Source organism: Salmo trutta, chromosome 22 (genome assembly GCF_901001165.1).
Source record: "Salmo trutta chromosome 22, fSalTru1.1, whole genome shotgun sequence".
NCBI lineage: Eukaryota > Metazoa > Chordata > Actinopteri > Salmoniformes > Salmonidae > Salmo > Salmo trutta.
Window position 1 is genome coordinate 10,647,113 of NC_042978.1, and position 54,061 is coordinate 10,701,173.

Genomic DNA, 54,061 nt, shown 5'->3' on the forward strand with positions numbered 1-54,061 from the left:
TAATCACACAGTATAAATATGTTTTATTTATTTTCTCCTTCATATATGCACCTTACTTCAAATTAGACATTTATGGTTGACTAGAGCACATTTAAGTCTGGCCAAGATTATAAATAAATAAATAAAAGTTATTTTTGAGGGTTCCATTTTAGAATGTTATATGGGGGGATTTTAATTGTGTGTGGGATGCAACTGTAGTCAACAACTGAACTATATCCTCTTCCTAACATGTCTAAGGTATTAAACCACTAGGCTTTGGTGATATGCCATTTATTCTGTATACCGGGGTATTTCGGGAATACAGCGGGGGGTGCGTACTACGCCACTGCTTTTAATTGTTTTGTGCATCCCCCCCCCCCAAAAAAAGAATATATTAATAGTGGTAATACTGTATACCCAGGTATGGTACAGAAATGGTATGACAGTATGAAAATCTGGATACCACCCGACCCTACAAACTACAACATCAAAGAGATGGGTCTATGTGAACTGTGGAGATCAACATCTAACTGAAAGATAATACTCCTATTGCATCATTCAGTATGGATATCAATGTAAATAGCATTTGTGGAGGTAAATGTTGCTTTCATCTGCTAGGGTTACAAAAGGAAAACATCAACCAGCTAGCTAGCTACTTAGCTAAAAAATGGAAGGTGCACAATCCATAGCTACAAAGCTAGCTGGCTAGTCAGCTATAGGGACTCTGTTAACTAGCTTGACTTACTAGAAAGTAATATAAACAAGTTGAGAAAAAAGTAACTACAAGAAACATGATGTATTATCTTCTGAAGCAATTTGGTTATCCTGTCCTATTTTCTCACAAAATGAAAGCGATCTCTTTGAGGAGACCTTTAGTCAGTGAATCAGCCTGTCTCCATGGTAACCAGATACTCGTTCTAACATATATGCCTTCAAACTACTGTAAAACCCCTTATGTATGCCATTACCTGAGGAAATATTTGAGGGGCTCTATGCAACGCCCTTAAACAATTCCCTTAGGTAAGGGAAAATTATTCCTTAAGGGAAACACTTCAGATGTTTTATGCAACCGGGCCCAGGAGTTTACCTCATATCTCAACACACAGACAGACATGTTTTTGGAAATAAATGTAGAGGAAGTATGCCCAACTGTTGTCTGGAAAGCTCATATGAGAGGTTGTATTATTGTCTTACTCTTCACATAAGTAAAAGACCCATAAATAATTAGAAATACTAGAACAGAAAATCCACAACAGAAAGAAAACACAGTTTAGATAAACAGTTGAACACTTTGATGCTTGAATATAACACAATAAAACATCAGATCTGCAGAGATTGCTGCCATGAAATCCAAGCAACAATATGTTGAGCAAGGTGAAAGTGCAGGGAAAATGCTTGATTGGCAAATTAAGAGGAAGGTACCCTTCACAGCATTCAAACCCCAGATCCTTCTGAAATCAACTGTCTTTAAAACATTTGATCACAAACTGTATCAATCCGAAAACAAAGGTTCAAAGAAGGGTATAGTGAACTACAAGTGAACTATAAGTGAACTAGGGATGGACATGAGTAATCAAGTACTCGAATGGATGTCAAAAGTCAATCTTTAACCAGAGATAGTCATTTCGTCTTGAAGACAATGTTAATTTGCTTTGACTCTAGTGTTCCATTTGTATATGTGCACAACAAAAAAGAAACCAAGCCAAACATCACACAGTTCTCCCTAAATTCCCTTTCCCATCCATGTCTCACTCACTCAATTGCGTTCTGATCGCTCCATCTATACGCTGATTGCGCACACAAGCTCCCTTAAGGCCTACTGAAATAAATGCCTGCAAAAACGTATCTAACTGATGGGATACACAAGCTACATTCCTTGCCAAATGACAACAGTTTCATCACAAATTCAAAATGGACTGAAGTAAGGAAATTTGTGTTCCAACAATGAGCACTGCGGTTTTGGAATAACTGCGTCCTGTCTATTTTCTGCATAGGGTACTTTGCAAACTGCTAGTGCCATTTAGAATTGGTTAGCCTAGGCTATATGCAAAAACATTAGTTTGATAAAGACAAAGAGCATATTTTCATGCCTAGGCTTACTCACCAAACAGATGTCGTGGCCGTAATTCATCCCCATGCTGTGTTCAATGTGGAATTCTTCATCCAATTAGAAAATTCCAAAGAGCAGGAAGAATAAACTAAATCAAACATCTGTATATCAAAAAGACAGATTGTCTATTTTATTCTGTTATAGTACATCATGTTTTTCTTTTCCAATAAAACAGGTGTGTCTTGACTGTAATAAGGGCTCGGAAAATAAAGGTGTCTGGTCTGCTAAATGAACAAAACAAGGCTATGCCATTGCACAGCCATAGGCTTCTACAAGCAAGTGCCACTGCTGAGGTTACTGCCTTTTTAAAGATTATGCTCCACGATATAATATATCCAGTTGATATTACGCTTTCAATAAATTAATGTTAAAATGGAACTTGTTTTTCTATTGACTGAATATATATTGGGCAATTTAGCAATTAGGATTTGTTATCGGTAATGGTTATAATAAATTTTGCATCGATGCACACTGTTACCATATAGATAATGAGCAAAATTTTTGTCTTTTGTCTTCCAGTGTGGGCCTTGTGTTCTAAAAATAGCTGGGGGGGGGGGGGGGAGTACTCAACAACAAAAAACACTGAGTACTCAAACACTCCAAAAATGTCTAATGCCCATTCCTAAAGTGAACCATCTCCTGGTAATGATTAGATTAGTTTATTAGTCACATGCACAGGGTCTTGAAGATGTAATTGCAAGGTACAGTGAAATTCTTAAGCTCTGAGCTCCAACAGTGCAGGTCAAAAAGAGAAGTGAATGTAACACTTACATTTTTATGGGGGGAGTAGGTAGCTGCCTAGTGGTGGCTATTCAGCAGCCTGATGGTCTGGGGCTAGAAGCTATTGGCCAGTCTTTTTCCATAATGCTCCTATACTGCCCGCGTCTGAGTGATGGAAGCGGGAGAACAGGCCGTGGCTCGGGTGGCTGAGGTCCTTGATGATCTTCTTGTAGGTGTCCTGGAGGGCAGGCAGCATGCAACCAATGGTGCGTTTGGCTGAGCGTATCACCTTCTGTAGAGCCTTGCAGTTAGTGTCGGTGGAGTTGCCGTACCAGGCTGTGATGCAGCCCGACAATATTCTCTCGATGGTGCTCCTGTAGAACACTGAGGGCCCTCGGGGACAGGCCGAATTTCTTCAGCCTCCTGAGGTTGAAGAGTCACTAACGTGCCTTCTTCATCACGGTGTCCCTTTTGCTTTGACCATTTCAGCTTCTCCGAAATGGTATACGCCGAGGAAGTTTTTGACCGTCTCCACACCAGCCCTGTTGATGAGGATGGGGGCATGCCCAGACGGGTTCCTCCTGAAGTCCACAATCAGCTCCTTTGTTTTTCCGACGTTGAGGGCGAGGTTGTTTACCTGGCCCCATGCCATCAAGAGTGCCTACCTCCTCTCTGTAGGCTTTCTGGTTGTTGTTGGTAATCAGGCCTACCACTGTCATGTCATCAGCTAACTTGATGATGGAGATCGAATTGTGTGAGGCCACGCAGTCGTCGGTATACAGGGAGACACATTCTTGTGGGGCCCCATGTTGAGGATCTGTGTGGAGGAGGTAATGTTGCCTACCTTCACCACCTGGGCACGGCCTGTTAGGAAGTCCAGGACCCAGTGGCATAGGGAGGAATTCAGTCCCAGGGCCGTGACCTTTTTGGTGAGCTTGGAGGGCAATATGGTATTGAAGGCTGAGCTGTAGTCAATGAACAGCATACTCATATATGCATTCCTTTTGTCCAGGTGGGTGAGGGCAGTGTGCATTGCAATGGCGATTGCCTTGTCCATGGATCCGTCAGGGCGGTAGGCAAATTGGAGAGGATTAAGTGTGTCGGGGAGGGATGAGGTGACGTGGTCTTTGACTAGCCTCTCGAAGCACTTCATGATGATTGGAGCACTATAGGTCGTAGTCATTCAGTTCAATTACTTTCCCTTTCTTTTGCACTGGGATGATAGTGGACATCTTGGATTCCATGTGTAATTTTATAGACACTTTCGTCCAAATTACCAAAGCCTTTCACCCTACTTAAAAAGAAAGATAAGGGTCCATTGTCATGCGGATCCTTCCACCCAGTATCACTCTTGTATGTGGAATACAAAATCATTGCTAAGGTATTGGCTTTTCGCATAGAAACAGTAATACAAAAGTTGATTCACTCAGAACAGGATATCTTCAGACAATCTCTGCCGTTTTTTTTTTATATAATCCATCATACCAAGAACTTGAACACTCCACAAGTGGCAGTATCAATAGATTCTGAAAAAGCATTCGATAGGGTGGAATGGGCATATTTGGTGGCAGTCTTAAAAAAGTGTGGTTTTGATACGGTATTTATTTACTGGATTAAGCTATTGTACAAATCCCCAAAAGCATATATAGGAACAAATGGACAGATCTCTGAATCAAGAGGGACAAGACAGGGATGCTCTTTGTTTAGTTATGCATTTTCATTAGCAACAGGACCCCTTGCATCAATAATTATAACTCATGGCTCAATCCGGAGCATAGAGATTGGTGGAGATCAACATGTGATATCATTGTATGCAGATTACATTTTACTTTATCTGAAATAGAACATTCTGTTATTTATTTTAAGGCTGTTGGACACATATGGTGCTGTATCAGGAATCAAAGTGAATTTGGAGAATTTTTAATTTCTAAATCAGCACTTGTCATGCTTAGAAAGTAGATTTAAGTGGAAATGGAGAGACACATGAAATACCTGGGTGTACTGATACCATGCAATCTGGAGGAGGCATATGAAGTCAATGATTTTTATTTAATAGATAAGAATGAATCTGATGTTCAGAGATGGAGATCTCTCCCTATTTATATGTTAAGGTAGGGTCAACATAATCAAAATGAATATATTACCAAGGTTGATGGATTTATTCCAGGCCCTGACAGTTGAAATTCCATCCAACTTTTTTTTATAAAATAAAATGGCCTGCTCTCTTTATTTGGAATGGAAAGACCTCAAGACTCTAATTGTCTGTTTACACTACGCTATAAAGCTGGAGGTCTTGAGCTAGGCTACCTCATATGAAGATGTATTGCTGGGCTGCACAACTGCGTTCACTTAAACAACGGACAGCTGACTATCCTTGTGCATGGAGGAGTATCGAAGCAATCAATGTAATACCTTAAGATCTGAAATATATTCACTACCCCGGGTCCATGGAGTTGAAGAAAAAAGACATACATTCCAATGATTCTGAATTCCATTCGTATTTGGCTATATGTACATCAATTCATGAGGTGGAATGAACCAATATTGCCAGGCACCCCTATTTGGAATAACCCCACCTTATTTCCAATGTTTAATGACAACACCTTAAAGTCCTGGTGGGTCATCATGAATTTTTAACATGTGTACTATGATGGATCTCAACTGTCATTCAATCAATTCCAAGAAAGATTGGGATTTTCCAAAGCCGATTTCTTTAAGTTCTTACAACTCAGAAATCTTATTCAATCGCTTCAACAGAATCTGGATGAATCTAAGGCATCTGGCACAGAAAAAATACTGAAAAAAGCTGCTACGCCAAAGAAGTGAATTGCTAAGCTAGATCAAGGGTTGATTGAATCTCTACCTGATGGTTCAGAACCCACAAGGACAAAATTGTCAACATATAAAAGGAAGAGATTGAGGAGAACCATTGGTCACAGATGTGAAAATGTTCATACCTATTTATTCTGCAATACTGCAATTGAAGATAATTCATTGGACTTACTACACTCCTGCCAGAATGCATGTAATACACCCAGAAATGTCACATCTCTGTTGGAGATGCACAAATGAACCCGATTACACATGCTGTGGTCCTGTAATAAACTGACACCATTTTGGGATAATTCATGTGCTATCATTTCATTTTGTCTAGGAATTTATATCCATCCATCTCCACGATTATGTCTGTTGGGAAATTAATATGTTGGTGATCAATAGAGAAAGTTTTGTAATCTACTTCTAATTGTTGCAAAGACATTTTATAGCCATGAATTAAAGAATATTCACCCTCTATAACAAACTAGAGGACTGAACTATCTAGCTACATACCGTTGGACTTTTTATATTATAAAGTTAAACAAAAACCCAGAAGTGTGGAAACCATACAGTGCATTTGGAAAGTATTGAGACCACTTGACGATTTCCACATTTTGTTACATTACTGCCTTATTCTAAAACAGATTAAATTACATTTTTTCCCTCATCAATCTACACACAATAGTATTACAAATGAAAAACAGAAATAGCTTATTTACAGAAGTATTCAGACCCTTTGCTATGAGACTTAAAATGAGCTCAGGTGCATCCTGTTTCCATTGATCATCATTGAGATGTTTCTACAATTTGATTGGAGTGGTAAATTCTGTGGTAAATTGAATTAATTGGACATGATTTGAAAAGGCTCACAACTGTCTATATAAAGTCCCACAGTTGATAGTGCATGTCAGAGCAAAACCCAAGCCATGAGGTCGAAGGAATTGCCTGTAGAGCTCAGAGACAGGATTTTGTCAAGGCACAGATCTGGGGAAGCGTAGCAAAAACATTCTGCAGCATTGAAGGTCCAAGAACACAGTGGCCTCCATCATTCTTAAATGGAAGAAGTTTAAAACCAAGACTCTTCCTAGTGCAGGCCACCCGGCCAAACTGAGCAATCGGGGGAGAATGGCCTTGGTCAGGGAGGTGACCAAGAACCCGATGGTCACTCTGACAGAGCTCCAGAGTTCCTCTGTGGAGATGGGAGAACCTTCCAGAAGGACAACCATCTCTGCAGCACACCACCAAACAGGCCTTTATGGTAGAGTGGCTAGATTGAAGCCACTCGTGCATAAAAGGCAGTAAAAGACAGCCTGCTTGGAGTTTGCCAAAAGGCACCTAAAGGACTCTCAGACCATGAGAAACAAGATTCTCTGGTCTGATGAAACCAAGATTGAACTTTTCCAGAGCACTCAGGACCTCAGACTGGGGTGAAGATTCACATTCCAACAGGGCAACGACCCTAAGCATACAGCCAAGACCATGCAGGAGTGGCTTCGGGACAAGTCTCTGAATGTCCTTGAGTGGCCCAGCCAGAGCCCGGACTTGAACCTGATCTAACATCTCTGGAGAGACCTGAAAATAGCTGTGCAGTGACGCTCCCCATCCAACCCGACAGAGCTTGAGAGGATCTGCAGAGAATGAAAGAAACTCCCCAAATACATGTGTGCCAAGCTTGAAGCATCATACACAAGAAGACTCAAGGCTGTAATCGCTGTCAAAGGTGCTTCAACATAGTACTGAGTAAAGGGTATGAAAATGTGATAGTTCTTTTTATACATTTGCAAAAATTTCTAAAAAGCTGTTCTTGCTTAGTCATTATGGGGTATTGTGTGTAGATTGATGAAAAAAAACTAAAAACAACTGAATCAATTTTAGAGTAAGACTGAAGTAACAAAATGTGGAAAAGGTCAAAGGGTTTGAATACTTTCTGAAGGCAATCACCTTAGGCAATGTGTTGTATAGTGTGTGTGTGTGGTGTTATTTGTGGGGTGCTGTGGTAAAAAGTGGTAAAAAGATAAATCACCCCCCATTTTGTGTGTTCATGGAAGTGAAGTTTGCTCAAGATCCCCTTCTCCCCTCCTGCCAATCTCCTTTTGTGGAGAGAAAGTGACATGAGCAAATACAGGTAGGCATACAGGCTCCGTGGATATTCAAACTAATTCTACTCCTTCACACATCACGGTTCCAGTCATTGCCAAGCAGTTGCTAGCAGGCCCTAAATGTCAGTCCAAAAAAAAAAAAAAAAAAAGTTAAAGTGCCACACCAATCGCTCTGTGCCATGAATAAAGAACTATTGAGTGTGTTCAACTCCACTGTGGCATCCCGGATGCGGCACAATATCCACCAGGTCCGGGAGTGAGCATTACACCTTTACAATGAATCAATCCAATTAATAAGGGTTGATTTCCCTATCCTCACACCAAGAACCAAATATGGCCTCCTGCACGTGGAACATTATAGAGGGGAGTACCGGGTGGATAAATGATGCCCCTGAAATGTAGGCTGTACCCTTTGAAGTTTAGCCTCTGTGCTTCTATCGGCCAACCCGTGTGAATGAGCCTCGAGAACAAACCCCGAAATACCATCAACCAAAATAATTAACATAACCAATCATCACCATTACCCCCTTTTGTGAGTGTGTGTCTGTGTGTGTGTTTATGGAAGTAAAGTTTGCTCCCCCTCCCCTACCTCCCATCCTGCCACTCTCCTCTTTGCAGATCTATTCAGTTCAGGTCTCCTTTGTTCGGGAGACTTCCTTTGAGGCCCCCGGAATCTTCTTCTCTCCGTTCTTTGTGTCGGAGATGAAAAGGGCGCCGTTTATTATGTCTCCCAGTAGCGCTCCAGCAGCCAGGAGCAGCTCAGCCACTCAAGCATTGAGCAAGGTCAGGAGCGAGCGTCTCCTCTGACTTGAAAAAGTGGGTGGAAAGGGGAGAAAGATGGGGAGCGAGAGTGTGTGGGCAGGAGACAGCAGAGGGAGATGGGGAGAGGGGGGGAGAAGGAGAGGGAAGGTTCAATAGAAAGTAAAGGAAGAGGAAAGAGAGAGTGCTCGAGTTCTGCCTCTGCATCTCTTGCTTCTGAGGGGGCTTTTCCTGTGGCTGGGAATGACCTCCGAGTGAGTGGAGAAAGGACTATCATCTCACGTCTAGTCTCATCACACACAGTGCCGGCTGGTAGAGCTGTGCCTTGGGCCACACAGTAGGAGCCACACAAGATACTGGGGGCGACACTGCTTGTGAAATTCACTGAAGCTTTTTCTGCTACAGTTTCCGTAGCAAGACAGAATATCACATACAAGTTCAACAGGGCCAATATTGTATAAATGGATACAGCCAGACATAATCCCCAAACGTACCATAGATAGAGTAAGCTTCTGGTTTCAGTTTGAGATAACTTGAGAGGTAGGCCCGATCCCCAACTCTGTAAACAGGTTTTCTAAAGTCCCTTTCACAGCAGAAGAAATATTATTGAAATGACTAATCATACGCATACTATAATCATAGGAAGAATGAGATATACAGTAATATTTTTGGTTCTCGGGATGTCATCCATCACTCTAGGACAGGGGTCGGCAACAAGCGGCCCGCGTGCCAAAACTGGCACGCAAGTGATTTTTTGGGGCACCCTAAAAAGTTTGACATTTTTTGGGGGGGAAATCTGCTCCCAAGTGTTCACTCAAATAAAAAAATTGACATTTATGGTAATGTCTCAATGTAATCAAGGTATGAAATTATTGGTATTTTAAAATACAATCTCTTATTGGGCTTAGTTGTGGTCAATTTGCAGTGTACAAGTATAATCATGTTTCCAGCCCCTCAACCATCCGCTCAGACAAAACTCAGCCCGTGGCTACCCCTGCTCTAGGAAAAGGCTTTCTCTATCTTATCAACCCCCTCTCTTGTGCAGAAAACAGGACAATCAATGAGTGTAGGCTGTAGGACATTGTATAAGATTCAGCATAATCTGATAGGAATAGTGTTCCCTCTTAGCCAGTGTGCTACAGCCAAAAGCTGAGGGACTGAAGTGGGCCTTACAGAAGTAACTCACAGTATGGTGTATCCAAAAGCATAATGTATTGTGGCCCCCCCCATGTATTACAGGCTCAAAAAGTTGCTTTAAATTATTTCTGCTGTGTTGAAAACGGCTTGTGAAAAGTAAGCAGAAAGCCGACACTGAAGATTCTGAAAGGAGATGGAGTGCGGATTGACGCAGGATAAAGAAAATAAGAATGATCAACATCACTTGGGCGGTTTCTCTTCATTGAAATGCTGAGAGGATCCAGCCCAGGCCATACGGTCCCACAGTTGGATTTGGAATAAATTCATTTCTGTCTTTGCTCTTCTTTCTTCCCTTCCGCTCCCTTTTAAATATCAGATTTTCATGCTTCAGTCATTGGATTTCCAGTGAAATTTCTTGGAGACAATTTTTCGCAGCTCCAGCTGTGCCACTCAATGACATTCGTTCCCCTTGTTGGCTCGCTTCTCCACATTTTTTGGAGTGCAGCAAATTGCCGTTGACACGAGTCAACCGGAATTACCCAATGCAAAATTCTCTTCTGGGCTGGGCCCGGGTCTCGGATGTTTGCATCGAGCGAGGATGTCACAGTGGAGTTTAACAGAGGTAATTGGAAAAGCATATGCAGCCCAGGCCAGGATGACACACACTGGGTGCACCTGGCATTGCTAGACTCCTCTCCAACTGATATACAGAGGGATTGACAAGGAGTAGAGAGGGAGATTAACTATTTGTGAATATAGGGTATATTGGCTGTTACACGCACCATTTCCTCCTACACTTAGGCTACTTGTAATACCTGGCCTCTTTACAACACCATTATCTGTTGTCCTGTGAACCAGCCAAACAACTTTCTTCAAACAGTTAAAGGGAAAGTGAAACAATACTCTTATTTTCTCAATAAGTTCTGATAAGGGTCAAACTTAACACATTGTGTGTGATTGCCTCCCAAAACAATTTTGTGCCTACCTAAAATATATCTGTAAAGAAAGTAATAATCATTACATCCTTCTTTAAAAACAGCCAAATTATGCTTTGGATATTCAGATGAGAATTTACTGAGCAGTAGGATGAACTGCTATAATGATGACGGGTCAGAGAGGACTAATGGGAGTAGAGAAAATATACCCCATTAGAGAACATATTATGACACATGAATGTGGTAACATTAACTTCTAGGCCTGTCTGAGCAGAGCTGGCGCTAAGCGGAAGCTTGGCAGTTTGGGTATTGTAACTAACTAGTGGAGTTAGGATACCACCTGGTGGCAATTCTTTGTAATGAACACTAAATAATTGGCAACATGTGAAGAATTGGGGACCACACCACTTGAATTCACCATATTATGTGAATGAGTCTAATTGACACTGCATTCAATACATCTAAATTGCTGCAGTTTCAATACCTCCTATCCTGTCATGTATACAGTTAGTTATAATCTCAAATGGCATACTACAAAGATAATGGAAAGAGAGTTAAAACCGTCACAATATGGAGCAAAACAAGGTAGTCTTGGTCAAAGTCTCACTTTGATTTTTTTATTTTATTTTCAACATTATGTGAAAAGAGCCAACCGTAACAGCCTAAGGATCCCACCACCAACCAACCAGAAGGCCTCAGACCTGCAGCACATTCACAGCACTACTAGTCATTAAATCAACAGAGAATACAAGACTCAATACACACACAGAGAGTACATACACTTTGGCCTCATTCAAAACACGACTGGGACTTCCCTATCACACAGGCCACAGTATTGACAAAGGAATGATATTGCTGAAAAGAACGTACATACAGTTCATAGAAGGCAAGAAATGAACCATGAAAACAATCATATTTGTTAGATCCAGTCAAAGCATAGAAGTTTTATTGAAGGCTTTGTTTCGCCGAGGTCTTTATCATATGACTGACCTTGCTCCCGTTAAATACAAGATTTGCACAGACAAAGGAATGCAGACAGATAACCACCTTCAGGAAACAAATCATATGACGAGGGAAAGGAGTGATTTGTCAGTTGTTTTGAGCTCAGGACCAGCTGGCATTAGAAAATATGAATCTATTTCTAATACAGACATTGACATTGTTTGAAGGTTACAATCAATTTCCAAGAGCCTAAAACCAGAGGAACACCTGGGGGGATTTTCAGTGGGGTTGATGCTCATTTAAGATAAATCTCTTGCCTGTGTGTCTTCTGATTATCGGGAAAGTAAACTATAACGCAGTTACCTCCCGGAAATGGAGGCACGATTAACCAAGATGTTTCAATTTATAAATCAATGTGTGAAATTGTATTCATTTTCCCCTGGGAATTGCTATGAAGCAAGCACAGTAGTGACAAATACTTACGCAGGGATCCTCTTTCTGCAACTTGAGTATGGTATGGCAAATTAAGACACCACAATAAATTCAAAAGCGTAATTTGACTAACCAGGTTGGAAAAGGCTATATAGAAAACACAGATGTGTGGACCCTTCCTTCTTCATTTAGTAGCTTGTCTCTGGACAAATTACAGTCGATTTTACAGTCAACAGCAACCATGTATTTAAGAGAAAGAAATAGGTCTGAAATATGTTTTTTTTTTTTTAAAGCAAAAAGGTTCTCAGAACACATGAGATAATTTACAGTTAGGTGGATTTGAAAACAATGGGTTGGCATTGGGGAAATCACTGGTAAGCAAAACCTGAAATGACAGTTTAACTGATGAGTAGGCCTAACAAGTTATTATAGTTGCTCCTTCTAGAGTTACAGGTAGCCTAAAAGTAGAGGGGAAGGGAGGGATTTTTCAAATCGCCAGTGGAATTGCATATTGATTAGCCTGCATAAATATGGGGCTATAATTACAGACACATTCCATACTGTCTGAGATTGTCAACATTTTTGGCTTAAGTCTTGCTTTTTCAGCAACTAACTTCTTCAAAGTATTACAAACGTATTAGGTCTAGCTTACCAAATAGAGCAGGTACATCCTACAGTACAACATTCATGTGCGGGTCCTTAGTACAAAATGGGGTGGGGATATTGGTAGGCTAGCTTAGTTTACAGTAGTTTGTAAGCACACTCACTAATCAGGCTATTAGCTACTAGCCTAACTCTAATGGTCCAGGTATATATAGGATGCCATGGCAACAGAATATTGTCAGGAGACAAACAAAACCTTGGCAACACCATATCGACCGGGAAATTGAGGATCCGCGTTGATGATTAGAAGAGATCCTTTGTTGTTTGTGATGCACAGTTCAAGGTGGGCACAGGGGGATTTGAAGAATTATCCTGCTCACATTCACTTAAGCAACTTTGGCATTAGACTCCTGTTATGTTACAAATCCTATTTCCTCCTCTTCATAGTTAGAATCAAAAGGTAAGTTTATTTGGTCACCAAAAACACCATGTCTTTTTCATACCCAGGCAGCTAGACAAAATAAGTGTTCACCGGAGGACAGAGCAGTCATTTTTGAAAGCCAGTTTTCCTTTTTTCAGGTCCAAGAGAAAAAAGAAAAAGATACCTTAATAACAGTTGAAAAATGCACCTTAGGTATGTCTCCATTCTTTCCCCAGTCCAATGTGTGTTATTTGAAAAGATCCAGACTCATCTGATAAATACAAGACAACGACAAACAGAGAAGAAGTTAAAAACAATTTTTTTTATTTATTTTATTTAACTCGGCTAGTCAGTTAAGAACAAGTTCTTATTTACAATGACGGCCTACCCCAGCCAAACCCGGACGACGCTGGGCCAATTGTGCGCCGCCCTATGGGACTCCCAATCACGGCTGGTGGTGATACAGCCTGGAATCAAACCAGGGTCTGTAGTGACGCCTCTAGCACTGAGATGCAGTGCCTTAAACCGCTGCGCCACTCAGGAGCCCAATGATCAATGATGACACTAAGGTTTAAAGGTGAAACTGATTCACTGCACATTTTCACACAATAACACGTTAAATACGGATGGTACATAATAACAACTGTCCTTTAAGGTTATTTAAGGTAGGCTTACTGTTCTTGTGTTTGAGGTACTTCAAGTTTTCACTTTCGCAATCTCTAGTCTCAGTGTCATACAAACTTACAATGTAAACTTGCAAAGGAATGGGATTTGTATATGATGAGCAACACTAGTGGATGATGCACCTACGTGTCATAAGATCTCACTCACCTTCTCAGGGACCTGGCCTCATACACAGTGTCATCCTCCTCATCGCTCTCCAGCACAGCCATCTCAACACTGTCATCATAGTTTGACAACAGCCCATACTTCTTCTTAGAGGTTGTTCTTTTCTTCAGCCTAAACATATCATTCATTAAAAAGGTCACACCTTAAAAAGGACATTGAAAGCTCAAGTGAAGAAAAAAAAATGACTCAACGATTGCTACCAATAGATCATCAACATCATCGGCTTGTTCTACTCACCGCACAGCTCTCACGAGGAAATAGAACACGCCAATGGTGGTGACTCCAATAAGGACGTACAAGGCCCTTTGTATCATTGAACTATCTACGTCGAAAGAGTTGAAAATGCTATGATTGTTCTTGGACGTCGTGTTACTGGCACTCGAAATCGTGACATGCTTGGTGATGCCAGCTGCAGTAACGCCTGTTGTTGTTGTTGGCGACTTGGCATTTTCGTCTGCGAAAGTTGAAATTGCCCACAACGTCGGTAAAAGAATCCTCATGACTCCTTGAAATTGCATTTTCGTTGTCGGCTTACACTATAAAAACAGACTAGCACACTAGAATTAAACCGTCTCGTCGTTTCAATGGAGATAACAGCAACTTCACAGGAGCGTTTTGTTGTAAGCATATGTGGTTTCGATAAGTACAACCAGGAAATGCAAAGTTCCTGTTAGTGACGTGTACAGTGTCACGGGCATAGATATCCGATTAAATTAATTCCTAATCCTATGGTCACGGGTGTTTGTGTCCGGAAGCAACAAATACTACTTAATTCATATTCTTACTCATAAATATACTTGCATAGAAATAGAACATATACCTCTATGGTTGTACCGCTCTTACCGCCAGGTACCTTCATTTACAATGTTTGGGGACATTATAAAAATGTTATAAAATAGTTTATCATTTCAATTTATAAAATCCAAATCAGCACAGAATTTCAAGATGATCTAATACGTTTTATAGGCTCACCAAAAAGTGGCTTTAAAAACGGAGAAATCCCTTCTACCAATAAAGTAAAACATATATTGGGGTCACTTAGAAATGAACTTGTTTTTGAAAGAAAAGCAAAATTGGTCAACTTAAAATGACAAATTGATCAGAAATACACTGTAGACGTTAATGACTATTGCAGCTGGAAACAGATTTTTTTATGGAATATCTACATACTGTAGGCATACAGAGGCCCATTATCAGCAACCATCACTCCTGTGTTCCAATGCTGCATTATGTTAGCTAAATTTGTTTACATCCCTGTTAGGGAGCATTTCTCATTTGCCAAGATAATCCATCCACCTGACAGGTGTGGCATATCAAGAAGCTGATTAAACAGCATGATCATTACACAGGTGCACCTTGTGCTGGGGACAATTAAAGGCCACTAAAATGTGCAGTTTTGTCTCAACACAATGCAACAGATGTCTCAAGTTGAGGGAGAGTGGAATTGGCATGCTGACTGCAGGATTGTCCAACAAAACTGTTGCCAGAGAATGTAATGTTCATCATAAGCCAATGTCAAATTAGAAAATTTGGCAGTATGTCCAACCGTCCTCACAATCCCAGACCACGTTTAACCACTCCAGCCCAGGACCTCCACATCCGGCTTATTCACATGTGGGATCAGCTGAGACCAGCCACCGGACAGCTGATGAAACTGTGGGTTTGCACAACTGAAGAACATCTGCACAAACTGTCGGAAACCATCTCAGGGAAGCTCACCAGGGTCTTGACCTGACTGCAGTTCGAAGTGCTCATATTCCATGGCTACTGGCACGCTGGAGAAGTGTGCTCTTCATGGATGAATCCATTTCAACTGTCCCAGGCAGATGGCAGAAAGCGTGTATGGTGTCGTGGGTGAGCGGTTTGCTGATGCCAACGTTGTAAACAGAGTGCCCCATGGTGTCGGTGGGGTTATGGTATGGGCAGGCATAAGCTACGGACAACAAACATAATTGCATTTTATCAATGGCAATTTGAATGAAGAGATAACGTGACGAGATCCTGAGACCCATTTTCGTTACTTTCATCCACCACCATCACCTCATGCATCAGCACGATAATGCACAGATCCATGTCCCAAGGATGTGTACAGAATTCCCAGAAGCTGAAAATGTCCCAGTTCTTCCATGGCCTGCATACTCACCAGACATGTCCCCCATTGAGCATGTTTGGGATGCTCTGGATCGACAGCGTGTTCCAGTTTCTGCCAATATCCAGGAACTTCGCACAGGCAGGGAAGAGGAGTGGGACAACAGTCCACAATCAACAGCCGGATCAACTCTATGTGAAGGAGAAGCCACACTGCATGGGGTAAATGGTCACCAGATAGACTGGTTTTCTGATCCATGCCCCTACTTTTTTGTTGTGGGCAACAGATGCATATCTGTATTCCCAGTCATGTGAAATCCATAGATTAGGGCCCAATTTATTTATTCCAATTGACTACATTTTTTTTTAACTACTGTAACTTTGAAATTGTTGCATGTTGAGTTAATATTTTTGTTCGGTCTGTCTAACCAGAACAAAAAATAAATAAATAAATAAACTCTGGGTAGTAGTTATAGCCACACCTTTTCCTGGTCAGGGGGAAAAAAAGGGCCTGGCCCCTATTACATGAAATACAACTTGCAAGCAACTACACAAGTTGCTCCCCAAATTGCCAGTACTTAGCATACAATGCATGCAAAAATACAAAATTTGACCACCAGTGAACCCTAAAACTGCATGACTCACGCCCGACAGTGTTTTCGAAGAGTAGTTGGAAATCACAAAGCTTGGGCGCTATACTCTGAATTATTTTTATGCACGTTTTATCAAATGAACTCAATAGTGTACTGTCCTAAGTATTTGGCTCAGAAACAATAAGTAGCCTCTATAGATCCAATGGTTTGCAGGAGAACGAAGGAAACCAACTGATGAGCAAGGAGGTAAATCTAAAAGTGGCAGAACACAAAGAAAGGAAATTACAAATTGAAAGCAGTGAAAATATTTATTGAAGGCACAATTTCAAGAAAAGTTTAAGCTATACAGAACACTAATGACCAGAAGGGACCCATTTTTTGTTTGTTAGAAAACAATTTAATTGTGATGTTTGCTTTTTACTGAGAGGCTCAAGAGAAAGGTCCCAAGCTGTAATCAAAATAGATGTTTCATAGATATAAAACCTATCGTTTCAGAATACCTACTTTGTGGTACAAAAAAAAACTATTATATACAGGTTTTCACCCCCCTGACAATCACCTAACTCGAAGAAATCCTGCCATCTTAATGTTAAGTGATTGAGGTTGTAATGATTTTAAATGCTGTGCAATTTTGCATAATTGGGAAATCCACTCCTGGTCTGGGGTATGCAAAGCAAGTAAAATACCTTTAATAGAAATGCATGCTACATATTGATATGGAGACAAGTGCCACTTATTCTTGAGTAATCTACAAACAAATTGTCATTCTTCTGCATTGCTGGTGTCCAATGATGAATAGGTCAGCATGAAATAAGCTGGTGTTCAAGAAAACTAGTGATGGAACAATGTCTGCGCACTGTGGTTCCTCACATGACCCTGAAATTATATTGCTTTGCACCAATTTAAAATAAATAAGGAACTTGATGCACAATTAATTGTGAGAACCTCACCATTTGCCCAATATAAAATGATGTACATGTGGAATGTCCAAGTATTAAGACTGATAATTACCTTTCAAAATGTGATCTACAACAAGTGTCCACCTTCACTGTAGCAAGCGCTCAGAATCACTGCAGACCTTTACATTTATGCCGGATGTGTGCATTTCCTATGAGACTGAGGGCACTTAAGGCAGGAACATACGTTCATTACGTAAACATACGATTATAAACAGACCAAGAAAGGCTTCGTTTGAAAGGCACTTCTCCAAAAACGCAAGATGGATTTCAATTTAAGTTGAACGTTGTCCAGATCCACAAGTCCAGTCCATAGACTACCATGAACGAGGGTGCCGTATTGCCGTTAGCAATGACCGCATTAAGGTAAAGTCACAGCCCTGTACAATAAGGCTACTAACCCCTCACGATAAGGCCTTCGAAAAACACTAAGCCGAGTAACAGACATATGAAGCTCTTCACTCCTGGTTTAGGAGCACATGTAAACATGTGAAATAACCATCATTCATCTTGGCATTCAACTGACAGACGCTTCCAATTCTAACGTTTATTTTATAATTCACAGCAGCAGAGTCACAATAGTCCGCTTTTGTCTGATCCCCGTAAGAGCCTTGTAAAATGTGCTATAATGGGCAGGCAGACTACCACAACTCTGTGGCAGCGCATTATGAATAAAGCTGCGTATACAGGTTCGCTAAAATAACTTGCAAAAAGGCCTCATTTGGTTTTGCGCTGTAGTGTATCACAAAGTTGTATAAATATGCTAAATTGACAGCCACTGCATCAGGAGAGGCAAGCCATTAAGACAAATCATAAGACATTGTAAGCCATACTTATCAGGAAAGTTCTAGTAAGACCTTTGCTAAGGCACAGTCGTTAAGGCAACCACTGACCAATACCTATAAGCTACAACCAACAGTATATAGCAATAACAATGTGTACAATACTGGATTTGTACAAAACTTATTGCATAAATTTCATAAAAAATGCAAACCTACATCTAGACATACAGTAAACAAGACTAATAATCACAAACCCTGGTACAAGGGGTTGACATATTTAAAAAATAAAAAAGCTAGATATTGAGTTGTGGATTTTATCTTCAACTAACTAGCGCATCTTAATTTTAAAATAAGACTAAAAAGAACCTTGATAATACATGGGGGAGAGAAATGAACCACCTTGTAATACATTTTATACAAACGGTAAACCCATATCAGCTGTAAACCTGGTCTTCGCAAGCAAGGATTGGAGAGAGGAAGATAAGTAAAATTTTGTTTTGGCTATAAAATGCCAACGTATCAAATTGAAGGACATAAGACTTCTGGAGTAACGGACAGAAAGCATCTGAAGGCAAAGAGGACATGAGGCGTCACAGAAGTACCTCAGAACCTAGTGGTGTTGGAACCCAAAGGCAAATGGAATTTACCAAAAGACTGAAGTTTAGGCTACGCCAATCTCTTAAAATCAGACAGGCAAGTGTAAACTACTTCTGTCGGTGCAGAGAGCAAGGAATTCATTTACCTCGCAAAGGCAAGATGCTAGAAATATAAAACTTTTTTTTACCCAGTAAAATCGGGTGTGCACGTTTCTTTTCCATATGGTTTATAGGTCGACTTACATAGATATGCGTATATAAATATACTAGGAATGATAGAAGTGATTGCTGTGGTGGGTGCTACTTCGACTGAAAAGTCGCTTCCCCACAACTTGACAGACAGAGGTCGTGAAGGGATGGGGCGGCCCATTACAAGTAGCGTTTTGGGTTGCACCCCTCAGATGGTAGATTTGGAGAAGGAGACCCTCAGGTGGTGGTTCTCACCCAGGTCGTGATTGTGGAACTCGATGAGGGACTCTATGGCCTCCTCAACTGAGCTCATCTGGACCAAGGCCATCTTGCGGTCTTTCCTAAAAAATAAACATTGCACACAGTCAAATATGCAGCCTTTCCTTAAACATTCAAAGGGATAATTCAACCATTGTGGTTTCCTTACCCTGTTGCAGTATATGGACAACAATGGCAACAATCCATGCCTTGGTTTAAGTTAAGTTTCACTGGCACTGTTTCCAAGTGCTAATGTTTTAGCATTTATGGCACAAATCTCATTCAAGTCATAGGACCAATATTTGCATTTATTCATTCATTCATTCATTCATGGGAAACCCATTGAGACCAGGGCCTCATTCTCAAGGGTGCTCCGATCACTGTAATACAACAAATCAATTCAATGAGGGCAATCAATACAATGTAAAAAACAAAAATACACCCGCAACACAATTTTTGAAAAATAGTTACATTCCTCAGCTACTAGGTCCAACATTAAAATTGCCTGATCAGCACCAGAACATTCACTGGTAATGAGCTTTGTAAATAGTTCCAGCAGTGATGTGCATTAAAACTAAAGGTTGATTTACCCAATTCGGTGGACACCCGAGGAACCTCAGTTAACCAATCCTGTGAACCAGTTTGGTAACTCATGTTAGGCAAGTCGGACAACTCAAATTTAATTATTCCGCTGCTCTATCATTCGCTACATAGTGCCTTAAAGTATTCACACCCTTGGATTTTTCCCCCACAATTATGTTGTGTTACAGCCTGCATTTAAAATGGATTAACATGAGATTTGTCACTGGCCTACACACAATACCCCATAATGTCAAAGTGGATTTATTTTTACAAATTAATAAAAAATGGAAAGCTAAAATGACATTGTCAATAAGTATTCAACCACTTATGGCAAGCCTAAATAAGTTCAGGTGTAAAAATGTGCTTAAGTCAGATGCATGGACTCACTGTGTGCAATAATAGTTAACATGACTTTTGAATGACTACGTCATCTCAGTACCGCCCACACAATCATCTAAAGGTCCCTCAGTACCCCACACACCATCTAAAAGGTCGCTCAGTACCCCACACACCATCATCTAAAGGTCGCTCAATACCCCACACACAATTATCTAAAGGTCCCTCAGTCGAACAGTGAATTTGAAACATATTTCAACCACAAAGACCAGGGTAATTTTCCAATACCTCGCAAAGGGCACCTACAGGTAGATGGGTAAAATGTGTTTGTTTAAGCAGACATTGAATATCCCTTTGAGCATTAAGTTATTACACTTTGGATGGTGTATCAATACACCGTCACAACAAGAATACAAGCATCCTTCCTAACTCAGTTGCCGGAGAGGAATGAAACCGCTAAGGGATATCATGAAGCCAATGGAGACTAAAACAGTGACCGTTTTTTCCTATCACAGCCATTAAACTGAGGGATGGCTCAACATTGTAGTTACTCCACAATACTAACCGAATTGACTGAGTGAAAGGAAGCCTGTACAGAATTAAAAAAATATTCCAAAACATGCATCCTGCGTACAAGGCACTAAAGTAATATTGCAAAAAATGTGGCAAAGGAATTAACTTTTTGTCCTGAATACAAATTATGTTCAGGGGAAATCCAATACAACACAGTAACGCGGTCCATATTTTCAAGCATAGTGGTGGCTGCATCATGTTATGTGTAATCGTTAAGGACTGGGGAGTGTTTCAGGATTTAAAAAAAATAATAAAACAGAATGGAACTAACCACAGGCAAAATCCTAGAGGAAAACCTGCTTCGGCCTGCTTTCCACTAGACCAAGATTTCACCTTTCAGCAGGACAATCACCTAAAACAATGCCAAATCTACACTGGAGTTGCTTACCAAGAAGACTGTCCGAGTGAATGTCCCTGAGTGGTCAAGTTACAGTTGACTTAAATCTACAGGAAATATATGGCAAGACCTGAAAATGGTTGTCTAGCAATGATCAACAACTAATTTGACAGAGCTTGAAGAATTCTTTAAAGAATGGGTAATGTTGCACAATCCAAGTGTGGAAAGCTCTGAGACATACCCAGAAAGACTCACAGCTGTAATCGCTGCTAAAGGTGCTTTAGAAAGCATCGACTCCAGGCATGTGATTACTTATGTAAACAAGATATTTCTGTATTTCTTTAAAGATGTTTTCAACGTCCAAAGGGTAGGAATACTTTCTGAAGACACTGTCAGACTGCCATCATTGAAGTTGTTTGTGGCGATGTCAAAATGAGGGGTGTTGTACAAAACAAAGCCTTTGAATCATCTCAAACCAATCAGAGTATGAAAGCCAAAGATGTATTTTCAAACGCTGCATTACCCATGTGTGTTCTGGCTCTGGCCAACCCATTGGTTTTTGGAACCAGTCAGATGATCTAGAATGGATTTATATTCAAGAAATCGTCAGGGAGGTACTACGACCCAGACGCATTGCATTTGGCCGGAGCAAGGTGTTTGGGGTAGCCAGGCAAGCATAGTAGAGCTTTTTAAACAAAATTGTGAAGTGAACTATAGGACTTTAATGAGCACCAGCAAACCTTTTGATACAGGATGCAGTGCTGAGTATTCAAACAGTCACCTGCGATAAAGCGTAGGGCACTATGGTAGACAGCATTCAAAAGGTTTCAGAGGAGCGGCTGCTGCATTCTGGTAAATGGTGTCACCCTAGTCAAGAACTGGCAGGAAAGTTGACTGTACAATCTGCTTTTTAGGGAGAGGCTAGATCTATTTCTGAAAAATACCACTTCAAATCTTAGAGTTTCAACTTGGTCAGTGTTTAAGACTTTAAATCCAAAATATATAGGCAGGAACCCAATCGATGGGAGAACCATTCAATTAATAAATATGTAGTACAGCAAACATTTTTGCCAGAATTCAATAACATTTAGTCTTGCCCATTAAGTACAAGTTTTTATAAAAGCAACAAAGTCAGATTGCAACTAACAACGACTGGTCAACAGTTGGGGCGTCTGCATACAGACGAATATTACACTTTAACCGATAGACAAATATTATTTATATAAAATAGTAAAGAGAACAGGTCCCAATACCGACCCTTGCATTACACATTAATAGCCAGAAAACTAGACTTAACACCATCAGAAATCGAAGTGTTCCGTCTGACAGAATTTTCAAACCACTTGCCAGACTTTTAAAATGAAAAAAAGAAAAGTATGATCTAAGCAATTTAACACTAAAACATGCATAGCAGCTGAAACGATGCCATGTTCAGGTCTAAAACCAGACTGGTGCACATTAACTTCTTTGGGATAGGGGGGGGGGGTGGTATTTTGACAACCGTATGAAAAGCATGCTGCCCAAAGTTAACTGCGTGCTACTCAGGCCCAGAAGCTAGGATATGCATATAATTGGTAGATTTGGATAGAAAACTCTAAAGTTCCTAAAACTGTTAAAATAATGTCTGAGTATAACAGAACTGAAATGGCAGGCGAAACCCCGAGGACAAAACATTTAAAAAAATAAATAATTCAGCATACCACTGATTTCAATGCCTGGCACTTTTATAATAGGGCGAAATCGTCCCCGATTGCAGTTCCTAGGGCTTCCACTAGATGTCAACAGTCTTGAGTTTCAGGCTGGTTTTTGTAAAAATTAGGAAGAAGTTGTAGTTTTTCCTAGGGCCTCCCATTTTGGCTGTAGTGTTTCCAAGCGCATGGCCGAGAGAGTGCGTTCTTTTTGTTTTATCTCCGGTAAAGACAATAATGATTCTCCGTCTTAAATTTTGTTTATTTGCGTATTAGGGTACCTAAGGGTTGATTATAAACGTTGATTGACTTGTTTGGATAAGTTTATTGGTAACGTTTGGGATTAATTTTGTATGCATTTTGAAGGAAGGAAACCGAGTGGATTATTGACTGAAGCGCGCCAGCTAAACTGAGTTTTTATGGATATAAAGAAGGAATTAAATCGAACAAAAGGATCATTTGTAATGTAACGGACATTTTGGAGTGCCAACAGATGAAGATCTTCAAAGGCATATACTATATCGCTATTTCCGACTTTCATGTCGCAAATCCCTGGTTGAATATGATTTGTTATGCATTTGTCTGCTGGACGCTGTCCTCAGATAATCGTATGGTTTGCTTTTGCCTTAAAGCCTTTTTGAAATCTGTTCAAATCTTGTTGTTAATCCTTGGCTGGATTAACAACAAATTAAGCTGCATTTTGATATATTGCACTTGTGATTTCATGAAAGTTTAATATTTATAGTAATTTAATTTGAATTTCTCTGCAATTTCACCGGCTGTTGGCCAGGTGGGACGCTAATGTCCCACCTATCCCAAAGAAATTAAGAATAGAGTGAGAAGCTGTGAGTTTAGGGATTATTTATTTGGAAATTGTACAGCAGTTATCTAAGTCAGAAGGATCTCATCTTATGTTGGGGACGACATGTGGCGCTTTCCAGATCTTCAGGATAACACAAGACAATTGTCAAATAAAAAATATGGCAAAGGTTCTGCAATAAGTGGGGCAGAAAGCTGCATTAAAAACAGGATTAAGTGAATCAGACCCTATGGATTTTAAAACATCAATCTTCAGAAAAGCACTTATTACATCAGAAAAATGGTAGAAAGGAAAATAAAGTATGCGAGTATTAGAAAAGACTGTACAGAATGATGCACTGAGTCAACTAAAGGACTCCGGAATGAGAGGAATTTTCAGAAGCTATCCTTTCATATAGGTGGCCAGCTGAAGCAAAATGGTTATTAAAAGCGCCACAAAATGTCTAGCATGGGACCAGAGGCTGTCATAACCTGCTGGGGCAACGAAGGGGTGGAGTTTTGTTTAAAAGATCTGACCACTTTCCAGAAGTTGGCTGGATTACCAATCCTCTGTAAATGACTGTTGAGCTTCAATCAGTTTTAGATACTTTCAGATGATTTGAATGGGATTCATGATGCGCGAATGATTTGAATGGGATTCATGACACACATTCTAACATTTCTGAATTTGGAAACAGTGCCAGGGAACCTAAACCAAAGCATGGATTGCTAGCATACCTTGTTCATAGACTGCTTACAGGGTAAGGAAACCAATGTAATTTTGTTATTTGGGTGAACTACTCCTTTCTCACAAGGTCAGATACAGTGCATTCGGCAAGGATTCAGACCCCTTCCCTTTTCCACATTTTGTTACGTTTCAGCCTTATCCTAAAATTGATTTAAAAACATTTTATTTATTTATTTTTTTAAATGTCCTCAATCTCCACAACCCGCAATGACAAAGTGAACAGGTTTAGACATTTTTGCACAATTATAACAAAATAGAAACAAATGCCTTATTTACATAAGTATTCACACCCTTTGCTATGAGACTCAAAATTGAGCTCAGGTGCATCCTGTTTCCATTGATCCTTGAGATTCTACAATTTGGAGTCCATCTGTGATAATTTGTATTTATTGGACATGATTTGGAATGGCACACCTGTCTATATAAGGTCCTACAGTTGACAGTGCATGTCAGAGCAGAAACTAAGCCAGGAGGTCGAAGGAATTGTCTGTAGAGCTCCGAGACAGGATTGTGTTGAGGCACAGATCTGGGGAAAGGTACCAAAATATTTCTGCAGCATTGAAGGTCCAAGAACGCAGTGGCCTCCATCATTCTTAAATGGAATTAGTTTGGGAACCACAAACCATACCTAGAGCTGGCCACCCGGCCAAACTGAGCAGTCGGGGGAGAAGGGCCTTGGTCAGGGAGGTGACCAAGAACCTGATGGTCACTGACAGAGCTGAACCTGATGGTCACTGACAGAGCTGAACCTGATGGTCACTGACAGAGCTGAACCTGATGGTCACTGACAGAGCTCCTCTGTGGAGATGAGAGAACCTTCCACAAGGATAACCATCTCTGTAGCACCGCACCAATCAGGCCTTTATGGTAGAGTGGCTGGACGGAAGCCACTTCAGTAAAAGCCACAACAGCCCTCTTGGAGTTTGTCAAAAGGCACCTAAAGGACTCTGACCATGAGAAACAAGATTCTCTGGTCTGATGACACCAAGATTGAACTCTTGGCTTGAATGCCAAGCGTCACGTCTGGAAGAAACCTGGCACCATCCCTACAGTGAGGCATGGTGGCGGCAGCATCATGCTGTGGGGATGTTTTACAGCGTCAGGGACCGGGAGACTAGTCAGGATTAAGGGAAAGATGAACAGAGCAAAGTACAGAGATCCTTGATGAAAACCTGCTCCAGAGCACTCATGACATCAGACTGGGGAAAAGGTTCACCTTCCAACAGGACAACGAGCCTAAGATAACGCAAGAGTGGCTTCTGGAGAAGTCTCTGAATGTCCTTCAGTGGCCCAGCCAGAGCCCAGACTTGAACCCAACATCTCTGGAGAGACCTGAAAATAGCTGTGCAGCGTCGCTCCCCATCCAACCTGACAGAGCTTGAGGGGATCTGCAGAGAAGAATGGGAGAAACTCCCCAAATACAGGTGTGCCAAGCTTTTAGCGTCATACCCAAGATGACTCGAGGCTGTAATCGCTGCCAAATGTGCTTGAAAGTACTGAGTAAAGGGTCTGAATACTTACGTTTTTTTATTTTTTTTTATAGACACAAACTTGCAACAACAAAAAAAATCAAAAACATGTTTATGCTGTGTCATTATGGGGTATTGTGTGCAGATTGATGACGCCATTTTAGAGTATGGATGTAACGTAACAAAAATGTGGAAAAAGGTCAAGGGGTCTAAATACTTTCCAAATACAGACTTTCCTAAAGACATCATACATGCGAGCAGATTGTTTTCTATGTTTTACCTTATGGCTGTTTGAGAGGTAAAAAAGATAACTTACTGGAAGAACTTGAAGGCCTTGACCATTGCACCGGAGCTCGCAAACAGCATCTTGAGGTCATCCTCAACCACAGAGGGACTAAAAAGAAAGACATTGTAAAACTTGATAAGCTTTTAGCAGTAGTTTACCAATACATTTGTAGAGTTTTTTTCCCCCAAACCACGAAAGCGGTACCTCAGGATTAGCAGCTATCGAAAGGGTCGGTGGGCTCAATGCAGGAGAAACTCCTCCAGTCTACTTACGGGATGTTTGAGAGGTGCAGGGTGGCTGAGGGAGGGAATATGTTGGAGTAGTTCTTGGAGCCGGGCTTCTTAAAGCGGTGCAGGGGTGAGTTGCTGTAGTCCTTTGTCAGGCCCTGGTCCTCATGGCCCTCACGGGGCAGCTGGACATTGGTGTGTTTAGACAGGGTGACGCGCAGCGCTTTCCCGTGGAGCCTCTGGCCATTCAGGTGGCTCATTGCTGTTGAAAGCAGAGGTTAAGCAGTGTGAGTCTTCTATTCAGAGTTTGGGTATATTTCCATCGCTAAATAACCTCAGGTCATTTATTTTGTATCCCTTTAGCATCATTTTCAGATGCACATCACTCCCTACATATTGCTGTTCAGTTGGAACTAGTTCTTGGATTTGTTGGAGGTATTCCTTCCCAGGAAAGTTTAGCTGGGCCTTACCTAGCTGTGCCTGAGTCCCATCAGACATCTGGATCAGAGCGTTCTCCTTCTTGTTGAACAGGATCTTCACTCTCATCACGTCGCCATATACACCTTCACACAGATTTAAGGGGGGGGAACAACCATTTGAAAATCAATTTAACTAAACCAGACCAAGCCATCCAATCAAAACCATGTCTTTGGGCACTTAAGATTTGGTTAACACCCATCTAAGCACCACAGGGAAGCTTGTGTATATGAATAACTTCAGTTCATAATCAAGATGCTCCTCCAATGATCTAAATGATAAGGGGGGCAAAATACATTCTAGCAAGAGTGACTGAAGCCACTGATCATTGCAATATTGCATCATGGCCACTAGTGGGAATTGGTAATTCACCATCTCAGAGGTACGTGTGTGACTTTCCTACACCATAAAAGCCCATTTAAAAAATATCAAATTGTAGGCTACCGTTTGTACATCGGTTTTAATACATTCAAAGAATTGGAATAGTCTGAGACAGGCTGTGGAACTTAATGTCACTATACTTGGACAGAAAAGGTAAAATAAGGGATTTATGTAGTTTATCAAGGAGGATATTACTTTTGCGTCTACAAAGGGACGCCTCCCTGGTAAATTGGTAAAAAAACATTTAGGAAGATGAAGGCACTTAATGGTTAAAAAACAGACTGCAAGTCAGAAATTTAGAATAAGGATCAGAAGGAATGCAAAATTGGCCATATGTACTCTGCACAAATGGGAGTCTTGACCATTAACCAAAAGCAATTGATACAGCGTTCATAAAGGGCATGCAAGATGACAAAAATCAAGCATGCAAACTATGACAATAGACAGATGATAAAATCTAAATGTACTGTGGCAAAGTTACAGCATCTCACCGAACTTTCCACAAGATATTCTTATAAATTAAAACGCACAACGTGCAGTCTTGTCATTTGCACTATGTTTAAAGGAATATTTAACGCTGATCTGGAAATTATTCATAGGTTTTCTTGACATGAAATTGGTCCATAGTATTAAAAAGACTAGTCTGCAATATTCATATAGCGTGGGACCGAAAACTGCAGCATTGAGACACTGGCCCAAAATTGCATTTAAGGTCCATGTCTTCTTGACCAATTTGGCTTAAGTTGATGATCAGACTCAAAACCATAACTATAGACCATTTTCAGAGAAAGAAAATAGTTGGATAAATTGTCAAATCAGTGTCCCTTTAAAGACAGCTGTGGACAGACACCCCATGAAAATGCTGCAACTTTTTGCCAAGTGTCTCAAATCAACACGCAAAATATTTGAAAACTAAAGAAAAAAAAAAACTGAAACAAATTAGTTAAGAAAAAGAACAGAACAAACAAGTAGTAATAATAAAAAAGGTGCTAATGATAACATACCGAAAAGAATAAAGAGGCATTGGGGCGTAACTCTCTTTATAAGACAGCAGAGGAAGGCAGCGGAGGGAGGAAGGGACAGGAAAAAGATCGGAGGCAGGAGAGTGGAGGTTCAACATATCATCCACAGCGGAGGCAGTTCCACGGGGAATGGCAAAAAAAAAAAAAAAAAAAATGGTGGTTGGATCATGAGGGTTAATAAATTGGACAGGAGCAAAGAATGGGAGGAGATTTAGAGGTGGTGGAGGGGTGGTATATGTAACAATATGATATGAGCAAAGATAAGTGGATATGTTTACGTGTGCATTTATATGCATGTGATGTGTACACAACGGATGATGTGGTATAATGGTTGAGAGAAGAAAGTGGGAGAGGGAATTCATGGGGCGTGCAGTCAGTTTGGCAAAAAAATAAAAAAAGGTTTCCAGGTGAAGGTATTAAAACCAAAAAAGAGGGGGAGGGGGAATGGGGAGGGAGAGAAACAAGAAAAGGAGGTAAAAAACAAGGTCAGTATACAAAGAAATATGAAGTGTTCCATCCAGTATAGAATGTGCTTTAAATCAGAGTGAAGATTACAAACCAACAATGAAACTAGGAGGAATGATACATGAGGCTGAGACAATACTTCTAGAATTCTGTCTGTGTTGACGTGCACCATTACTATTGAAGAGATACATTCTTTAAATTAATGATTCTAGAAATATTTGTTGGGCTTAAGCTGAAGGCCATGTTAAATGTAAAAAAGCAATATTGCCTCTAAATCTGATGAAAAATTGCACTGCATGTATGGAGGTTACAGAATGAGCTGTCCAATAATTTAAAGTTTATCATGCTCAGTAGATTAAGAGGGACTGGTGCCGTTATGCTGATGAATAGAATGTTAAGAAATTCCACACAGGTAACGTACAATTTATAGGTCCAACTGGCTGTATGGTAAATAATAGTTATGAGGGCGCAAATAACCTAAAGCTAATCTTCAATTTGAATGAAAACTTAGTGATTGAACGAGTCAACAAATGAATATTGATGAAGTTTGTGTATCCTAAGTGTTTGCATCTACTGCTAGCGAAAATTCGGTAACAGGGACGGTATAACACTTTCAGAGTAGAACAGGAGTGAGGAAAATCACTAGGGAAAAGCCAAGAGCTCTGCTACACTGTACGCATTGCAGTACTGCAGGATGTTGACAGTAATGGGGGCTCAATATCACCGATGCATGACTTAATGCATGGTTTGTGTGGGTAAAGGGAGAGGCCTGAAAAACATTTTCAATAGAAGTGGATACATTAACATCAATGTTGTTACACGGAGAGCCAGCATATAATACACAGCCCAATTTACTTGGCATGTGTCATGTGGGCCCACTGAAACAGCCATCTCCAAATAAGGGCTGCAGTCCAATTCTCTCCCCAAAGTGTGCTCTCATTCACTCCCCTGCATGAATTTACAAGAAATGTACTGGTGCGAGAAATTTGGTGAAAACTCACGAGGTAGCCCATGCTTACAACAATCAACTTCTAAATGCACGAGGGGTGAGTGAGCAAGTGCACACTTTGGGGTGCAGGGTAGGGAACAGGAATAAAACCCACGTCCACAGAGGCTTCACAGCTGGACTCAGTCCATCTGGGCCACTATGGGTCGAGAGGGAGTCAAGGAAGGACTAACCTCTGGGTTGAGGTTGCTGACCAGCATGACACAGTGGCCACCGGAAAGTTGGTGGAAGCCCATTCTGCCTGCAGCCGCCGCGGCCGCAGCCACAGGCATGGTCAGTTGGGCCAGGCCTCCGGGGACACCGTGCATCGTCAGGCCTGCAGAGGGAAGCAAACGGGAGGGAGAATTTAAAAAAAAAAAAAAACTTACTGCACAGGCTCCTGAATGGGTTGATAGAGAAAAGGCCAGACTGGAAGCCGCTGAGCACGACTGCTAATCTGCTCATAGGTCAAGGTCCGCAAACGTTTCAAAGTTGTAGTGTTGCCACTCAATGGTAGTGGATGAGGCCAGCTTCCTCCTTGAAATGTAAAGTATTAGTGAAAAGGTCCATGTAACCACAATCCATCGATGTTGGTCAGGAGCGAGGCAGGTGTCAGAAAGAGGACGATCAGACTCACCTGTAGCTTGCTGAATGGCGAAGGCCGGGGGGAAGGCATGAGCTCCTGCGTACGGGTTGGCTGAGATGATCCCGGGAGCACCTGGAGAAACACACATGGATACAGAGGAGTGTTAATTGATTAGTTGCCTTCAGTTTATTGTAAATTATACAAATATTACATGTTGAAAATTATTGGACAGGTGAAGGGTACGGGTTCAGCCGCATAGCTTCCACCTGTCCAATCATGTCTAACTGAGAAGGGAAGAAGGAGGGAGGTAAATTTAAAATGTATTCACCATAGTACTCACCGAAGGCTGCAGCCATGGCCTGGTGGTCGATGGAGGGCTGGCTGTCTCCTGTGGGCAGGTCAGGCCGCGTGTAGTCGCGGCTTTTGTCGTTGTTGTACTTCACGTTCAGGCTGGTCAGCTTGGAGAAGTTGATGCGGAGGGTGCAGCAGGCGTTGTAGATGTTCTGCCCATCTAAAGACTTCACCACAGGGCGACAGTTTCAGCATTAAATCAAATTTGATTTATCACATGTGCCGAATACAACAGGTTATACACCTTACCGTGAAATGCTTACTTACAAACCCTTATCCAACAATGCAGTTCAAGAAGGTAAGAAAATATTTACCAAATAAACTAAAGTAAAAATGTTTTCATAAACAATAAAACTCCATTAATGAGGCTTTATAGAATGGGTACTGGTACCAAGTCAATGTGCAGAGGTACAGGTTAGTCGAGGTAATTTGTACATGTAGGTAGGGGCAAAGTGACTATGCATTAATAATCAGTGAGTAGCAGCTGTGTAAAACCAGGGGGGGCACCACCTAGTATATAGGTCCTGGATGGAAGGAAGCTTGACCCCAGTGATGTACTGGGTAATGGTACAGCTGTAGAACTTTGAGGATCTGGGGACCCAAGCCAAATCTTTTCAGTCTCCTGAAGGTGAAAATGTGTTGTCGTGCCCTCGTCACGACTGTCTTGGTATGTTTGGACCATGATAGTTCGTTGGTGATGTGGACACCAAGGATCTTGAAACTCTCGACCCGCTCCACTACAGTCCCGTCAATGGGGGCCTGTTTGGCCCGCCTTTACCTGTAGTCCACGATCAGCGCCTTTGTCTTGCTCCCATTGAGAGGTTGTTGTCCTGGTACCATACTGCCAGTTCTCTGACCTCTCCCTATAGGCCGTCTCATCGTTGTCGGCAAAACCCAAAACACTGTTGTGTCGTCAGCAAATTTAATGATGGCGTTGGAGTCGTGTTTGGCCACGCGGTTGTGGGTGAACAGGGAATACAGGAGGGGACTAAGTACACACCCCTGAGGGGCCCCAGTGTTAAGGATCAGCATGGAAGACGTGTTGTTGCCTACTTTTACCACCTGGGGGCAGCGTGTCAGGAAGTCCAGGACCCAGTTGCAGAGGGAGGTGTTTAGTCCCAGAGTCCTTAGCTTATTGATGAGCTTCGTGGGCACTACGGTGTTGAATGTTGAGCTGTAGTCAATGAACAGCATTTGCACATAGGTGTTCCTTTTGTCCAGGTGGGAAAGGGCAGTGTGGATTACGTAATCTGTGGATCTGTTGGGGCGGTATGCAAATTGGAGTAGGACTAGGGTTTCTGGGATGGTGGTGTTGATTTGAGTCATGAACTGCCTTTCAAAGCACAAAATGGCTACTGACGTGAGTGCTATGGGGCGTTAGTCATTTTGGCAGGTTACCGTCGCATTAGATTGCATCCAAGGATTTGATCATTCATCTTTCAGACTATTCTTTTCCCACACTCTACATTTAGTACACATTAAAGTCAGGCTCTGAAAACACAATGAAGAAAAATGGGAGAGGAATAAGACCTGCTGTATATTATTGTGACAGGTAGATGGCACTACTTACCAATTTAGCGTGCTGAGCGGTCAGACCGTCCGAGTACTGCAGCAGGGCCTGGAACTGGTTGTTTTTAGTAAAGGTGATGATCTTCAGCACTGTGCCGAGCTTAGAGAAGATCTGCATGCAAGGAGGGCATGGTCAGGGGGAATACAAGCTCAGACCTATATACAGTCATAAATGTATTGAAAAGTGTGTGTGTTACCTGATGCAGCACGTCCAGGGTGACTGGGTAAAACAGGTTCTCCACTATAACACGCAGCACAGGGCTGTGCCCACCCATGCCCCCTGAGGCATCCACCCCTGCCATGGGCATGCCCCCTGCCATGGGCATGCCCCCTGCCATGGGCATGCCCCCTGCCTGGACTGCGTTCACTGCCTGCAGTGCCGCCTGGGCTCTCTGTGAAGAGAGGAGGATGGTTCAATGGAAGTGGCAAGAAGCAAGAGAATCTACAAATGCTCAGGTAGAGCTGACCTGACTCCCACAGAGTCAATACGTTTCAATGTTGCGAAAGTTCTCATTAAACAGCCTCAGGTTAGTTGCAGGACATTTACAAGAAAATGGCTGTAAAAATAATTATTTTGGGAAGTAAAAGATTACATTCCAGGGTGCTGCTGACCACTCTGTCCGTGACATGTTTGTATACACAGTGGAAAAACTGGGGCCTGTTTGAGTGTAAAACACCTGGTGGGAAGAAAAACACTGAGGAACACCATGGAGAGAAACTTAGTTTCTACCAGCAAAACCCAAACATCTGGGAATGTTCATCTATACTGCAGCAGTGTTTATGTTACCTTCATTGACCTATTAGCAGATAAGACCAGAGTAGAGTAATTTGAAAGGGGAGTAGAGTGGACAGCTGTGGCTTCCATTGGTCGCCATTGGCATGCGATCGCCCAGGAAACCGTGTTTAGAAAAAGGGAGGGCCTTGTTGGGAGGGTGCATGGTACACACTAGACTATAAGATGTATCAGTTGGACCCAAAATGATTTTCCAATCGCGTCGGGTCTGAACAACCATTTTTTCCCCTTTGATTCCACTGTTCCGACCAGCAAAAATGTTCTGAACCGGTTCGAACCCCAAAAAAAGTACTGGTTTATATCATTCCTTCCGTTCCTTTATTTTTTTTTTTACCTGTGAAGTCAACAATTTTTTCATTTATCTCATTAAATTACTTCAATCAGTGAGGATGGAGCAGGCAAGCTAGTTGTTTACCTTCGTGACAAACAGACAAGTGTAGCCTAAGGCCCAAGATGCGACAGATTTTGCAGGTGGGGAGAGCGAGAGGGTTGGGGTGTCATAAAGTGCTGGGTATCTTATGGATTATATTAATTAGCCACAGAATTATACCCACGAGAAGCAGCTCCTATAGAGGCACTTTGAATGTTCTTTGAGCCAGCTAGGTAACAAACTTGAGTTAAAACACGTCTTTCCTTTCGGTAGTTAATAAATCCAACGTAAAACGCAATCACTAGGCCTATAGTATCCTTGACTAGCATTGGAAAAGGTTCCTGTTCTCTTGCTAATTAAAAATCACTCCCCATCTTCTGAATCAAGCTTGTAAGGTCAGTACAGTAGCCTGTGTGTCGGACAGGGGAGGGGCAGGTAGCCTAAATACGCACTGGCAAAAAATTTCAGCATGCAGGTAGACACTGGAATAAGTCTGAGTGAGGACTTCGTATACATGCGCTTTGTTGCAGGACAATTGTTTTTGGTGTGCCTGGAACGCAAAGTATTAATCAGTACCCGTGCTTTTAAAATAACGCTTCTGTTCTGGAACATTATGGATCACTTTTGTTCCAGGATGCATTTCAGTTCTTTGAAAAAAATCTATTTTCCGGTTTTCAGTTGTGTTCCCTGAACCGGGTCCAACCCCTGCAAGATATTCAGGGAAAGGTAAACTTGAGACACTCTGCGGAATAAAGTAGAAGTTGAACAAATTAGCAGTCGAATGCCGACAGCTCCATTTTCAGCAACACAGCAGAATATAGGTTCATTCTGATTGGCTCAAGTCAGCTGACAAGTAGACTGGTGGTTTGTTTGTGCAACCACACAAGCCCTGGCAAGAACAGATAGTTTCCAAATGAGTCATTCTGACCCAGCAATACAGGAAACAGAGGAGAGCCAGAGGCCAATTCAAAATAAAGAAAACCAAAAATGTGGAATACTACCACAGAAAACTAGTCCGCTGTGGAGGAAACCTTCATGTTGGCTCTAAGCATCAAACACTAATTGCTCGGAGAAGCCTACAAAATGAAAAAGTCAAAATGAATGAAGAGTAATTATGAAAAAAAGGTTCAGGGTGGCAGCTGAAATCCCTTGCTGATGTGTTTTGTAGACATGCTCCTTTGTCCAAGCAACGTTGAAAACATGAAGCGCACTCGAGTTCAGCCTTCTCTTATGGCCTTCCAGAAGTAGTAAGCCTTCACAGATAAAGGGTTATGCAACTGCTGAGAAGGATGGAGCTGCAGCAGAGTGACTCACCACTTGGTTGGGGGAGTTGTCCGTCTTGAGCTCCTTGTGGTTGGAGTACTGCATGAAGATGGGGTGGTTGCGGATGACCGGCGTCACCGAGGAGTAGTAGCTGACCATGGTCTGAGCCGCATCCTCGGTGTTCATCTCTATGAAGGCCTGGACACAGGAGAATGCCATAAGAACACCATTTCTGAAGAAAAAAAAGTCCAGCTACGGATAGCAAGCGGGCCATATCATTTACTCTACTACCACAACAGTTGTATGCTCACTCTGGTTAACAGTTGGTTACTACTAGCTTATAAAATGGTAACTAATACACCCCTCCCCTCTGAGTGGAGGGCAAGAGAACCCTGTTAAAGCAAATGAGCTAGGGTTGGCATGTGAGACCACTTACCTGGTTCTTTCCTTTGAGCATGAGCAGGTTGGTGACTTTGCCAAAGGGCAGGCCCAGGGAGATGACCTCGGCCTCGTTGATGTCGTTGGGGAGCTTGCGCACGTGGATGACGCGCGACGGGATGCCTGGGCCCCTTATGTCACCTTTGAATTTCTTGCTGTCATTGCCATTGGCTGTGGAGGAGAGAGAGCGAGAAAGAGAGCCTACTGTTGGGATGTACACCCTTTTGAAAATTCAGCCAAAATAGATCAGAATTGGATGAGGTGGTGCTCAACCTTCGCTCATAGTGGATTCAAACATTTACTTGGTTGATATTAATACAAACGGAAGTTTAAACACTGACCTGCTGCGCTGGTCATTATATAGGGTCCGTTTGCCACGCAGGAGAAAAGCTCGTCTGATCCTCTCTGCAAAGGGAGAAGGACACGCTATTGAGACCAATGCAGAACTGCACCACCAGCGTCATTTTAAAGACATGACCAACCTAATGACTGAATAGCACATTTCTCCCGTTTCTTTTTAGGTAAGACCTATGGTTTACAATGGAAACGGGAGAAACGTCTTGTCTCGTATTCATTGGGACGAAACTCGTAACAGCCACAGGTTAAATAAAACCACCCACTTTGACCTACCAAAATAATGGAAGACCGATATAGACAAATCGCAAATCTTGGCATAGGTTCTCCCCATCACAGCCAAAACAAAGATGGACTACTAGGCTGTCCCTTTACTAGCCTTTCCTGTCGACCTGTATGAAGGTACCGGGTGACCCATTGCCTTGTGACAATGGGAACAGGAAAAGGTCAGCTGCTTAGCTAACATGAAAAGTTATGTGAACCTGAGTCTACAGCCCCTGAGCTACAAGTAGAAGAAACAGACAAAGAAAGACGAGAGGAATGCGCATAGATAAGACCATACGCAGACTGACGGGGATCCAATGACCGGACTTGCTAACCACGTTAAGTCCTCTATGGCCTAAGGTGGGGGAGGGGGGGTGGTGTAAATGGACACAACCCAATCTCTCTCCATCCCAACCCCCACTGCCCTTGCATTTCATGTGCATGCATGCGCTTGTATGCATGTTGGGGTCATCTGTATTGGCATAGGTTTAAGGGAGGGAACCAGAGAATTCAGTGGGAAGGGAGGAAAAAAACAACTCGGTTTCTGGGTCGCCAAGCAGCAGGAATGAGAGGGCGGGAGGAGGGAGGGACGGGGGAGCAGAAACCCGAGTCATGGGTCTGGTGGTACATCACTCTGCAGTCTGGCACAACCCAGGTGGGTACTGGTAGGGGTTGATGGCTCAGATGGTGACCTGCTCACACTCCATAGTTGATGGACCAATCCCCCAAAAAACAAATTAGCTGAAAGCCTCAAAATAATTGCTTGAAACAAACTTATGTTGTTCTTACATCACCTACATAGCCCAACTATATTTTCCTTGAACTATAAGCCTATGCTGATAAAGAAAAGCATAAACCACAGTAAAACCTGATTTAAACAAATACAGAGCCATAAACAAACATACAATGCCCTATAAAACAGAGGTAGTATGCTTTACAGCGTGTGTAAAACAAGGCTGCACACCATCTGTCCTCTATAGTCTAACACCAACAATAGGGGGAAACAGACAACGCTCAAGGAAATGATTCACCAGCAGCTAGCCAGCGCTTTTCATGTAATCGACAATGTGGACGGGAAGCTTGCTCTGGTTAACACAAGGAGTACACAGCTAAACAGCCTTCCGCAGTGCTGAGATGGCAACAGAATGTGCTCGCCTCTCTCCCCACCAACCCCTCCAAATTCCACTGGTGCGAGACTCAATGAAAACCATATGTAAGGGGTATGGGGGCGAGTACAAATTGTGTGTAAAGGTCTGCAAAAGAGGTTTGGAAGCAAAAAGCATGTTCCTGGTCCTGCTACAGACTAAAAAAAATTAACACTTAGCAGGACTGGCAGGCCAAGTCACAGAACAGGCTTTGTCTGCCACCAACACTCAAATGGCTTTTACAAGAGTAAGGAGAACTTACTAATCAATTGGCCAGACTGTTGGGTTAAAAAAAAAAAAAACGTATTAATTAAAGACATAATACTTGATATGTATTCAGTTGTCAAAAGTTAAGCCCGTTAAGTATTACGTCCTATAAAATAACTATGCGATAGGAGAACAAGAAAACTTGTAAGAAAACTCAGTTAAGCTGCAATTCTTTAAAAAAGCTGTGCTAAGGCTTTCAGTTGGTTAGCAATGTTAATGAAGTGAGTGGTTTTCTAATGGAGTTTTCAGAGGGAGCTTTTGAGGGCCTAAATTAAAAGATTAGAAAGGTGTGGAGAGGGAAAAGCAGGGGGGTGAAAAAGACTGCGCAGGCAAGCAGGAGACAATGCACCGCAAGAATGGGGTCGTTACCAGGGCAGCACTGAATGTCACTCCGTACCCATAGAAACCCTAGACTGTGGCTCCAGGTGAGGTGCGCTGCCACACCCGTGACTCTTAGCCTAAATACACAAGGCTGATTCTCTTTAGACCCACAGCCACAAAATTCTCCTGGGCAATTACCCTGCCGCACACAAGTGTTCGCAAAACTAGTTTAAAAGGCCAGTTCTGATAAAAATAGGGGAGCCTTGGAGGTGGCCAAGTGAGATCTTGTTACTTATCAACATGTAAATTATTGAACGGCAATTCAATCCTCTGCCTCTTAAAGCTCACGCACATCGCACCGAAGGTGGATCTAGCATTCGTCTGCCTATCGTTCACAGCGCTGTGTTTTAGGGACCACCTGCTGTATACATCTGACTGACGAAATGTTTCAAGCCATCCAAAAATTGGTGCGCACTCGGCGAGTTGTGTTCAGAAGTGCTAGTACTCTCGGCCAGCAAACACTAATGGTGTGTCTGAACCCCTTAAAGCCACTACACCGCGGCTCCCGTGAGTTTTAATCTAGTTCGTAGCCTATATGCTGGCTACCTAGAAACTTTTGCCAATGGTGACTGACATGATCAAACAGGCCACCCAGCCCTTTCCCATACTTTACCTAATCAGCTTGTGTGGGGGGAAACAGAGGCCAGAGGAACAACATGCATGTTGAAAATGGGGGGAAACATATTTGCATGTGCTGAATTGGTTCCATTCACCCCACCACCCTCTCCCATCTTTGAGGAATGCGATTGAGAGGCCATCTCCACAGCCAAGGTAAATAGGCCTAGTCTTTACATTTAATGACCTACTCTTATTTTAAAAAAATGTAATGAAAAAAAACAAAAAAAACAAAAAGGTTGAGCGCAACCTTTAACATAGGATTGGAAAACTATGAAAAACCCCAAAATTATATTTGAGGATTGAACCTGTTGACTACACCTCCATAGTGGCATTTCAAGAATATTGACAACTATTACGTTGGCCTAAAATAGCTGCAGTCTTCTCCAGAATAACCACCACTTACCAAAATATAGGCCTACAATAGCACAATAACATCAAAGTAATAAAATATTGCACTCGCCTGGTTACAATTTTGCTAACTAAATGTTAAGGGGCAACAATTTGTACTGATCCAAATTACACAGTTCCACCCAAGATCCTCCCAACCATTTTGAAACAGTCAACAGGCCATTCTTTGAGGCCAGCAGTTTGTAATGACACACCCCAGGGGGAGAACAGGAAACACAAGAAGCAATTAGAAAAATGGAGGAGGGAAAAACCACCCGCATTCCAGCAAACAGCTCCCTTTTCCTGTGAAGATAAGGTGGTGGTAATTCGTAGCCAGGTTAAGGTTACCGATGTGTGCTGGCTTGCGTGTAACAAAATGGCCTTCTCATTTGCACGTGGTACCTGTAAGAATCAGTCTTTGTGCTGTGTGCTAAGAGTGCCCCTTGGCTAGGCACATACCACAGACGATTATCTCTGCGAAAAAGAGATGCGAGGAATGCAGTTGCTGTGGGGTGGCCTTTGAAGACCAAGCTGGGAAGCGACAGTAACAGCAGTCTGTAGAGCATAGACGTGCAACACGCACCGAGTCAGGAACACCGGCTCTGTGTTCGCTCACCATCCCAAAACCACATATCTTGGATTCACTCAACATCAACATCCATCATGGGAATGAGACAGCACTTACAATGGCATATCTGCTGCGTAGAGCATAAAATTACTCAAATTTCCACCATCTAGAAACATCTGCTTTTGCTCAAGTTAGCTAGCCCTGGCCAATAGACTGCAGGGGCCATTTGATGGTAAAAGTAGGCATTTTCTTGAGAAAGGACTCAAGGGAAGTTTGGGACCAGCCTATGAGTGGTACAGCATTACGATTGGCTAACACTTACTGGGACATGTGCTGGTGTATCAGTGAAGAGACAAAAAGTCCTTAAGAGACAAGCGCTTGGAGGAGCCAGAACACTGGAATGTACCAAGAGCATTCCCGGCACAATGCCAAAGCTAACCAATAATTAGGCTCGACTGTTTCCACAGCAACAGCAATGTTCTCGCCACACAGGATGAAAACAGTTTGAGAAATGTAAACTTGGGAACTGGTAACCAGTGACAAGGCAAAGTGTTTTACTTTTGCTTTCCCCCATAAAGTGTAGCAATGTGTCACGAAAGAAAACAAGCAACATTAAGGAGGCCTTTCCCCTTAATTGTATAATTTACTTTGTGCATGCCTCCTCTACAGTTCAACATTGTTTAATCAGTCAACTACCATGCTAACAAAGGAACCTGTTGGGTGACTTGAAGCCAATTAAAAACTTGCGACCTAAGCAAACAGGATATTCCCACTGCCAGATCCAAACTGGTTGTAGGTGTGCCTTCACATGCTAGCTTCTTTGAAAGCTTTCATTTCTCATGGTGCAAATAGTTGGCATGGCTGCCGTAATAACAAGAATCTGATTAGGGATAAAATGCAGCCTGAGCAACAATTGGTCAAATCCGCACACAGCTACATCCATAGGTCATTCTAATCTGAAGCCTTTGTCAAACACCTCGTTCTGACATGTTGAAGCAGGGGAAAAGCGAAAGGAGAAAAGAGGGTGCCTACCTTTGTACCAACTGTAATATCGTGGACACTGCTGTGAAGAAAAGAGAAGACAGGAATGTTAGAAGCAGTAAGGATGAAAAATTAAAATGCCCAAATTAAGGTTAAAAGACTAAGAGGTTCACTATTGTATAGTTAAGATCCAGAAACCCCAAAAGGTAGAGAAAAGCTTAAAAAAAACAGCTAACTAGATTTATTTATCAGTTGCAGAAAAGTTGGAAAGCAGACAGTCATTGGCTCAATTAGGCTATTGAACTAGTAGTGCATTTTATTGTACAAGTGTCTAACCTTAACATGAAGCAAAACTGCCATATAGGCTACCTAACCAACAAAAAATTGTTATGGCAAAATAAGAGAAGGATGTCACCTCAGAAAAAGCTAAGACCAAAGACTTCCAAAAACACTACCAAAATAAGCGTGCTCTCCACTTAGGCCTGTACTAAAGTTAATAGGCAGGTTTACATGGACCCAGGTTTATACAACAAAAGCAATGTCGCAATGTCCATTTTCTATGCAATCTTTCTAAATGTTGACAAAAAAATCCCTGGACAAGTTAATGGAAAAATAGCTAATGACTTATCATTTTAATTTAAGCTTTATTTAACTAGGCAAGTCAGTTAAGAACAAATTCTTATTTACAATGACGGCCTAGGAATAGTGGATTAACTGCCTTGTTCAGGGGCAGAACGACAGACTTTTACCTTGTCAGCTAGGGGAGTCGATCTAGCAACCTTTCGGTTACTGGCCTAACTCTCTAACCACTAGGCTACCTGCTGCCCCTCATAAAGGAACCATGCAGAACATACAATTGTCAAGTTTCATAAACCGCATACGCAATAGCATTGGACATCTGGAGCGGTACTGCCACCAGTAAGTTCGGGTGCTAGATAAGATGTTACAGATGATAGTTTATTATTTTGACACAAATAAGACTTGGGAGGTTGCCAAATGCCTCTCCACTTCTAAATGTATGTTGAATGTCCATAATAGGAATTGCTAGGAAGTAAAAAGTTAGAATTTATAATTCTACCAAGATTAAGTAGAAAAACAACATTGACCAATTGTCTAAATTGCATTTAAGGCAAAGCATTCCCTTGATACCCCCTAATGTTAAAGGTGGAAAGAGCAAACAGCAAACCTTTCCCTTTCCCACAGCTTTGCCCATGAAAAATGAGTGGTATTTGGCGGACACTCAGTTGAAGATTAACCTCCACATCCTGTTTCTCATGCGAGACAGCCAGGAAACTCAGCCCAAAAGCTCTCTCAAGCCTTCCTCCCATCTACCACCCTTTCTCAATCAGAATTATATTGATCAGCCACTGATCAATATAAATAATTTGACCAGTGGCTGAAAACAGCAGTAACATAATTATGTGCCATTCTTCAGGACAAAAGGAATACACATATGCAAAACAGTCTTGTGGCAAATATGCCCCTCAAACTCCCATAAGCCAAATATCTGCTGCCATGACAAATTCCTTGTGGTTTCAAAGCCCACACATGACAATTAAAAAAAAAAAATGCTAAATGCTTTCTTTACACGTTGGAATCTACTGAAAAATCAAACTATGTTCCATCTTTTAGGATTATATACTTTCAGAGTAGACTTGATACAAAGTAGACAAATAAAGGCTACATTGACTGCAAGGGCGAGGATAAGCAAGACAATGCAACAGCTCAAATCACTCCCTCAATTCTCACACCAAGTCATTGCATGCTGAGAAACCTGATCACCACCATTATGGAGGTTACTTAGCATCAACAACGGGCATCTCACAGTGCTACATGAATTAGACGTAAAAATTGATTCCAACATACAACACAAAAAACCTAAGTGATATAAAAATCAGCCTAAAGATCATGTTTATTATCCGATATTTACAACTAATGAACTGGTACCTTGCATTTAAAAATGTATATGAAAATAAGAACTTACTCTAGTTCAGTGACGTAAGTAGATCCCATAGGATACAAATCAGTCTCTAGACGGCTGGAAGAAATGTGGGGTTAATAACAAGCCTATAATATTGTATTTTCACTGTTTGCTCTGAATTTCAAGCACAATGATCGCTATAGCAATATTAACAACATTTCAGAATTCTCAAGTAGAGTATTGTTTATCTCTGAACGTCTGCAGCAGAAATATAACTTGTGTACAACAAGCATGGTTGGAGAGCCACGTTAGTAACGTCATGGCAAGACTCCTAAAACTAAGTAAATAGCTATAGTTTTTTAACCGTGAGCAAAGCTAGACAATACCGTAGGTTGATAGGACCAGCTACATTACAATATCCTGGCAAACAATGTTGCAACACACAATAATCCAACGCCGCACTGCCACAGGTGGTTCCAATTTTCAGTGGATAGAACTAGTGCCTTAGCCAAGCTAGCATCCAAACCACAGAAAAACTAGTTAGTCCACTCAATATGCGTCACTGTCTTGCTTTTTATTAACTAAAGAGCAATTTAGTCTAGACAACAGCAAGAAAATAGCCTATTAGTGTTAACTACAACGCCAAAGCAACAATGTTGGTTGGTAACTAACGACGTTAAGCATCTCGGAGTATCCATCACTGATGCACAGAAAATAAGCTTTACCATGTTTCCATCGCAACCAAGAGACAATAACACAATACTAGGTTAACTAGTTCATTTTCGTTACAGGACATATTTAATATAGCATGTTAGTTTGTTGCTCTTTTCTCGAGAGCATAACTTCTTCCTTGAACTTACCCGTCCATTGCACAACACGGAACTAGCTACACAAGTTAGACCAACAAGTCTGTTGCCTGGCTGACTTTTCTTATACCCTTACAAAATGGCGGAGAACAGAGAAGCGAAATGTGATTAGCCTAGTAAAGCCCAACGATTGGGTAGAACAGAAAAATTGTGGGCGTCTGAGACGAGAAGTGGGTGCTGATAGGACAAGACGAGAGTTGCTAGAGAAGGGCGGTCTTAAAAAAGTTGGCCATGGACTTTCATTGCAAATGGTCAATGCTCAGTCACAAATTTAATCTGCATGATGATGAAAAGATTGTTATTTTCATATTTTTTTAATGCAGAATGAATGTGTGATACAACTGTCTACATATGTGTTGAAAGAATGGCATATCCTGGTATTGCATGGCTGAACCTGTGCTTCCAACACCTTTTGGTGTAAATTCGTGGACAACTGTAAGGAAAATAGACAATACATTATTCTTCATATGCCTAAAGAACAAATTAAGGGCAGAGACGCTATCAAATATGCAGATCATTTTTGACAATTTATCCAAATGTGTGGCTACGACTTCCAAGAAACAGATTCAGCTTTGGGCCTATGGGCACAGTAAGACAAATTCTTGTTTCACAAGATGGCCTAAATCCGTGAGCACGGCCTTGACAAATGTAGGAGATGTACTGGGAAGACAAAAACAGTATGGAATAGATTGTATACATTTAAAACCTTACTTCTCTTTGCCGTGTCAGTGGCATACCCTCTGTTCCGTAACAGCTGCCTAGTCAGACCCTTATCTAGTCGGATTGCTGTCGTTCGAATTTCAACCTTGTCTGGCATCAAAGGTTATGGGACTCCTTTGATGTGAGAAAGCTTCTGGAGTGCGACAGAGGAAGATGGAGCCCCCTGTACCACCTGGTCCCAAGACTCCTCACCGCTATGGCAACATCCTGAAAAAATAGCAAAATTCCTCTACCCTTCATAAAAAAACAATAAGACAACATATGGAGATGGGTTGAGTGCAATTTGATGCAAAATAGCTAGGCTACACTACAGCAGATTTGCCTCTATGTATATTCACATTGAACAAATACTGCGAGAATGAAATAAACGTAATCTGAATGGAGCAAATATGCAGTTGAAGCTCCTGGGCTCAGTATATCACAAGGATCTTTCTGTATCAGGTAACACACCATAAATAATTACCTCACATGCTCCCTTTCAGGAAATTACTTTTCTGTTTGGGTGCAGGAGACACACCTGCCCATAGATTAATAATTGATGGGGCCCACATCGACCAGACTGAAGCCCATTGTCTCTCTAGGCTAAGCCTACAGCGTTCATCATTACACAGCCAAAATACATTAGGCCACAGGTATGTCTGTCTGAGCTAGGGCGTCATGCTCTGAAGGGGAATATATGAACAATTAGGTTGTATTCATTCTTAAAAGTAATAAATCATATTTTGCATATAGGTAATGTATCTAATAGTAAAAGGTAAAACCTAATAGTTTGAAATAATACATACGAGTAAGAATACACTAAGACATCATAGTAGCTTCCATTTATAGCCAACCAATACAAACATAGTTCAACATAGGCCTATAGACCTACATGACAGCTGTTATTAGGCTACCTGATGAGAACTACAAATAAAGTATATTTATGAAATTTCAACACACATTTATATTAGTTTAGTGATATTAAATTACTCTTGATAATGTTTTAATCTGTCCACATTCAAATAACATACAGTATGCCTAGGCTTATATTTTTTTTCATGGAAATATGCTGCAGTAAATTTGAGAAATTACATTGCATCCAAATCATGGCTGATTCCATCCGAAATGTTAGGCATGTGCAGGTTATTATACACTATATATACAAATGTATGTGGACACCCCTTCAAATTAGTCGATTCGGCTATTTCAGCCACACCCGTTGCTGACAGGTGTATAATATCGAGCACATAGCCATGCAATCTCCATACACAAACATTGTCAGTAGAATGGCCTTACTGAAGAACTCAGTGACTTTCATCGTGGCACCGTCATAGGATGCCACCTTTCCAACAAGTCAGTTTGTCAAATGTCTGCCCTGCTAGAGCTGCCCCAGTTAACTGTAAGTGCTGTTATTATGAAGTGGAAACATTTAGGAGCAACAACTGCTCAGCTACGAAGAGGAAGGCACACAAGCTCACAGAATGGGACTGCCGAGTGCTGAAGCGCGTAGCGCATAAAAATCGTCTGTCCTCGGTTGCAACACTCATTGCCGAGTTCTAAACTGCCTCTGGAAGCAACATCAGCACAAGAAAGGTTCGCCCGGGAGCTTCATGAAATGGGTTTCCATGACCGAGCAAGCCTAAGATCACCATGCGCAATGCCAAGTGTCGGCTGGAGTGGTGTAAAGCTTGCCGCCATTAGACTCTGGAGCAGTGGAAACCCGTTCTCTGGAGTGATGAATCACATTTCACCATATCCGACTGATGAATCTGGGTTTGGCGGATGCCAGAAGAATGCTACCTGCCCAAATGGATAGTGCCAACTGTTTTTCTACATTGTAGAAAATAATAGTGAAGACATCAAAACTATGAAATAACACATATGGAATCATGTAGTATCCAAACAAGTGTTAAACAAATCAAAATATATTTTAGATTTGAGATTCTTCAAAGTAGCCACCCTTTGCTTTCATGACAGCTTTGCACACTCTTGGCATTCTCTCAACCAGCTTCATGAGGGAGTCACCTGGAATGCTTTTCCAACAGTCTTGAATAAGTTCCCACATATGCTGAGCACTTGTTGGCTGCTTTTCCTTCACTCTGCGGTCCAACTCATCCCAAACCATCTCAATTGGGTTGAGGTCGGGTGATTGTGGAGGCCAGGTCATCTGATGCAGCACACGTCAATCTCCTTCTTGGTCAAATAGCCCTTACACAGCCTGGAGGTGGGTTTTGGGTCATTGTCCTGTTGAAAAACAAATGATAGCCCCACTAAGCGAAAAACAGATGGGATGGTGTATCGCTGCAGTATTCTGTGGTAGCCGTGCTGGTTAAGGGTGCCTTAAATAAAAAATAAAAACATAGACAGTGTCAGCAGCAAAGCACCCCACACCATCACACCTCCTCCTCCATGCTTCACGTTTGGTGGAGGAATAATGGTCTGGAGCTGTTTTTCATGGTTCGGGCTAGGCCCCTTAGTTCCAGTGAAGGGAAATCTTAACATTATAGCATAAAATTACATTCTTGACGATTCTGTGCCTCCAACTTTGTGGCAACAGTTTGGGGAAGGCCCTTTCCTGTTTCAGCATGACAATGCCCCCTTCCCAAAGCGAGGTCCATACAGAAATAGTTTGTTGAGATCGTGTTGCAGAACTTGACTGGCCTGCACAGAGCCCTGACCTCAACCTTATCAAACACCTTTGGGATGAATTGGAACGCCGACTGCCAGCCAGGCCTAATTGCCCAACATAAGTGCCCGACCTCACTAATGCTGTTGTGGCTGAATGGAAGCAAGTCCATACAGCAATGTACCAACATCTAGTGGAAAGCTTTCCTAGAAGATTTGAGGCTGTTATAGCAGCAAAGGGGGGAGCAACTCCCTTATAATGCCAATGATTTTGGAATGAGATGTTCGACGAGAAGGTATCCACATACTTTTGGTAATGTAGTGTATTTGGCAGTGGCACGCATTTTTGTCATGTGGATTGACTTAATTTTGAGACAGGTTCATCGTTCAGGTTTATGTGGACTGCTCTTTTTATATACACTAAGCTTGAGTGACACCATGTGGTTAACTGATGCATTGCTGCGTAGTGAAAACGTTCCATACTTTTCTCTGTTTATTTGAGTGTTCTAACATTCTCATTCCAATGACAGATTGTATGTAATGACATTCAACGTAGAATGCTGTCACAATGTTCTATGATTGTTTGTTGATGTTTCAAAAGCAAGTGCACCGACTCATGCTCAACATTGCATAGGCAAGAATTGTGTTTTAATGCGAGGATACGTTTGGTCATTGATATTAATTACCACTCTATTGTAAAGGGCATGAGGAGAAATGGAAGAGTTAAGGAATATTTGTTTTCCACTGATCTATTTTGCATTTAGGCTACATTTGCTCTTCTATACAGCTACACTATAGACTAGTTCGAGTTTTCAGACTAAGGTTAATTTTGGTCAGCTATAATGTACACCGAGTATACAAAACATTAGGAACACCTTCCTAATATTGAGTTGCACCCTTTGCCTTCAGAACAGACTCAAAAGTTCGGGACATGGACTCTACAAGGTGTCGAAAGGGTTCTACAGGGATGCTGGCCCTTGTTGTCTCCAATGCTTCCCACAGTTGTTTCCCCTTCATCTACACTGATTGAAGTGTATTTAATTAGTGACATCAATAAGGGATCATAGCTTTCACCTGGATTCACCTGGTCAGTCTATGTCATGGAAAGAACAGGTGTTCTTAATGTTTTGTATAATCTGTGTATTTTCCCCAGTTATCTCAGGACACTTTGAAAAACAACCGATCCTGAGACGACTATTTGGCTAATACAAATAGTTTATAAAACTGTCACTGGTTTTCAGACACTCAAAGCTTACGTTTGTCTTTTTTTTAAACTATATTTTTAAAAGGGCCCATCTGCCATGTCTAAGCAAGTGCTTGAGCGTCTGAGCAAATTAATCACTTGGGCTCACTGCCATGGCTCCCACTGTCCCCACAAGCTCTGACACAAGGGGAAACCTAACCCAGGAGTTGAGCATCAGTGCAAAATTAATTGGAGATGTGAGGATGGCCATGGCTACGATTGGGAATTCACACTTGCCACAGAGGTGAAAGTTGAGGAGGATGTGGGTCATAGGAGCCAGAGGAAAATTATACAACGCCTATCCTCAGATGAGGAGGAGGAAGGGGAGATTGATTATGCACCATTCATGGGGAATATCATGAATGAAACTGGGGATGAATCCGATGTTAGCCACTGCAGCCTTGTGACCCTTGTGACCCATGTGTCAAGAGAAGGAGGAGATGCCCCAGTGAGAAAGCCTTGACTGGAAACAAAGGTGGGAAGCCCAAGCAGCAGAGAGCGGTGAAACAACCTTTGTTTTCTAGGAGGATTGTTCAAGAGACCCCAAAGGCAATATCCACATGGACGTTTGGGTGGAGCAGGAGCATAAGAACAAGGAGTCAAATCATTGAGAAGAGGGCAGTCCTAAATTAATATTTTTTTACATCACCCATCTCCTGAACTGCCTTTCAGACATTGAGCGCACCCCAGAAGATAAGAAGTGGTCGACCTCTAAAGGTGGACAGGGTGCCCCGTCCCCTTCTAAACCCAAGCCCCTTTTCCTGGGCCAGGGTGAACCCCACAGGCAGGGCTCCTGTAGTGCTGTCCTCTTCCCTCCAACATCCCAGAGGTCTGGTGCGGCCGCAGTGCACTCTGCTTCTGATAAATGCAAAGTGAAGGCAATACCCAAGAAACTAGCAGAGAAAAGTGAGCATACTATATCTGCTGCAGAAATGATTTCTACATTATTATTGGCCAGAATTACTTTTGCACCTGTTTTGTCCAGAGGTTACAGCAATTGTATTTGTATGTGTGTAGCACTTCACAGTGCAGCACAGAATAAATTGGTTATAAATAACATGGTAATAGTAAACTCAGCAAAAAAAGAAACATCCTCTCACTGTCAACTGCTTTTATTTTCAGCAAACTTAACATGTGTAAATATTTGTATGAACATAACAAGATTCAACAACTGAGACATAAACTGAACAAGTTCCACAGACATGTGACTAACAGAAATGGAATAATCTGTCCCTGAACAAAGTGGGGGGGGTCAAAAGTAACAGTCAGTATCTGGTGTGGCCACCAGCTGCATTAAGTACTGCATTGCATCTCCTCCTCATGGACTGCACCAGATTTGCCCGCTCTTGCTGTGAGATGTTACCCCACTCTTCCACCAAGGCACCTGCAAGTTCCCGGACATTTCTGTGGGGAATGGCCCTAGCCCTCACCCTCCGATCCAACAGGTCCCAGACGTGCTCAATGGGATTGAGATCCGGGCTCTTCACTGACCATGGCAGAACACTGACATTCCTGTCTTGCAGGAAATAACACACAGAACGAGCAGTATGGCTGGTGGCATTGTCATGCTGGAGGGTCATGTCAGGATGAGCCTGCAGGAAGGGTACCACATGAGGGAGGAGGATGTCTTCCCTGTAACGCACAGCGTTGAGATTGCCTGCAATGATAACAAGCTCAGTCCGATGATGTTGTGACACACGCCCCCAGACCATGACGGACCCTCCACCTCCAAATCAATCCCGCTCCAGAGTACAGGCCTCGGTGTAATGCTCATTCCTTCGACGATAAACGCGAATCCGACCATCACCCCTGGTGAGACAAAACCGCGACTCGTCAGTGAAGAGCACTTTTTGCCAGTCCTGTCTGGTTCAGCGACGGTGGGTTTGTGCCCATAGGCGACGTTGTTGCCGGTGATGTCTGGTGAGGACCTGCCTTACTACAGCAGGCCTACAAGCCCTCAGTCCAGCCTCTCTCAGCCTATTGCAGACAGTCTGAGCACTGATTGAGGGATTGTGCGTTCCTGGTGTAACTCGGGCAGTTGTTGTTGCCATCCTGTACCTGTCCCGCAGGTGTGATGTTCGGATGTGCCGATCCTGTGCAGGTGTTGTTACACATGGTCTGCCACTGCGAGGATGATCAGCTGTCTGTCCTGTCTCCCTGTAACGCTGTCTTAGGCGTCTCACTGTACGGACATTGCAATTTATTGCCCTGGCCACATCTGCAGTCCTCATGTTTCCTTGCAGCATGCCTAAGGCACGTTCACGCAGATGAGCAGGGACCCTGGGCATCTTTCTTATGGTGTTTTTCAGAGTCAAAAGAAAGGCCTCTTTAGTGTCCTAAGTTTTCATAACTGTGACCTTAATTGCCTAACGTCTGTAAGCTGTTAGTGTCTTAACGACCGTTCCACAGGTGCATGTTCATCAATTGTTTATGGTTCATTGAACAAGCATGAGAAACAGTGTTTAAACCCTTTACAATGAAGATCTGTGAAGTTATTTGGATATTTATGAATTATCTTTTAAAGACAGGGTCCTGAAAAAGGGACATTTCTTTTTTTTGCTGAGTTTATAATTGTGTAGGTTATAGTTACTCACAATGAATATTACTTTCAATATAAATGGTATGTGGGCAAGGTATGTAATGTGTGATTGTTATTTGTCTATGTTTTCTTCAGGCGGACCAAAGAAAGTGGATCCCAACCTGGGCAATATCATGAGCTCTGTCCCACGGCTAAACTCTCAATACCATCCAGGGGCCCGTTGTCCAGGCAGCCTTTCTGTCACCGACCTAGACAGGTCATTGGTCCCCTTTTTCCAGTACGTGTAGGAGGAGTTCCTGAGCAGGAACACCCTTACAAATTACGGCCGTATGCTGGATTGTGATCTGCAGAACCAAGGGTGCAGCTTCAGTATCTGGAAGTCAGATGAGTTCACGAACACCATTAGGGAACTGGATAACTGCTGTCAGCACTTGAAGCAGAGGGAGTGGGACAGAGCCATCCTGGTGATCCAGAGCTTGAGGAGAGAAGAGGAGTTCAGTTCACTCATATTTTTATTTATTGTAGCCTACACACTGTAGCCTGCATGAGAGACAGTTAAAACCTCTTAATGATCAGACCCTTTTTTTCAAATGTAAAAAAATGTGGGTATGCCTAAAATGACATACCCAAATCTAACTGCCTGTAGCTCAGGAACTGAAGCAAAGATATGCATATTCTTGATACCATTTGCAAGGAAACACTTTGAAGTTTGTGGAAATGTGAAATTAATGTAGGAAAATATAACACATTAGATCTGGTAAAAGATAATACAAAAAAAAAACATACAAAGAAAAAACATAATACAATAGAAAAACATTTGTATTTTATTTTTTGTTCCATGATCTTTGAAATGCAAGAGAAAGGCCATTATAAAACTTAGGAGTCTAGGCACAATTTAGATTTGGGCCGCTAGATGGCAGCAGTGTATGTAGCCTTCCCTGTGGCTCAGTTGGTAGAGCATGGTGTTTGCAACGCCAGCATGGTGTGTGCAACGCCAGGGTTGTGGGTTCGATTCCCATGGGGGGCCAGTACAAAAAATAAATAAATAAAAATGCATGAAATGAAATGTATGCATTCACTACTGTAAGTCCATTTGGATAAGAGCATCTGGTAAATGTATGTGCAAAGTTTTAAACTGATCCAATGAACTATTGCATTACTGTTCAAAATGTTGTATCAAGAGATCTTTATTTATTTAATGCATTTTAAGTTATGATGCCCAAATGTGCTGAATTGGTCAATTGATACATTTTCAAGTACATAACTATAGAGAACATACAAAAATAATATGGTAATACAAAATTTAAGTTTACACACTTCCAGGAATGATGGATAATTAGCTTCCCTACAGAAAAGAAAATACACTAACCTTCACACATCTAGATGGGGGGGGGGGGGGCAGACACAGCAGGAGTTCTAACTGTAGAACCCAGTTCCTACATTTGAATATAAACATAGATTTTATCGAACTAAACTATTCTACATTTTATCTCTGGGACCCTCAGGATGACAAATCAGAGCAAGATTACTGAATGTAAGTACATTATTTACCTTCAGAGGTGAATGTATCAAACCAGTTACTGTGACAAAAGTTTTGTTGTTGTTGTGCACTCTCCTCAAACAATAGCATGGTATTTTTTCACTGTAATAGCTTCTGTAAATTGGACAGTGCAGTTAGATTAACAAAAATCTAAGCTTTCTGCCCATGTTAGACATGTCTATGTCCTGGAAAAATGTCTTGTTACTTACAACGTCATGCCAATCACATTAGCGCACGTTAGCTCAACCGTCTCGCCGGGGGGACACCGATCCCGTAGAGCTTTGAGAAACGAGAAGAGAAAGAGTAACTCACAATCACATAATTTAATAGAACACATCTCTATGTTCACACTCACATTTCTTACTTGTCAAAAAGATTACACACGCTAATGCTACATTAGTAGCTAGTGGTGAAACGAAAAACGGTAACAAGCTGCCCCTTTTTTAGGCTAGATAGAGAACCCTTTAGTCTTGGATGTAGACTTTACATACACATTAAATGAAACTGATCTATTATTTACGATGAAGTTCAGGATAGAAGTACACCTTTAAGAGAGAATAATAGTTGGGTCTAGGAGCGAGAGAAACAGGATATGGAAAGGAATGTAACATATCGAGGCTGATTGTAAATGAGAAAAAAAGTATTTTAATTATTTATTTGGTAGTCATTTTTGCTCATCTTTATCAAGGGTGTCAATAATTCCAGACCCCACTGTAGTTCCCATCTTATTAAAAAAAAGATAGATATCAGAATGTCAATTTATTAATATAAAACTCTGTGTAACTGTGGAAACCACTTTGGGGAGGATTAGTATGCAGATTTTTTTTCTGTTTTCTAACTGTTCACTCAACCAAGCACCTGAGAAATCTATCTTCCGATTTACACTATGGCTGAAGATACACCACATTAATTAAGAGTATATTGACGCACCTGAGAAATGTATCAGTTTAAACTAGAGATATTATGTTTTTTGCATGGGCTGCATCGCAATCCACCACGTCGGCCTTTTGCATCTGCGGTGGAAGGTGGCCATGCTACAGCGATGTTTATCAGACCATGAGACATCCCTAAAATCGGTCTTATCACGTCTGTAGCGTCCGAACGGTTTGTGACCATGCTAACTTTTATGACCACTCTATGGAAAGGGGAGACTCTCACGAACACGATGGTGTTCTCTGTTTTCCCTACGACCCCCACAAGTGTCACAGGACTCCTCTAAAGGTAATCCATAAAAACAAATAGAAGTATGGGCCTACCGAGTGGCTCAGTGGTCTAAGGCACTGCATCGCAGTGCTAGCTGTGCCACTAGAGAACCTTGTTTGAGTCCAGGCTGTCGCAGCCGGGAGAACCATGAGACAGCACACAATTGGCCAAGCATTGTCCGGGTTAGGGGAAGGTATGGCCGGCAGGGATGTTCCTATCCCATCCCATCACGCACTAGAGACTCCTGTGGCGGACCGGGCACAATGCACGCTGACACGGTGCGGCTGGCTTCCGGTTTAAGCGGCCGTTGTGTCAAAAAACAGTGCGGCTTGGCTCGGTTGTGTTTCAGAGGACGCACAGCTCTCGACCTTCGCCTCTCCTGAGTCCATATGGGAGTTGCAGTGATGGGACAGGACTGTAACTACCAATTGAGGAGAAAAAGGGGTAAAAAAATAATAACAACAAAAAATATATCAAATGGAAGTATGGAGGTAATTTTGTACCAACACAAAGAAGGGATTAAATGTGTCCAAAAATATATATATTTCTTGAGCTTTCTTATATCTCCTAGATATAGGACAGACACTTCAAAATCTTTTTTGGGGTGTGTCTCCCATTCGGTGTGTCCCCCATTCATTTTTATCACGGGATCACGGGATGAACAAGCGACAAAATTCTGGCCAAGGGTGGTCCATTTAAAAATCATTCCTTCTTCCCTCGCCCCCAGCCCTACAAGTGTATACTTGTCAGACGTCATGATACGTCATCAGAAGTGTCCACTTAATTTGAGGGCTGAGGGGATAGGGTGCGTTTTTTAAGTGTTTGGACCGCAGCTTGGGTTGTATTTATGGTTTGGGTCACTGCTTTGTTCTTCCGGCTTGGTGACGTCAGGTGATGTTGATACTTCCTTTGTACGAAGGGTATCGTGATCCAGTCACATTTGTATTATTACTTTTTGATAGTATTCATAAATTATTGTAGCTGCGTCTGTCTTTAATTTGAATCACGTTGACTTTTTCTTATGCAATATCTGTTTTTTATTAAATAATTTATGGAAAATAATGACACATATTCTTCCCTAAACCAGATAAGTTCTGAACTACAAATATGCCGCCATTTTGTAGTTTCTTTTTCTAACCCTAACCGGATGCTTATTAATATCTTTGCCAATATCATTCTAATATGCGTGTAAATTCATATGTACCTCCATTAAAACCTACATAAGGCTGTATCAGCACATACCTACTCAATGTTTGAAGTGGGGCACTTTTTAAAATGTGCTTCTCAGTCATTAATATTTAAGCTTGAAATGTAATTTAATTAGGGTCCCTTAGTAAACCTTCATGTCAAATAATGTTCGGATATGTTCATCTGTTCTTGACTTACAAATCATTAAAGTTTGGATAAATTGCACCTTTGGGGGGCGCTACAAAGCACAGCATAGCCAGCAG

The 54,061-nt window shown here is 41.8% G+C and overlaps 2 protein-coding genes across 7 annotated transcripts; both read right to left on the reverse strand.

The window, feature by feature from the left end:
• Window positions 1–11,145: 11,145 nt before the first annotated feature.
• fam174c (family with sequence similarity 174 member C) lies at window positions 11,146–14,479 on the reverse strand. Its single transcript, XM_029706529.1, has 3 exons — window positions 14,041–14,479; window positions 13,786–13,914; window positions 11,146–13,225 (listed from the first exon to the last, which is right to left on the reverse strand). Exons 1-3 carry the CDS (start codon window positions 14,319–14,321, stop codon window positions 13,222–13,224), a joined length of 414 nt encoding a protein of 137 aa, XP_029562389.1. The 5' UTR covers window positions 14,322–14,479; the 3' UTR covers window positions 11,146–13,221.
• A 2,294-nt stretch (window positions 14,480–16,773) lies between these two features.
• Window positions 16,774–42,842, reverse strand: ptbp1b (polypyrimidine tract binding protein 1b). Of its 6 annotated transcripts, none has more exons than XM_029706530.1 (16): window positions 42,756–42,842; window positions 41,959–42,012; window positions 40,026–40,056; window positions 35,351–35,414; window positions 35,008–35,180; window positions 34,623–34,769; window positions 32,343–32,537; window positions 32,147–32,257; window positions 30,554–30,743; window positions 30,277–30,357; window positions 29,834–29,976; window positions 28,172–28,205; window positions 26,780–26,872; window positions 26,355–26,571; window positions 26,113–26,190; window positions 16,774–19,348 (listed from the first exon to the last, which is right to left on the reverse strand). In XM_029706530.1, exons 1-16 carry the CDS (start codon window positions 42,761–42,763, stop codon window positions 19,216–19,218), a joined length of 1,752 nt encoding a protein of 583 aa, XP_029562390.1. In that variant the 5' UTR covers window positions 42,764–42,842; the 3' UTR covers window positions 16,774–19,215. The 6 variants fall into 6 exon arrangements, with proteins under 6 accessions (XP_029562390.1, XP_029562393.1, XP_029562391.1 ...); XM_029706533.1 differs by having other exon boundaries at window positions 19,038–19,348; window positions 30,566–30,743; window positions 40,026–40,053; XM_029706531.1 differs by having other exon boundaries at window positions 19,038–19,348; window positions 40,026–40,053.
• Window positions 42,843–54,061: the final 11,219 nt, after the last annotated feature.

Coding starts and splice junctions, on each gene's coding strand:
- fam174c (XM_029706529.1), bottom strand. CDS start 14,321: ATGCAATTTCAAGGAGTCATGAGGATTCTTTTACCGACGTTGTGGGCA. Junction 13,915..14,040: donor TTCCTCGTGAGAGCTGTGCG/GTGAGTAGAACA, acceptor TGATATGTTTAG/GCTGAAGAAAAGAACAACCT.
- ptbp1b (XM_029706530.1), bottom strand. Junction 28,206..29,833: donor TCAGCAACCTCAACCCAGAG/GTTAGTCCTTCC, acceptor TGTCTTATAAAG/AGAGTTACGCCCCAATGCCT. Junction 19,349..26,112: donor AAGGCCTTCAAGTTCTTCCA/GTAAGTTATCTT, acceptor TTTATTTTTTAG/GAAAGACCGCAAGATGGCCT.